The sequence below is a fragment of the Rosa chinensis genome, chromosome 3 (genome assembly GCF_002994745.2).
Source record: "Rosa chinensis cultivar Old Blush chromosome 3, RchiOBHm-V2, whole genome shotgun sequence".
Taxonomy (NCBI): domain Eukaryota; kingdom Viridiplantae; phylum Streptophyta; class Magnoliopsida; order Rosales; family Rosaceae; genus Rosa; species Rosa chinensis.
This window is the reverse complement of record NC_037090.1, coordinates 30,452,011-30,522,693: the sequence shown is the minus strand read 5'-3', so window position 1 is coordinate 30,522,693 and position 70,683 is coordinate 30,452,011. Positions and strand designations below refer to the sequence as shown.

At 39.1% G+C, this 70,683-nt stretch overlaps 2 protein-coding genes, 3 long non-coding RNA genes and 2 pseudogenes across 6 annotated transcripts; 4 read left to right on the top strand and 3 right to left on the bottom strand.

Annotated features, from left to right (window-relative positions):
* The first annotated feature begins 16,965 nt into the window (after window positions 1-16,965).
* LOC112192011 lies at window positions 16,966-18,165 on the top strand (annotated as a pseudogene).
* Window positions 18,166-20,116: 1,951 nt separating this feature from the next.
* On the top strand, window positions 20,117-21,616 carry LOC112193349. The gene is made up of 2 exons (XR_002933882.2): window positions 20,117-20,333; window positions 20,718-21,616. It is a non-coding gene; the product is annotated as an uncharacterized LOC112193349 (long non-coding RNA).
* Window positions 21,617-23,437: 1,821 nt separating this feature from the next.
* Window positions 23,438-25,353, top strand: LOC112195168 (glucan endo-1,3-beta-glucosidase, basic isoform). The gene is made up of 2 exons (XM_024335533.2): window positions 23,438-23,593; window positions 24,214-25,353. The coding sequence occupies exons 1-2, from the start codon at window positions 23,518-23,520 to the stop codon at window positions 25,158-25,160; spliced, it is 1,023 nt and encodes a 340-aa protein (XP_024191301.1). The 5' UTR covers window positions 23,438-23,517; the 3' UTR covers window positions 25,161-25,353.
* Window positions 25,354-31,371: 6,018 nt separating this feature from the next.
* On the bottom strand, window positions 31,372-35,301 carry LOC112193634 (fumarylacetoacetase). Its single transcript, XM_024333843.2, has 14 exons — window positions 34,664-35,301; window positions 34,508-34,586; window positions 34,368-34,426; window positions 34,143-34,270; window positions 33,939-34,055; window positions 33,541-33,604; window positions 33,353-33,452; window positions 33,210-33,269; window positions 33,007-33,079; window positions 32,835-32,901; window positions 32,655-32,719; window positions 32,348-32,444; window positions 32,136-32,255; window positions 31,372-31,706 (listed from the first exon to the last, which is right to left on the bottom strand). Exons 1-14 carry the CDS (start codon window positions 34,988-34,990, stop codon window positions 31,647-31,649), a joined length of 1,416 nt encoding a protein of 471 aa, XP_024189611.1. The 5' UTR covers window positions 34,991-35,301; the 3' UTR covers window positions 31,372-31,646.
* A 2,995-nt stretch (window positions 35,302-38,296) lies between these two features.
* LOC112195312 lies at window positions 38,297-39,820 on the bottom strand. The gene is made up of 3 exons (XR_005808953.1): window positions 39,472-39,820; window positions 39,207-39,370; window positions 38,297-39,123 (listed from the first exon to the last, which is right to left on the bottom strand). It is a non-coding gene; the product is annotated as an uncharacterized LOC112195312 (long non-coding RNA).
* A 6,916-nt stretch (window positions 39,821-46,736) lies between these two features.
* LOC112193553 lies at window positions 46,737-54,835 on the bottom strand (annotated as a pseudogene).
* A 12,267-nt stretch (window positions 54,836-67,102) lies between these two features.
* Window positions 67,103-68,830, top strand: LOC112195453. Of its 2 annotated transcripts, none has more exons than XR_002934525.2 (3): window positions 67,103-67,134; window positions 68,397-68,616; window positions 68,702-68,830. It is a non-coding gene; the product is annotated as an uncharacterized LOC112195453 (long non-coding RNA). The 2 variants fall into 2 exon arrangements; XR_005808937.1 differs by lacking the exon at window positions 67,103-67,134 and adding an exon at window positions 67,999-68,091 and having other exon boundaries at window positions 68,425-68,616.
* Window positions 68,831-70,683: the final 1,853 nt, after the last annotated feature.

Genomic DNA, 70,683 nt, shown 5'->3' with positions numbered 1-70,683 from the left:
ATATACAATGACAAAGTGCCATAAATCTCTCGTCAATATAATAGCTATATGTAACACTATACTTATAGAAAATTGTCATTCATATAAGGGGAGATATTCATAATCTCATGTCTCTATAAATAGACATTGTGTCGTAGTGATTTATCTTCACTTTTGATAAATACCCTTTTGTAACTTGTAGGGTTAGAGGTCCAAGTATTTCATCACGTTTCAAATATTGAATTTCATTGGAATTGCCTCTTTCCAATTTGGCCAATAATATACTTTGTCGACATTTATGGTGAAACGTGGTATAGCGTCCATACAGCCCTTAAAGATTTTTGGTAGCTACTAAATGTAAATTATCATCGATGATCAACAATCATAGATCCCACACATTCTTATATGCATGCATTAGCTATAATAAGCTTATTGATATTGGGTACCCATGCCACTTCTGGGGCATACATTGTCGCTTCTAGGACAATCATCTCTCATAGATGAATTATGTAGCGAATGTGGATCTTTTTACTTATAATCTCATATAGAGCATCATAGGGCTTGTATAATCTTCCCTGTTTTGGGAATTTAAAACTTTAGACCTGGTGGATACAATCCACACAAATTCACGTCGTTATTCAAATGACAGTAGTCTTTCCTTCCCCTAACGGCGGGAAGACTGTCTTATTATGACCATGCTCAAAAGATGCATTCAAAAATCTATCACTTTCTTTGGAGTGAAGGTGTTCATTGGCTGGTGGCGAACCCAAACCAAGTTTTAGGTCAAAAATGTTTTGTCCATTAGCATCAACCATATTGATTTATTATTGTATCACTAAGATATCATTTCCGAATGGCGTACTTACACTCTCTGTATGTGTAGCCATATTAGGAGCTGTGATATTGTTTAATGACATTCTCTTCAGGAGAACCATGTCAATTGGATACATTTGCATCCTACAAATCAAATGGAGTCTACATTATTTGTATTAATATGGTTGGTCTCAAGGACTTTAACCCAAGCAGATGCCTTTGCATTTAGCATATAATTTTGTCACTTTCTTTTATCAATTCACTAGTTTTGATATTTCTCAAAGTCAAAATGAGACGGTGGATAAATATCTCACACCAATTCATATCGTTCTTCAGGAACAATATTTCTCCCCCTCATTGCAGGAGGATTGTCTCATTAAAGTGACAACTCGCAAATATGTAAATAAACAATTTGCTTGTGAGTAAGATTAGCAATCATCAAACTTGTAAGTGATTCCATGCAACATGGTAGACAAAAGATGAAGTAACCGGTCATGCCAAAATAGTGTATTTGGTTCAAGGAACTTCAGGTTCATGACATCATATGCCTTAATTTACTGCAGAAAATTCGATACAGTATATATCCGATGGCATAAAGTCTTCTCCAACCATATAATAAGCAAATAATGCAACAATATTTCAAATTCGGTAACATGATAGTAGCTCATTTGGAGCCATAGATCAAGATCTACAACTCTTGATATGGTTGTTACCTTAGCTTCAGTAAACATTAATTGTGAAATACTGATAATTGGAATGGACCAACTTCATTTTGAACTACTGGCCAAAATGATATACTCGAAAATTTCGAGTTAAAGGCTACAATCCATAATAAAGGAGTAACTTTATTACGTGGAGAACTCAAATTCACTGTCACATATATATTTGTGTAGTCATAAAGAGGAGGGACTTCAAGCCCTCATATAATTGGAGATCCAAGAAACTTCAGGTTTCAATTTTTTTTTCAATTTATAACAACCTCTTAAGGAACATCAGGTTCCTAGATAATCGGATTAAGAAACATTTAGTTTCAATGGGGACTTAAAGGTTACAATAAATCTGAGGAATAACACAATAGTGCTTTCAACTTTGCTTATTGTAAGCAAAAGACATCAGGCATGTGAGATGAATCTCAATGTTCTTACTAGTCAATGCAATTTAATTTGACCAGTGCCTTTTCGAAAGTGGCTTGATAATCATCCACCATATAGTGTACCATAGGCGACACACACCCAATTTACAATTTCCTCGCATATGTGGATGTTAGGACAATATTTACATTGACTCCTGATTTTTCTCTTGCCATGATCCACTTCTGGTGGCATTTCATGGTATAGCCATGTCAATCGGCTTTCTTACTATACAATGAGATCTATGAGACGGGGAGATTATACATCTCTAGTAATATTGGAGGCACAGAATGCAAAGGGACAATAATATGTGCTCTTCTGGAGCCATCAATCAGATATGTAAGATCTGAGATGATTGTTATATTAGCCTCATAAGCATAACCATGCATAAAATTGCATTGCCTGAAAGTCACTCAAAACATAAGTTTGAAGATGACAGAAATCAAATTTGTAAGAATTGAACAGTGGATCTCATAGGATATACACGAAGCTTCTGGTCCGTGTTATACAGGTAAAACATGACGTTTAATTATTGTGTTGCTGTTTGATGTAGATTAACATCAAATGCATTTTGAACTTCTAGCCAAAATAATATACTCGACATGTCGAGTTCAAACTTCATGACCTTAACTTATGAGTGAAGGACTTTAGATGGTCATCTAGTTAGTTTGATCATTGAGGAACTTCAAGTCCTCATGTAATTAAGGATCAAGGAACTACAGGCTCTGATCTCTTTTAATTACAAAATCCACGATCACAAATTTGGGGTATACTCATACTCATTCGTCATAAACCAACAGTAAAATATCTGCTTACTTTTAAATTGGTGTCAATATAATTCCCTCAAAACTTCAGGTTTGAGGTTGACCGAGATTAAAACTCTTCGATAAATTGTCCATATATCCACTCGAAACTTAAGGCTCGAGTCTCCACAATTAGAACTTCAGGTTCTAAGGTGGAATGCTTTAAGCAGACATAAAGAAGAATGTATCAATCGACATATGAAAATTTACTCGAAACTTCTAGTTCGAGTTGACATAAAGTCAAATAAACTATGAATGAATTGTATGTGTAATCGAAGCTTCAGGTTCGAATATTTTTTTTTTTTTTATGAACTGCAAGTTCTAAAATTTCGTAATTTGAACTTCGGGTTCAAATAAATTTGATGCTCGAAACTTCAGGCTCGAGGTGACTAAAGTGAAGCTTCAAGTTCACTTTTAACTAATTTATATTTTATACTCAAAGCTTCGGGTTTGAGTTTTACTGTTAGAACTTCAGGTTCTACTATGAAATTTTGAACTTCTGGTTCAAAAATATTACACTCAAAATTCATATGTTCGAGGTATAGGACTACTGGTCCGTATGAGTAACAAAAAAAAAATAATTTAAAAGATAAGTACTGTAATGAAAGTACATAACAAAATAGAAAAATTGCAGGGAAGAAAAATAAATAGATAAACTATGCAATAAAATTAATTGTGGAAACTTCTGGTTCCATTAATGAAGAAAATACACAGAACTTCTGGTCTGCTTCACTTCACAAAATGATAATTTTTTTTTTCTCCTCTAATCACACAAGAACATAATTTTATCTTGTGGAGAACGTAACTTCTAGCTTTACATTCAAAATTGAACTTCAAATTCACATTGTCGTGGGGAGGAGGGAACCCCAATACCCAAACATTTTGAGGAACTTCCGGCCCTCTTATAATTATTGGGGATAAAAAAAATATGTGAGTTCATATACCCAATTATATAACTCTAAGGATCTTCTGGCCCTCGTAATTGTATAAATTTATGAGACTTCATATCGCAATTTTTCCACTTTGAGGAACTTCAGGCCCTCGTGTAATCATATAAAGAAAATATTTTGATCGCATTGAATTTACAATGGTCATTGAAATCCGTCTATGAGCAATAAAATCATATCATACGTCCTTACCTTTTGAGCAGACTTATGCACATAATCGTAGGATTGTATAACCTGGATATCAAAAAATTATTGATCCGCCTTTGGGAGTTACTGATCCTGCCATAAATTGAATCAACATAGATAGTGGTCATCACTCTCATCACGTCAAGATTGCTTCTCATATTAATCAATTCATAAATACATGTGCAGATGACAACATAAGGCATATACTAATACTTGTAATCATGAAATATATGACGAATCAGGATTGATGCCTAACAACAATTGAGGGAAACACACAAAAAATCTTATGAGTGTATACTGAAAAAAAAAACCCCAGAAAATGCTATTAAATAGACAAGTAAAAACTAATGCCTCTATTGCACCTTATGGGATAATACGTTGGGTTTTGGTTGCAAAACCAAAAATAAAGGAGAGAGGCATGATTATTGACAAAAAAAAATTGAGATTGTTGGAAAGGAAAACGGGTATGATTCTATTTGCATGATCAACCAAAACTTTCAGCAATTATACTCATATATGAGAAAAAGAACATATGTATATCAGTATATAAAGCAGGAATTGATGGCGCCGTAATGATTATATATAAGATTAAAGCATAGATCATAGATTATGAAATAAACTCATGAAAAAAAGCAGGAATCGATGGCACTTTAAGAAATAAACTGATATGCATAAATGACATAGATCATGAATAAACTCATAGATCATAAGTTATAGTTAATAGCAACAACGTTGCACCATAAACTCGTAGATCATCATAGAGTTTTCAAAAAATAATAGCAGAGCGTGCTGATAACGTGTTATAAAGTAGGGAGAACATAGAGAGAGAATAGTAGGGAGGAAGTAGAAGTGTTCTCATTCAGTCTCATTAGCCTCCTTTATATAGAGGTAGGGTTTGTATCAAAGTACATAACTAATGAGTATTTACGTGGACAGCCATATAAATAATAATATTTACAACAGTTTTTAAATTAATACAATCTCTTCGTTTTTTTTTTTTAATCAAAGTTTTTATTTGTCTAATTTTAGGAAAATTAGTTCTCATTCTGGCTACGGAAAGTTTTATTGGAGAGCAATAGACATCTATTGGGAAGCAATAGAGGTTTATTACCCCTCTATTAGAGGTGGCAAACGGGCCACTAAGCACGAGCACGGCACGGGCCCGGCACGCTTAAAAGCGGCCCGGCACGACCCGAGCACGTTAGAATAACGGGTCGGGCTGGGCCTAAAAATATTGGCCCATTGGCCCGACCCGGCCCGACCCGGTAATGGGCCCTGCACGGCCCGAGCACGACATATTGTGGGCCGGCCCGTTACAAACACAAAATTTCATTTTTTTAAAAAAAATATTAAAAAACTACAGTGATGAGATTTGAATATGAGACATTTTTATTTAAAATCTCATGACAATTCCACCAATGCTTTCTTTTATATTGTCAAAATAATGAAACAAAACATTATATCCTTGTTTTGACATAAGTATTTTTTCTAAATATTAAATATATGTTTATTAATAAAGACTAATCTCATAATAATACAACTATAGATTGAAGGAAATAATAATAGATACTAAATCTTCATTATATTAATAAAGATTAATCTCACAATAATATATTAAAAACAATATATTTTGAGTTTTTTTTTCTTTCTTTCTTATAGTGGAATATAAAAAATTATTAGAAATCTAATCTTAAAAAGCTAAGATTAAGAAAAACGTTATAGAACTTAATTTATTTTAATTTTCTAAATAGTTAAATAAAATTAATTTTTATTTGTTCAAATTAAGATTTTAAAATCGTGCTTTATAATGGGTAGGCACGAGCACGGCCCGTTATTGACCCGGCACGAGCACGGCCCGCCACAATATGGGCTCGGGCCATGGGTCGAGCCGGGCCGGGCTTAATGTTTAAGTAAATGGGCCGGCACGAGCCCGGCACGATAATAAATGGGCCGGCCCAAGCCAGGCAAGAAGCACGACTAGGCCCGCTTAAAATGGGTCGGGCCGGGCCGGGCCGGCCCCTTTGCCACCTCTACCCTCTATTGAAGGGCAATAGACGGCTATTGGGGGGTAATAGATGTTTTGAATTGATGTAATCTCCTTGTTTTTTTTTTTTTCTGTAATCAAAGTTTTATTTGTCTAAATTTGGGGAGATTAGTTTCCATTCTGGCGACTGAAAGTCCTATTAGGGGGTAATGGACGTCCTATTGGGGGCAATAGATGTCTATTGGGGGCAAAAAAAAACCTTTCCTGTGAGATTTTCAGCAAATTCTGGTGGGCGGCAGCCGGTGACCAGAATCATGAGAAAGTTGGCCGGATTCCGGCGGTCGGTGACCGGGCTCCGGCGAAGTCTCCTATGGTTTCTCTCTCTTCCATTCTCTCTCTCTCTCTCTCTCTCTCTCTCTCTCTCTCTAAGTAACAAAGGGGTGAGGGTAAAATGGTATTAAAAAAATTAAAAAACAAAAAAAAAAATCTTAATGGGGTATTAGGGAAGATCTCCTTAGAGTGTTTTAGGTAAGAGGGAATTAAAAAAACTTAATGGGTTAAGTAGGAAAAAAATCTCTTAAAATGGGGTAAATGGACAAAAACCCTTTGTTATTCGGTGTCTGGGCTTTGAATTGATATAGACTTTGTTTGATATGCACACAGCCATGATCTCCCGTCCATAGCCTATAAGAATCTTGCTAGCTCAGAACTGAAATGATAAGCTGGTCCCGCTGGGCTCCAATCCCTTTGTTTGATCAGAATGGTAATATCGAAAAACGTAATTAGTTCACTTACCTATGGAGGGGAATGCAAGTCGATAACAGAAAATTCTAGTACGAACCAAGGTGCACGTGGATCATAGTGTAATTCGGAGTGTGAACAGTATGCAAAATTAACTTTTGGTGCAGGTGGACCCATCCAAGACTCTTCGGTCAATAATGCTATGGAACTTTATGAATTGATTCCACAAAAGAATACAAAACATAGTACAACCAGCCTATAAGGTTGCAGTAGTACTACTAGATTTTTTATTTTATTTTATTTATTTTATTTTTTTTTGCAAAAAGGCAAGCAATGCAGATTCATGTCTGTCATTATGATTTTTGTGGAGGAATGGTGATCTTCTTGTAAGTTTTCGGTTTGTAGAATTGTAGTAGTGTTGGAAAATTTAATATTAAATTATTAATTTTTCATAATTTATGGATAAATAATTTAGTGAAAATGTGTGAAATTAAATAAGGGAAGTTCTATTCATATCTCTTAAGATGGTATTTGGACATCCAACAATTTTTAGAAATTTTTAAATCCAACTCTGCCCTTCTAAAAAATGAACAAAATGAAAGATTAAAAAAATTAAATAAAATCTGCACGTTCTCTCCCCCTCCCTTTCCCCTCCCTCATTCTCTTAGGCCCTGTTTGGTTGACCGGAATGTTACAGTGGGAAAAAGAATTGTACTAATTTTCCTTTCAAGGATGGAATGGAATTGATTTAGCATTTCCATTTGTGGTGTTTGGAAGGATTCAAGACTTGAGATTAAAAAATGATTTGAGAGAATTGATTTGTTAATGATTTTCCAATAATGTCCAATCAAATTAAATATGGAAGATTAAAAATGAATGGAGATAAGAGTTATTAATTGACCAGATTTTATGAAGGGCTAAACAAGTAAATTTTCAATTCCATTGAGTGAAGGAATTGAAATACCACAACTTAGATGGTATTTCTATTCCGCCTCTTTTATGGAATTAAACTCCGGTCAACTCATTTATTTTACTTTCCTTTTCAGACTGATGACTTAACCAAACACGATAATTTAATGGAATGGGAAACTATTTCACATTCCAGATTTGATTTCCTGGCTAATAAACGGGGCCTTACAGCCATACATGAGGATTATTGGGCAACTTTGATTATGATAGAATGTTAAAGATTGCAAAATGGAATAAAGGACAAAAAATATAGAGAAGAACAATCGAGAAAATATTGATCGAAAACCAATTTCTATTTCCTATTCTTTTTGTTTCTTTCTAGTTTGACTTAGGGGGGTGTATTCATTTAAGAATCTACAAGATTTTTTTGTATTTTGAAAGTCTATGGGTATTCAATTGAGATTTTAAATAATCCTTTAAAATCTTGATGTATTCAATTAAGATTTAGAATTATCCATTTAAATCTGCAGATATTCAAAAGTATAAGGATTTTGAAGGATTTCATTAAATGCTGGATTTTGAAGGATTTTATAGTGCTTTTTATACATATCAAAACTCAAAAACAATCCAACCACTTCCCAAGAGATTTTGATGGATTCTTTTTCACTCAAAAAATGAAGAAGCTATTCACCAAAAAAAAAAAGTAGCTCTCAATAGATGGCACTCATCCATTTTGTCTTAGACCTATCTTCTCACTATCCTCCTCTACCTCTGCCTCTGTTTTCATCTAATAATTTTATTTTTATTTTTAATCCTTCTAGCTAATGAAGCTCACTTTCAATGGTATTGTTAAGATGATACATACACACATGTTTCTTTTGTAAATTAAATATGAAATAAATTATGTCATTAGTTTATTACTTTATTTTTTGTGTAACATTTTGGCTGATTAGTTTTCTCTTATTATTCATATATCATTACACACAACATAAAGAATGGTACATTACCATACACACACACACACACACACACTTTTTTGTCATTGATATAGAATTATAGTTGGATCCATACATCCATCGCTTTTAAAGAAGAAGAAAAAAATTAATTTACCAAAAATATCATAAGGACTTGTAAAATCAAAACAAATACCAGTAAATCAATCAATTAGAATCGATTAAAGTCCATATAGAATTTAAACAATCCATGGATTAAGTAAATCCATGGATTATAAAAACTCAAACAAAATCTTTTATACTCTGAATTGAATACACCCCCCTTAATTGCTTCACTTCATGGAGTTGATCGTTAATTGTTATCTTGGTCTATTTTTATGATTTTTTTTTTTTTGCTAGAGTAGACTATGTTGCTAGCCTGATTTGAGTTTAGGAAAATTGATTTTGACAATAGTCCTCCTGTGGTATTATACATTGCAAAATTTATTAAGAAATAGAAGGAGGTTCATAAGAGTATCCAAAATTACAAGGTGAATGGTGTTAAGTCATGGCTATGGACTGAGTTTTAAGTGATGAAAAAAAAAATATTACTAGTAGATTTGCATTGGAAAAAATTGTGAGGATACAAAAAAGAGCAAGATTGGAAGTTTTGTGTAAATTTTTGAATGAGATGTCCAAATACCAATCTAGGAGGTATGAATAGAAACTCTCATTGAATAAACGTAAATGATTATACAATGAAAAGTAATGACTATTCACAAAAGACATTTTTGGTGAAAAGTCATCTCTCCCCCAAAAATCAGCTTACATCTATAAAACAGTTGCTACACCATATTCAAAAGATCACTACTTGAATTCATCTTTCCTCCTCTCCTTTTACATATGAGTGTTTCCTAGTGTCATGAAAATCAATTGAGTCTCTTCAAGAGAGAGTTTATACACAATCTAAGTTCGTCATTCTTGAGGTTTAGAGTGCTACTAGCACAAGAAGAAGTGTTGTTGTATCCTGGGAGACGTTTGCCGTTGAAATATTTAAGCACCAATGGGGAAGCAATTTCGTCTTAAGGACATAGAACCAAGTTCTAGACTCGACCATATTATTTAAGGTTTTTCAAACTTTGATTTGTTTTGGATTGTTTAGATTTAGGGTTATTATCACAAATGGTACCTGACCTTATGCTATATCTTATCGATGGTACCTGAACTTCAATTTTGATCACAACCAGTACCTGAACTTTTCAATTTCATTTTAAGTGGTACCTATCACTAACTTTCGTTAATGTTCCGTTAAAAACTAACATGTGCAAAACACATGACCTATATTCAAGAGTAGTTTGACTAAAATACCCATTAAAATAAATTTTTTTACTGGATATTTTGAACAATTAATATGTTAATAAAAATAGATGTTCAATTAAAAATAAAATTAAAAATGTATCTCTACCCTCTTATGAAAATAAAATTTAAAAACAAGATCACAACAAAAATTAATTTGTTTTATAGATACAGACAAAACATTTCAAATAAAACTATAAAACATATTTTTTTTGGACAAACTATAAAACATTTAAAACCAAAAGCCTATCAAAACTTTCGTAATTCTTTTTTTTTCCTGCCATTCATATATATTTTTAATTGAAGTTGAAATTTTTTCCTTTTGATAGTCTCATTTTTTTTTTGGTTACAATAGTCTCATTTTTTATAGCCATATTACCACAATATAAGTGATATTACAAAAAAGAAGAAGGTAATTTTACAAATTTATCCTTGAAAAATGAGTCACAAGTTTGGCACATGTCAGTTTTTAACGGAACATTAACGGAAGTTAGTGATAGGTACCATTTGAAATAAAATCGAAAAGTTCAGGTACTGGTTGTGATCAAAATTGAAGTTCAGGTACTATCGATACGATAGAGGATAAAGTTCATGTACTATTTGTGATAATTACCCTTAGATTTATGCATTCTATTTGGTATATTATTTGCATAAATGATTTCTTAATTTTCCTATTAATATGGCAATTAGACCATATATGTTACCAAGAAGTAGCACTGTAGCACATTATACAATTCAGGAATATTCGAATTATTGGATAGTACTAAGCTATTTTCACAAACTTTTCCACAATTATTGGATAGGCCGATAAACAGATTCACTATAGCTAGACGAAAGCAGATGAAATGACATGTGGTTTTAGATTTTAGGGCTAACTTTAGGGATTCCTAGTTAGACTTATTTCCTAGTCTTTACTACACTACTTGATCTCGCTTGGTCCTTCCTTATCGAGACATACTATTTCTTCAGTTCCTGAGGAAAATGAAGACCTCTTAGGCCAGCTTGATACAGCTAGCTAGGATTTGGCATTTTATTTGGACTTGATCAATCGATATTACATACTCAATAATGCATATAGGACTGCTATTACATACTGCTTGGTGTTGGAGAGGAAAGATCCCACATTAGAAAAGTGACAAATAAAATATAACTTATAAGTGGATGGATCACACCCAATTATACCGCGGCCTTTTGTGATTAAAACCCAACACCTATCGGGTGGTTAAATTGGGACAGTATCGGTACAACGGTGGACCACGGGTCACGCTTGTCGCTGTTTAACATGGTATCAAAGCGGGTCCCTCTCCAATTGCGTCTCCAACTGTCATGAGCTCAAATTTGGGTTCCTTATATTGCCATTGGAATATTCTGATAGGATTGTTACTAAGTGTTCGTTATGGGCCTTGGATTGTTATATTGGTCAAGTCTCTGATATGAGACTTGTGTCACTTGTGTCCCAATTTCCAATGTCAATTTCAAATGTGGGAATTGTATTTTGTGTCCCAATTTCCAATGTGGGAATTAGATTGTTAATTAATTTCACGTGCAGACCTAGAGTTAGGTTGCACGTCGCTATTTAACACTTGGAAGGTAGCTCCACTTGTTCATGGTGAACCCACTCAAAACATATCCAGTTCGTAAACCAATTTCCAATATCAATTTCAAATGTGAGAATTGTATCTTGTGTCCCAATTTCCAATATAGAAATTGGATTGTTAATTAATTTCACCTGAAGACTAGAGTTAGGTTGCAAGTCACTGTTTAACACTTGGAAGGTAGCTCCACTTGTTCATGGTGAACCCACTCAAAACATATCTAGTTCGTAAACCAATTTTCAATGTGGGAATTAGATTGTTAATTAATTTCACGTGCAGACCTAGAGTTAGGTTGCACGTCTCTGTTTTGTAAGGTAGCTCCACTTGTTCATGGTGAACCCACTCAAAACATATCCAGTGAATAGTGAAACAACTTCGTAAACCAATTTCCAATGTCAATTTCAAATGTGGGAATTGTATCTTGTATCCCAATTTCCAATGTGAGAATTGAATTGTTAATTAATTTCACGTGCAGACCTAGGGTTAGGTTGCACATGAGAGGGCGTGTTGGAGAGGAAAGATCTCATATTAGAAAAGTAACAAATAAAATATAACTTATAAGTGGATGGATCACACTCAATTGTATCAAGACCTTTTGTGATTAAAACCCAACACTTGTCGTTGTTTAACACTTGGAAGGTAGCTCCACTTGTTCATGGTGAACCCACTCAAAACATATCCAGTGAATAGTGAAACCACTTCGTAAACGAAGACCTCTTAGGCCAGCTTGATATAGCTAGCTAGGGTTTGGTATTTTATTTGGACTTGATCAATCAATATTACAGACTCAATAATGCAAATAGGACTGCTATTACATGCTGCTTGGAAGGTAGCTCCACTTGTTCATGGTGTTTGGACTTGATCAATCGATACTACAAACTGAATAAAGCATATAAGACTGCTATTACATGCTACTTGGAAGGTAGCTCCACTTGTTCATGGTGAACCCACTCAAAACATATCCAGTGAATAGTGAAACCACTTAGTAAACAAAGACCTCTTAGGCCAGCTTGATTTAGCTAGCTAGGACTTGATCAATCGATATATATTACAGACTCAATGCTATTACATACTGCTTGGAAGGTAGCCCCACTTGTTCATGGTGAACCCGCTCAAAACATATCCAGTGAATAGTGAAACCACTTCGTAAACCACTACAAGAGAAATGGTCTTTTCCGACAACGTCTTTCCGACGGATGCTACTTTTGCTCGGAAATATCATTTTTTCGGCCAAAAAAAAATGGTCAGTCGGAAATACATTTTTTTATGGCCATTATTTTCTACTGCCATCAATCTCTCGAAAAAAGTATAGATTTTAGTTAGAAATAATTATTATTTGGCGGGAAGACTTCCCGCTAATTGCTTTTCTAACCACACTAAATATCGTCGGAAAATAATAGATCATTTTCCGACGAGACCTTTTTGTCATATGAAAATATATGTAATATTTCCGACCAAAACGCTCACCTTAAAAAATAGTGAGATCAGTTAATGATATAGTATGCACTCAGTATTTCTAATGAATTCCTTAATAAATTATGAAACTCACAGTGAACGTCTTGATGTTAACATAATATATATAAGCAAATAAAAAATCATTTGTACATTTTCCGACCGAATTTAGTCGTCAGAAAAAATTGTTCCTGTTGTAGTGAACGCCTTATTACCACAGAGAGCGAGGTAATTTGTCTTGCTCTTGATATTTGGATTTGTATTTTTCATGTTAATCAATCATCAAATATATGCAAATTTAAATTTAAATTTTGAATTGCAAAATGTCACCAAGGTTTCAGATTTGTATCGTATCAATCCACAATTGTGTGCTTCAATTAGAAAGAAAAAACGGATATGCATGCGCATGTGCAGTCTGAAACTGTAAAAGTTCATGTTGATCTAAAAGGCTCATAGAAGCATGTAAAGCCCTTCTCGATAGCCCATGCTACCATCTTAGTAGAAACGAAGACAAGTCGTGAAGAAGAATTTCGTGGAACTTCAGTAAATCCACAAAGATGAGTGGTGCAAATTCATTCAAATGCATTATCTTCTCTCACTACTCGAGTCTCTCATCTGTACGTACTACGCAGGCTCCATTATTCAACAAAATTTAACTGTGACGATAAGATATATGACTAAATAAGTTAAGGAATTAGAGGCTTAGCTAGGCATGCAAACGTCATTTAGGTTTGCAGTATTTGCGTCATAACCTAGGAATTAGTCCATCTATGGCGCTTCAGATTCATAGAACCTACTGCCGCGCTACAGATGTATCGACACCGATATACTTTTTCCATATGATCATGCATTCATGCCTGGCAGCTTCTTCCGATCCCCGGCCATACTAGCTTTGAATTACGTACAATTTGTTTCTAATTAAAAATATGTCTGATTTTGGTACGGCTACGTGTCTGAAGCCTAATGATTCTAGTTATTTGGATACAGTGCTCTAGAATTAGCATAAACAAGGGAATTAAATGTGAACTGTGATGTTTATAGCTTGGAGTGGTAGCATTGGAAGTGATCATGGGAAAGCATCCCGGAGATCACATCTCCTATATATTTTTTGTCATATATCCATCATTAACTTCAACAGAGAAACACTTTCAACTGAAGGATCGATGTATTAGACATACGGCTCTTCGTTCCTAGCAATTCACTTCCTGAGAAAGTTATCCCAGGTGCAAACCTTGCATTTGCATGCTTGTGAACATATCCACGATCTCGACCAACCATTCATCAAATTTCCCGGAGTTGTTACTTTAAATATTACACAATTTTGTCGGTCAATGTCAGATTAAGAAGGGACAAGCTATGATACTGTGATGTTTATCAGACATTTATTTTACATTTATTTGAACAAAAATTACAATTTATATAAATTAAAATTACAACATTGGGAATAAAGTTATCATATTCATTTAAACTATTTACATATAATTAAACCAAAATTACAACATTGACAACAAATTTGTTCAAAAACTTGTAACAATATTGTAGCTTGTGTAATTACCATTAATAGAACCAAAATTACAAAAAATAGGACTCGCGTTACCACTTTGAGAATAAATTTGTTGTCACATTTGTAAACGTGTGTATGATATACGGGTATGTATTATAGAATTTTCCGATCAAGAAATCTGTGTTAGCTTCTTTCAATGTAAATATGTCTGCGTTAATTCTTTGATGTTGTAAAGTGTCTCTGGAATATATTCATTTTGGGCTGAAAACATTATCAATTCAAAATCCAGATATAAATATTAATCTCCACTAATTCTAATTCAAGTGCAAGACTAGTTACTCCCAGAAGCTTACTGTAAATTAGAACTCTTGCTTCTCTCGAATTTCCCCGATTACTCTACTGTAGTTTAGGTTCTCTTCTTTCAGCTTCTGTAGCTGCACAATCGTTATTGTCGGCCAGATCGAGCTGTGCACTAATTGATTATAGAACTACAGCATCTACCTCCCACTTAATATCTTTACTTGAGATCACGTGGAATCATGAAGACTAGTTCATTTGCCTGTTCTTTTTCTTCTCGTTTTATTCCAAGTCTTCCTTGCCTCGAAACAATGTGAGGCTTATAACATGAGAATTCAATTGTCTCATAAGTTAGGCGAAGGTAGTAGCCAGTAGGTGGTGCTCATTCTTGCACATAGGCATAATAATATCATCCACAGAGTCTTACCAGATAATAGGGCATTCCATTCAGAAGACGTACAAGGGTGCCATACAAGAATATCGATCTGTCCTTATCAAATAATAATATCTATTTGTCCTAAAGGTCATGAATAATTAATTAATTGATCTTGAAAATGAATTTCCGAGAATGAAGCAATTTGATCCAGCAATCAAAAGGTTCACACCATTTGTTACATACGTATTGTGATGACACATCATAAATATCCAATCAAACGATTGACTTATTTGGTGGACTCCGCCATCAACGACTTGACTTGGTTACTCACTCGATCACTTACTAGGAGACAACCGCAAATCATGCTTAATGGTTTTAGACCATGCACCAATCTCACATCGTTATTGGTGACTTGATTTTTACATTGTTTTAATATACATCTACTAACCTCAACAATAGTGACTACCAATATTTCAAATTAAAAAAAAATTAAAATTAATATACATCCACCAATGTCATATCCATCTTTCCTTATCAAATAATCCTAAATATACTAAGCTCCTATCACTATTCATCACTGTTCACAAATATAAAGTGACGGTTTTACCCCTAGCTTTTGACTCAAATTACAATTCTGCCATAACCTTTTCAGTTTTTTTTTTTCCTTTTTTTTTTTAAAGGAGAATAATTTTTGTTTTGTATTTGTAAATTTCTACAAATCATGAAAAAAGTTTATTTGTTGTTGTATCCCATTTGTTGCTAATCTATTATTAATAACAAAACAAATTATATTTTAAGTAGCGCCTATATTTTTTAGATTGCGAGGATTCATCTATTACATATGAAACTTGAAAAAAATAAATAAATAAATAAACCCGCAACATCGCGCGGGTCAATTTGCTAGTAATATCTATTTGTCCTAGAGTTCATGAGTAATTAATTAACTGATATTGAAGAGGAAGAAGGAAACAACTTGATCCAGCAATCAAAAGGTCCACACCATTTGTTACATACGTATTCTGATGATACATCATAAATATCCAATCAAATGGTCGACTTATTTGGTGGACTCCTCCAACGACTTGACTTGGTTACTCACTCGATCGATCACTGCTTACTAGGAGACAACCACAAATCATGCTTAATGGTTTTAGACAACCATGCGCCAATCATTCGTAAGAGAATGAAATTGACTGTGTCACAAAATTTAATAGATTTGGGACCCAAAAAGGAAAAGAAAAGAAAGTACTGAATTAGTAGATTAATTCAATGGAAATGTAGGACTTAAATAGTAAGTGGGACTTCTATATGCCTTCTTCTTCTTCTTTCAACATTTTCAAGGGGTAGTAAAACAAGTTAGAATTAAAAGATGGATGACAGTGATGACAATAACCGTGTAATGGACCAGGCATGAACGTATGGAAAAATCCTATTAACTGTAAAATGATTCATAACCTCTCTTACAGATGCATGAACTAAAGAACATAAAAAATTTCACCGGGATTTTTTTAACAATTCTCCTTCAAACTTCTAACTTTGTACATAGATTTCATTGCCCAATGTATGTTAATAGCTGGGAAGCTGGAGCCTGCGAAAGAGACAGGTTTATTAGAACAAGTCTTCGCCAACTTGTCCAGACGGGAAGAAACTTAGAGCTAACTAATTGCCTGGACTTAGAGCTAGCTCGTCATTTAAGTTTTCATCATTTGCGTCATAAACTGGGAACTAGTCCATCTATGACGCATCAGTTTCACAAAACCTACTGCCGACAGATATATGAATATATCGAAGTCGATATATATGCTTTTTCCATACGTTCATGCCTGGTCGCTTCTTCGATCCGGTCACCGGCCATACTAGCCTAATTTGTTCCGAACTTAAAGAGTATAATAACATGCAAAATTACAAAAAGCAATAACGACCTCAGATGGCCTAACTTGTTGACCAAAAAATTAAGAAGAATAGTCTATAAATCTAGCTCTATAAATATAACCACAACCTCACTCATCAAATTGCAACCACAATTGGCTGTATTTAGGGCAACATATCGAGATATTCAATCATGATGAAAATCCAAGTGCTTCTCTACCTCACTTTCGCCTTCCTTTTCTTTCCAGGTGAACAGGCAATTCTTATTTCCTTCGTGTGCTCTTCTTTCTTGCTAGACTGATTAGTGATTACCACACTTTCAGTACTATTCGTAGTGGTAATTATTTATTTTGTATTTGTTTTTTTACTTAATGCATGCAGGCGCACATCCGGCAACAATTTCTTTCACAAACAAGTGCACCTTCAAGGTCTGGCCAGCAACCCTAACTTCTGATAACAAACCTCAGTTACCATTGACGGGGTTCGAGTTAGCACCCCAAGCTAGCAATTCCATAGACACTCCGGTTCCATGGAATGGCCGCTTCTGGGGCCGTACCAACTGCTTCACGGACAATTCAGGAATGTTCACTTGTGACAAACCAGGGGATTGCGCATCCGGTCAGGTCTCATGCAACGGAAAAGGAGGAATTCCGCCAGCCACTTTGGTGGAAATTAATATCCCAGCAGGTGGGGGTCAAGATTTCTACGATGTTAGTCTTGTTGACGGCTTCAACTTGCCCATCTCCGTAACCCTCAAGGCGGTCACGCTCCCGGGGACTGTCGGAGCTCTAGCTGCAGCGCCAACGTGAACGCTATGTGTCCGAGTGAGCTACAAGTAACGGGGGCTGGCGGGAGCGTGGTTGGCTGCATGAGCGCGTGCTTGAAGTTCAATGAGCCCAAGTATTGCTGCACTCCACCTAATGAAAAGCCAGAGACATGTCCTCCTACAGACTACTCTATGAAGTTTAGTCAACAATGCCCTGAGGCTTACAGCTACGCTTATGATGACAAGAAAGGCACATTCACTTGCTCCGGGGGACCTAACTACGCTATTACTTTCTGCCCATAAGAGTCATACACCATATATCTAATATTATGCTAGAAAGGAAATATCACGACAGAGATATCATTTCCTTAGATGTTAAAATAAAGGAATAATCGATCTTTTTGAATCTGGAATTTGACACCCAGCTATTGTCATTATATCATTTATATGATATGACGAAATATTTCGGTTTCAATGTATGGCGTTCATGGTTCCGATAATAGAGAAATACCGGTCATTTTTCTGACCACATCTCAATTCTCACCGCATACAATTTATAATGACTTAATGATAGATGTACGCATAAAACTAACAATGACTTAAGCTTACTCTCCAGTTTGAATCGTATTGTTGTAATTACTTTCGAGTATTCAGAGCTCGCTACTGTATGCACCTTTGTTTTTGCTGGACAGCTACACATCCATGCATTGTGTCACCTAATATAAATCAAGTCAACGTACGTCACCTAATATAAATTAAGTCAACCTACGTATTTTGAAGATGTAGATTGACTTTGAGCGATTGAGCGTGCTATTACATTTTGAAGATGCAAAGCTAACATAAGCTAGCATTGCCTTGAGTTATTTCACAGGTCTATTGCATCTGCGAATTAGTATAGGATGGGATGCTCATACTTCTACACCAAATAATGTTTCATCAGCATTAATACCGTGCCCATTTGTATCTAGATATTATCAAACAGTTTGAATTACATAAAAATATGTTTCTAATTTAGGCATCAGATCTCTAAATGTCTCTGATTTTGGTACGGCTAGGCTTTTGAAGCCTAATGATTCTAATTGGATTACGTACATTTGCAGGCACATTTGGATACAGTGCTTCAGATTTGGCATAGATAATATGGAATCAAATGAGAAATTGATGTTTATAGCTTTGAGTGGTGTTGAGAGAAAATCTGCATACTGTGAGCGTAAATGTCACCCAACATAATTTCACTCGTATTCATTTAGTGAACAGAGTTTTAATTAGTTCAGGTTCGACCCATTCAAGACAGAATGTGTCTTTTAATTATATTCCCTTGTTACAGGGAAACACCCTTTGATTCCATTTATGAAGAAACCAATTGTGGAGATGTGTGTGTTTGTTTATTTTTGTGGCTGCACCCGGATTTGAATAGGTTGCCTACGTACCCTTGGAGAGGGATCAAGCCACTCGTAGTTCAAGATTTCCAATGGGTGAATGACCCATTGGAGGGTATTGCTTTTGGAATGTGAATAGTGTTTGGACGAATTTGGTGTAAGTGAACCAGGGATTCGATTTGTTTTGGATTTGTTTGGAAAGGTTGTGACGTTTCCTGGTGTTTGGCGGAATTTGACTGATGAGGTCAGGGATTCGGATTGGATGAACCAGGGAGTCAGGGATTTTGTTTGGACTTGCGGTTGCATCTAGTGGGTCGCTAGATTGCCTACATACCCTGTAAAGGGATCAAACCGTTGTAGTTCTTGAGTTTGTATTTCTGGTGTTGGCAGAATTTGACTGGAGTCAATGGTTCAATTTAGGACTGGCTAAATTTTGACTGGTGGAGTCAGGGATTCTGTTTGGACTTGTGGTTGTATCTAGTGGGTGTTGCTAGATTGCCTACGTACCCATTGTGGGATCAAACCGACCGTAGTTCCTTGAATTTGTATTTCTTGGTTTTGTACCAACTTTTGTGTTAGACGGATGTATAAATATTTTTTGAACCCGACAAATGTATTTCTTTGGGACACGTAATTAACAGAGTGTCCGCTAATTTGATTTGGGCACCCGATGTGTTGAATCTTGTATTCGGCAGTGTAAATGGGCTTTTGTGTTGTCTCCTTTACTTGTTGATAACAAATTCGACTGGGCCCGAACTTCTGAGGTAAACTGTCTTGAAGTGGGCTTTGTAGTGCTTCGGAATTCGTAGGCAAACCCATAAACTGACTTGGACACCCATCTTTTCGTTCTAGGCCTTTTAGCTTTGTTTCGCGTCAGGCCTGAATGATTTGGGCAACCATCTTTCTTTCCAGGCCTTTAGCTCTATTATACGTTAGGCCCAAATAAAATGATCTGGACCCCCATCTTTTCTTTCCAGGCCTTTAGCTTTATTATGCGTTAGGCCCAATTGAAACGGTCCACTCCATCCATGAGACTAAACTGATCTCTATCAATCTTTACATTCGCTGGAATCCTTGTTGGTGTAGTTGCCTCGAGCTAATAGAAATCATGTTGGAGGTGAAGCTAGCTCTTGCAGCTCATTTCGGAGAGGGAGACTTGAACTGGGTAAAGCTTTTCAATGGGCTTCAATCAATCGAAATACCGACTAAGATCCCCAAATTTATTTCCTTGTTGTTGCAGTCTCAATTCCCCATCACAGCAGTAGATTGATTAGCCGGTGTGCAGGGTTGGAAAGCTGGTGCAATTCCTCTTCTGGTACGACCCTTCTGTGAATGCTACAATCCATCAAATATGATTTCCTTCCTTTATTGACCATGTACACCACCTTCAAATATTCAATTATACTTGCCGACATACAGCAAGTTCAAGATGAAATTTTGTCTAAACAATTAAGCTTTGTCTTCTTGTTAATTATGAATGGTACTAGTTCTAGAAACAAAGCTTATTTGTTTCCATTCTGTTGTCTCTTACTAATCAAACCACTGCTTCAACAAAGAAATATTTTAATCATTCTTTGTTTTGATTCTGAGCATCTGAGCCATGTTCTTCCATCCATAACAATTCGACAAATGCTTTTTATTGATTTTAAAGCTTCTGTCCACACTCAATTGTATTGCTTTAATTTAAACCCTTCTGCAGGCTTTGGTTACTTCACTACCGCCAAACTCGACCGCTAATTTTGGGTGACGCTTCTTGGTTGGCATTGCCTGTCAGCTTTGGGTTTTGTATGGCTTGTTTTAGAGGTGGTGATTCAGCAGAGGCTTTGACAGCCGTGCCTCATGTAGATTGTGGCTTTGAAACTCGGCCGTTCATGAACGACCATTTGTTCCAATGCTTAGAAATTGCAGCATATAAGATTGCATTAAGACTCAGGCCATTCATGAAGGACCGTATTTGCCTTAATGCCTCAGACAAAGAAACTTGCAGGAGGTTGTTCGTGAACAACCTATTCCAATTCATCAGGGAGAGCTTTGAGCATTGAAATGAGGTCGTTCGTGAACAACCGTTTTGCTTCAATGCCTTAAAGTATTTGCGAGCAGCAACGATGTCATTTCGACGAAGAACTCTAATAACAGTGGTCGTTCATGAACGGCCTATTAGAGCTTTGGAGGTCACAAGACATAGAGGATTAATTGGAGAGGCTTCACAGGGAAGGCAGATGTATATCTGCAGATTGCTTTTCTTTTCTGTGCGTCTCCTCCTCTCTGTATTTCTTTTCTTCTTTTGCTCTATAGCGTCTTCCTCTCTCCTCTGCTGCGTATCTTTGTATTTCTCTCTCCTCTGTAGTCTTTTTTGCTCAGTGTTTTCTGCCCTCCGTAGTGTTTTTTTTTTTTCCTCTCTTCTCTTCACACCACTACCTTTATATAGTAGTGTACTTGCTGATCGGATAGCTACCAGCCTCCCCATACTTGTAATTTAAAATTTGAATGAGATGTGTTTATCTCCAACTATATTGCATGTCAGTGTATCTATCTTTGACGTTTAATTGGTCAAACTTTGACTAGCAATATATCTTCTTTGCTTGCCGTTTGAATTTATTCAAAGCCAACCAAAATCTTGAATGCAATTATCCACATTTGCTTGCCATTCAAACTTTTGAGCTTATCAACAGATATGTATGAATGTATTTCCCTTTTCTTTTCTTTTTTTTTTGGTCTCGCAACAGCTTATACAAGCGTATAATTGCGCACCAATATGGGCCCTTGATATAATTGCGCACCAATATGGGCCCTTGATTTTTCTGATTTAAAAGACCAATTTTTGGACTTGTGATTTTTTTCGGTTTCAACAAGTGGCCGGTAGAATTGGAAATGATCATAGGAAAGCATCCTGAAGACCTCATCTCCTATTTTTTGTCATGTCCATCAACTTCAACAGAGCAACGCATTCAACTGAAGGATCCCGATGTGTTGGACCAACGCCTAGCCTCTTGCCTCCTACCAATTAAGTTCCTGAGGAAGTGATCTATTGCAACCCTTGCATTTGCTTGCTTGCAAGCGACTTTCAACCAACCGTTCATCAGAAGCTTATTGTAAATTAATTAGAACTCTTGCTTATCATAATTGCAATGGATTCTTCTCTGATGTAGTTGTGCTATCTAGCAGCAATATATATTGTCGGCCACAGCTGTGCATGTGAGGCTTATAACAGGAGAATTCAATTGTCTCATAAGTTAGGCCGGGGATAGTAGCCAATACGTGGTGCTCATTAGCTTGCACGTAGGCATAGTACGTGATCTCATCCTTAAAATCTTACTAGCTAACAGGGCAGTACCCTCTCAGAAGACAACTCTGCCCTACAATAATATCTATCTATCCTAGAGTTCATATATAATTAATTGATATGGGATATCAATTCCGGTCAAGGAAGCAATTCACTCTTGGCTGTGTTTGTTTCATAGATTTTGGGCATTGGGAAATGAATTCTTTTTCTGTGTTTGGGAGTGACAATGGAAGGGAAAATACTTCCCAGTAAAAAGGAAAAATAGGTGGAAAATGATTCCTCCCAACTCACCCAGGATCCACTTTTCCAATGAAAAGGAAAATGATTTCATCTCTTTTCCACAAACCAAACAGAGCCTGGTCCACAGTCTCCGCACCATTAGTTACGTACATATTGCGATAATGGATATGGATGCGCGCAATCACTTATTAGGTGACACCGCAACTCATGCTTAATGTTTTCTGACAACCATGCATCAAGCATTCCTAACTCATAAGAAACGAAAGTGTTACGAAAGTCGGACTCAAAAAGGAAAAGACAAGAAAGTAAATTATCAGATTAATTCAACATAACGACTATTTTAAATAGTACGTCAGACTTCTATATGCCGCCTTCTTCTTCTTCTTCTTCTTCTTCTTCTTTGAACATTTTCGAAGGAGTGGTATTACAAGTTGGAATTAATTAATTGAAGACAGTGATGGCAATAACCGTGTTATTCAGGTACGCTAAACTGTAGAAGGATTAATAATCTCACCATTACCTCTCTTACAGGACAATAGTTGATGCATGGATTAATGAACATTCAACATTTCACTCGGATTTTTGAACAATTTTCCTCTGAACTTTTTACTTTTTACCCAGATTTCATTGCCCAATTTTTATTAATAGCATCATGCATGTTTCTATGTTTTAGTTGGAGCTTCCGATGGAGACAAGTTAATTAGGAACAAGTCTTCTTCAACTTGTCCAAAGGGGAAGAAACTAGACTTGTTCAACCGATTCTATCGTTGATAAGTTAGGCTGCAACTTGTGAAATACGTACTCACACTTTGTATTTATTAATTTGTGGAAATCTGGGTCAAGTTAATTAATGCTAGCACTTGATTAATTGTGGAAGTGCATTCAAAAATGTTTTGAGTTCTCTACTTATAAAATGGCACCTCAAAATGTTGTTGAAACATGCAATTTGCTAAGTTCATCCTTTTGAATACACAAGATGGCCAAGTCCCATGTGGTTGCAGTTTCCAAGTTACTACTTTTTGGGATCCTAATGGCGACCTTTACCACAACAGGTCTCTCTCTCTCTCTCTCTCTCTCTCTCTCTCTCTCATGTATCATTATTTAACGTGCATGTTAATTTTAGTCATTGTTTCCTTACCTCTATATATATATATATATATATATATATATATATATATATATACACACACACACAGTCCTTCTCAGGTAAGGATATCCTTACCTTAGCCTTAGGACCGAATTTTCAGTTTTTGACCACTTTTCGATCATATATTCACGTCTTAACCGTTCAATTTTTAGGTCCTAATGTATAGATCAATTATGTAAATTTTTAACCAAATTGATGATCATTAAAGTATCGAACTCGATTAAACCAATGAACGAACCGAATCTTTCGAACCGGAACCGTTGTTCATTATTGTAAATTACAGTTTTGAATGCCTTAACGATCATCAATTTGGCTGAAATTTTGCAGAGATAATCTATACATTAAGACCTAATAACTAAACGTTAAGATGTGAATATGTGATTGAAAAGTAGTCAAAACTTGAAATCCATTACTAAGCTAAGGTAAGGACATCCTTAGCCAAAAAGAACTGATATACATATATATATATATATATATTTATATAAAGCTTGTTTTCGAGTGCTAATGTACATGTATCTGATGCAGGTGCCCAAATTGGTGTTTGTTATGGAACTCTAGCAAACAATCTACCAGAACCACGACAAGTAATATCACTTTACAACCAACATAACATCAAAAGGATGCGGCTATATGGTCCTAACCATGACGCTCTCGAAGCTCTTAGAGGCTCCAACATCGAGCTCATGCTTGGGGTCGAACACGAACGCCTTCAGGACATATCTTCCAACCAAGCCAGTGCTGATGATTGGGTCCAAAACAATGTGGTAACCTATGGAGATGTCAATTTCAAATACATTGCAGTTGGGAATGAAATAGAATCAGGTCCATTTGCACAATTTGTTGGCCCTGCCATGGAAAGAATTCAAAATGCAATTTCTAAGGCCGGTCTTGCAAACAAAATTAAAGTCTCGACAGCGGTTCATCCTATAGTCCTCCAAGAATCCTTCCCTCCATCAAAAGGATCATTCAAGCAGGATTATCGAGCCTTTCTTGATCCTGTCATTGGTTTCCTTGTGGGAAACCAATCTCCGTTGCTTGTTAATATGTACCCATACTTTAGTTACATTGACAACCGAGAGATTAACCTTCAATATGCTCTTTTCACATCTCCATCAGTTCAGGTTCAAGATGGACAACTTGGCTACCAAAACTTGTTTGATGCACTTCTGGATGCACATTACTCCGCTTTAGAGAAGGCCGGAGGCGGTTCTTTGAAAATTGTTGTATCGGAGACGGGTTGGCCTTCCGCTGGTGGTGATGGCGAAGTGACAACAATAGAGAATGCGAGAATCTACAACTCACATGTGATTAATCATGTCAAGGGTGGTACTCCGAAGAAACCTGAAGGTCCTATAGAAACTTACATATTTGCCATGTTCAATGAGAATGAGAAAACTGGAGCAGAGACTGAGAAGAATTTCGGGCTCTTTTTACCAACCGGAGATCCTGCTTATCCTATCAATTTCAACTAAGATTTTTCTAGGATTATAGGGGCATTTCTTTTATGCACGGACGAGTAAAGGTAAATAAAAGCTAGGTTGTAACCGTAAACCTAGCAAGAGCCAAAATACGTGTATGATAATCAAGAAATGAATGCCAATAAGCGTGTAGTCATAATTAATAAAAGACTTGCTGAAGTTAATTTCAGGAGCGGCTATTGCTACGTACTCTATCATTTTTTTTGTTCACCTTACATATATACTTTTTTCACCCCACACATTAATTTTTTTAATTTTTGTTTTTACTTCTTTTATACATTACCCCATGCCTATAGACTCCCTAAACCGTAGTGTCAGATTTCTGGCTCAACGTCCTGCAGCTGCACAGCTCTTGTCCAATTTGCAGTGTTCTCTAATCCGGACTTCGTGTCTCCTGGCTTAATGATCTTTGACCTCCTTCTGCCGAGGCAGGTTGTCATTGCTAGAAAGTCGGATGTTGGAAATCCGGATCTGTTGGTTCAACTATATAACGGATGGGTTGATTTTGAAAACATCACCGTACTTCCAAATTATCTCTCTGTTGATCTTGGGAGGATTGTTACAGATGTAGCGGCTGGGATCAAAATCAATGCTATGAACATTATTCACAATCACTGTGACAAAATAGGTGCTAATTTCGGTGATGTGAGACAACTTGTTGCACTTGATTATAGATATGGGGATGCTTAATTGGGGGGCCGGACTTGGCGAGATATGTGCATTACTATGCGTTGTCTCTCAAGGAGGGCAGATTAGATGCCGAATCACAAATGCTGCGACAGGTTCTCAAGTTGGATAAGAACAGGCAAAAGCAATTCGTGAGTTTTGTGTTGACCAATATTGCCACACTTCGTGGTAAAGAGATTGCAGTGGTGGGCGTGACCTATAAACCTAACATCTCTGGTCTGACCGACTCACCTGCCTTAAGAGTCTGTAAAGCACTTCAAAAGGAAGGCGCTCTCCTTCGGATTATCGATCCTTTAAGGAATGAAGATCAAATTATGGGGCTGTTTTTCTAACCCCGTAGGGGTTCAAGTTGCTTATGACATGGGAGATGCATGTGATGGAGCCCATGCAGTCTTATTTTGTGTGCCAACAGCCGCTATGCAATTCAATTTCCCTGCAATTATGGCTAGTATGGCACAACCACCGCAATTGTTTTTTGCCCACAGCCTGTTCAATAATATTGACTACGAAGCACTCAGCAGATTGGATTTATAGTCTATGTTTTTGGAAATTAGCATGCAAGGAAATGCAAATGTACTTGCAGCTTTTAATGAAATATCCTTTAATCATGTGCCTCCTCTGCCCTCGGCAGCCTAACTCAGCATTAGCGATTCGATATTCATCAATCATCACACTACCCTCAAATCATAAAAAATTATTACACATCCTCCTATCCTCCTGCATCAACTATATTGAGCTTCATTCATGTGGTGTGTTCTTCCGAATTTCCAATGAGATATAATTGTTCTACTATTCATAAAAATTAATGTGTTGCAGTACATTGAAAGTAAATTTTCCTAAAATTTCCAACATTATACAAAATCAATTGTATCTTGAGAGAATATATCGTCAACTAAATTTCGAGCACCATGAAACTATACACAGAAGCTTGTTATCACCATAAAAGCTTACCACAAACCTCATTCACTCATTCACTGTGGTAAGGTATCTTCAACTTCACCTACGTTGACTTTCAGTGTAACGCCATTTGGCCGATAAGCTGCCGAGCCTCAGCCACGTTCCCAATACTAGATTAGTAGCAGTTGCAATACTAATGTTTGCTCATCCCATCCAACAATGCCTCACCCTCCATGGACTTCCAACATCGTACTCAGCGGCGTGGTGCCTTCTCCCACCTCGGCATTATTTGTTGGCGGTCCGATTGAATCTTCCCTAGGTTCGTGTCGTAGACGCGCCTCGGTGTTGCGGTGACGGAATGGTATGGCGGCCTTGTTCCACTACTGTGTTGGTGCCAATCTTCCCATCCTGTCTCGACGTCTCGAATCACTTGTGGGTGTGTGTACTATCACCCTAATGTGGCTGAGCTGACGTGGTATTGGGCTGGGCTTCTTCTGGGCTTCTCCTTTTTTTTTCTTTTTTTTTCCCTGTTCTTCTTCTACGGTTTTTCTGCAGGCCGGTTTAGCAACTTCTAGACCGGTTTTTAGAGTTCTGCTTCCGCTTCTTGAATCTTGGGATCGAGACACTGCTGGTAAATCTGGTAGCAATCGGAGGTCCGGAAGGTGGTGAACCGGTGCAGGGATACCCTTTTTTCTTCTTGAAGGGCCGGTTCGGTGGTTTTCCGGCCGGTTCCAGTGGTTCCTTCGCCAGTTCTAGAATCCTGGGATCGAGGGCTTCAATATATGCTGCGATGGTGGGTAGGGTTTGAAGGCTATGAATTTAGGGTTTCAAGGTTAGGGCTTCGTGCTGATAATGTGTTTTAGGAAAACTGTAATTAAGAGAGAATTGCTGTATGTTCTCATTGATAATGAGGGCCTCTTTATATAGAGAATTACAAGAAATATAATCAGAGTTGTACAAGGAAAGATAATCGTACAATTAATTAGATATTTATGAATATCTTTAATTCAAAACCCTATTACAACTAGGTCAAGTAACCTAAAGTTTGGGCCAGACACATATTCTGGATTTACTTGAACAAGGTTTTTATTTTTTTTTGTTCTTTTAGATGTGCAAAAAAAAAATGAAGAGTAATAATTCTTTTCTTAATGTTTATTTATTTTATCTATTTTCTGTATCTCATGAATAATTATTTAATAGTTTTTAATTTTAATTTCAATCGCTAGCACTTTTTTTTTGCAAATATAATGGATATATTGGGATTTGGGTCATAATAGGATTTCTTTTGTTCTCCCTCACCAATATACGTTCAACATATATGATGATAGGAATTTTTATGTCACGTGATCTTGATTATAGTTTTAATTCGTATTATATATATATATATATATATATATATATTCTTTTATGAGTATATAGTGAAATTGGAAAATGAAAATGGATAAGGAAAATAATAAAGAATGAAATATAATATTTTTTTTGGTATAATTATTTTCCTTGACAGCTATTTTAATATGTCATTTAACAATTCATAATAGAATGAGATTAACTGAGCAGATTTGGAGGTCCCAATTGAAAGATAATGGTGAAATTAAGCTTGGGTTTCATTTGTGAAGCGTGATATTATACATGAGAGCTTTTTGGGTTTTTGGCTAGTCTTTATGTATTAATATTGTCACATTATCAATGATATTATCATTTACTCTTCTAAAAAAAATATAAATAAAAAAAGAAAAGAGATAGAGAGAGAGAGAGAAAGGAAAAACAGTATTTTAGTGTTTTTCACTAGGTAAATTATACGAGATGCTAACTGATGAGCAAATCAAAGAGTAGAATTCCCAATTACTAACTAGCTGCTAATGACTAGTTGTAACTAATTTCCCAGACTTTATGTCCAGATGCTTGACATGTTCTGGCGTTGTGAATCCAACGTTCTATGTTTCTTTTTTTTTTTTGGATTGATGAGGTTGTCCTAGGGCGAATCCCCTGGCATGTTCCTCTTCAACGAAACTTTCTTTGATAGATACTCTTGTTCGCTCAAAAATCGTCTCGGCCACGTGTCACTCAGCCGAGGTCTTCTTGGCTTACACGTGTCCTTCTGGCCTGGTGATGTGTGCGCGGGCGTGCCAACTAGCAGCCGAGAGGCCAAGCAAGGTTTTGATCTAGGTTACCAAGTTTGCGCTGATCTGACTTCTAATCAATCGACTGTGGGCCGAGGAAGGATCGAAGACGGCCGCGGGGTTCTCTGCCTTGGATGCAAGGACTTTACTCGATTTGGCTTTGCTAGCCGGAGTGTTCGTGCTGTGTAACTCAGTGAGTTAATGTGAAAGTGCGAGTTATCAATAATAAATCTATAGGATGCAGATGCTCACAAGTCACAGTAAAGACAAAATCAAAGTATAAGGTGTTATTCTGATGCCTTGATTCAATACGAGTACGGACGAAGAAACACATGAACCCTAAAAACTCGTTTATATGATTTTCTTATTTTCTTAATATGATTTGTGAAAAAGTAAGTGCAGGAGGGTAGATGCAAAGAAATCACATGCAGGAAAAATAATGAACAAGGAATTAAAGAGCAACAAAATAAATCTGCAAGAATGTAAAGTGCAGGAAAGACAAGAAAAATATCAGTGAGTAAAATAATTGATAAGAGATACGTAGATTGATAGAGTGTAGAGATGCGATAGAGAATTTGAGAATATTGAAATTGTATTGAGCTGTTGTGTTTTTGGTTGTGGACCTTTAACAAAGATGTCTACGGCCCCTATTATCGTACAGAAATAAAGATAATAAAACAAATACAATCTCAGCTTTAATTGTTGATACTGGATTGATTACAAAGTGTTCTAAGAATAAAATTTCTTTGACGTACATAATTGGCGATCAACCATCATGACTCTTCAATGCTTACTTTTGTAATGGCCACACTTGGTGCTGTACTGTCTCTAAACGTAGAATTTGGCATTTAGTAGCTTTTATCTGCTCATAATGTCCTTCCATCAGCGTCCTGACCAATTGAAACAGGCATTGGATAGGACTTTCTCAGCCACTATTAAACCATACCTCGACTCAAGGTGAGCCGGACCTCTGCCAAGGTGAAAGTCAGACCCTGGCTGAAGCGAAGTGAGCCGAACCTCGGCTAAATGCTTATTATATCATGGCCCATCATGACCCAGTCCTGCATCCTGTGGGCCCTAGCTTAATTTCTGTTACTTGCGCCTTGCCAAATTTAGGTTCAAACAGGGCCCCCCCAGTCCCTTGAGCTTCGGCTTTAATGCCGAGGGGGTAAGGGATTGTAGGTTTACCGTTGTACTTCGGTAAGGACCTACTTTTTCAAACCCATCTGCTCCAAACCATTCCATGCCATGCAGGTTCGGTATGCTTCCATTCTTGGTAAGCAACTCAACTGGGCTGCCACCTGATCTCGGCCTTACTTGGTCGTAAGTTTGAGTTCCTTTATTGTTCCTCGGCCTTACTTGGCCGTAAATGTTTTCTTTGAACCGCGGCTTAAAAAAAAAAAAAAGCTATGGAGCTCGGGTTCATGAAAGTCTAGCTGAGGTAAAAACTTTCTAGAACTTCAGGTTCATGAAAGCTTGCTGAACTCTGCTTTCCTTCTATAACTCGGCATCAAATCAAGTCATGGCAATCCTTTTTAAAGTAACTAGGCCTTGAGGTACTAGCACAGTAAACTTTGGTATAGGTCAGTGTCACGAGCCGCACTGAGGGGGCAAAAGCGGAAGCACACTGTTACAAATGGAGTTATTGTTCATAAGCTACAATAACTCCATTTTGTTTTAGTGCTTGCAACAATGCCCGTGCTTTGCTGCAGGATGTGAATCGTAACCATGATGTTTTTTATTGTTGATCATCTAAAACAAAAGATGATCTTATCATAGTAGAGTGTTCAAAAATAGTTGGTCTATTGTAAAATTCAATTCAAAAATGATAAAGACAGAATCAATACACGCAATAAAGACCAAACAATGTGGTATCCCTTTTCGATTCCAATTACAACAAGATTGACGGCTACTGCACTTCTATAGCAAATGACAAGATTTTTTTGAAGAAGTAGAATTGTCAAGCTCATAAAGCATTCGACTTCTAGGTTTGTTAGAAGTCTAGTCAACAATGCAATTAAAATAGGACAAAATACTTATTGTTTTACTCCCTATACTTTTAGGGACTCGACGTTTAATCTCTCGCTTTTCAATTTCACCTGAAAACTCCCTAAACTCTCTAATTTCACAGATCTGGTCCTTGCCGTCAACTCATCGTCAAAAACTCTATTATTTTGCTGATGTGGCATCCCTTTCACTGCAAAATGTCTATTTTACCCCCCCCCCCCCCACTGACTTTTTTCTCTCTCTCTCTCTCAAATAAAGATTTTTTCCTCATTTTCTTTTGCACAGCGCCTTCCAACTCCTCATTACTCGAACCGCAGCCTGGGTAATATTGGCCTGGGTGGCGTCACCACTCATAATCACCGTCTTTCCGTGACTGTTAATTTAGGTGACCCACATACAAAGCAGGAAATCAAAAGCCTATATTTCTTTTTTGGATAATTGGGGGAAAAGGCTATATTTGTGCCCAGAACAAATTTCAGTATGGTCATGGAAATCATTTTTAGATCTTTAAATTCCATCATGAAATGTATTGTCAGTAAACAGCATAAGCATTCACCAAGAGTTTGAGTAGAACTACCTATAAATGACAAGGGAATTATGGAGTGCAGTGAAAGTAAACAGTACAATTTTAGACAACAATGAGAAAGGAATTATGTTATGCAGTGAAGTAAATAGTACAATTTTAGACAACAATAGGAAGGAATTACAGCGTGCAATGAATGGGAGAGCTCCAATGAAGTTTATATTTGATCTTGCCATTTCTAAGTGCTCAAGGAGGTGGAACAATCTTTCCAGAGCATTTCCCGAACCCTACTTTGTAGCCATTTCCCTGCAAGGATAACAATAATTAGATGCCAATAGTTGGATCTTTGCAACTAGACCTACTACTCTACTAGTATCAGAATGTTCCTTAATCTAGTAGGATAGTCGGTAATTATGTGAAATATAAATTGCTTCAGGAGAACAAAAGCAAATACTACAACATCATAGCTCGATGAATCATGATAAAAAGATCAGAAACGTGCTGAAAATGAAGTGCCTTTTGAAAAAAAAAATTATGAAGAGCAAAAACAATCATTATAGCAGGATAAGAAGTTTAAAGAGCAAAACAGGTTTTAAAAATGTTTTCGAACATATTAATAACTTCACTAATGTTTGTTTTACTTTCATTTTTTCTAAAAGATCATCCTTCGTTTTATTAATAGTGAAGACGATTAGAAATATCAAGGTTAATAAAAGGGCATGTAAGGTCAAGAACCTTGCTAAAACCAGTAATGATGACTTCGTCTCCATCTTCAAGAAATTCACGAGTAACGCCGTTTAATGACAATGGCTTATCCCATGTCAGCTCTAGCAAGCTTCCGTAAGATTCTGGCTCCTATTGGCAGATACAAGATATATATTAACTTCACTCAAGCAATACAGGGATCTGTTAAATTCATAATATCAGAAAATGAACTGAAATCATACAGGTCCACTGATGGTCCCAGTTCCAAAGAGATCTCCAGGCCTTAAGTTGCACCCATTGATGGTAAGGTGTGCTAGCTGCTGAGGCAATGTCCAAATTCTGTAGATGTGTTGCAGATAATTAACATATATTTACAAAAGGAACACAGTTCCAGGTGTTATGATGGCCGAAAGATCAGTAGTGCGTACAAAATAGTGAAAATACCCTACACTCGTACACGAGTAAGAAAACTACTACAGAGGAGTTGTATGACTTGTATCATGTAAAACTAAACACTGTTGAAGATGTAAATAGAGAGGAAATCCTTACAAGTGGTTGAAATTACTCTTTGTGACCACAGATGAGCGCCTCTCTCCATCTGGTTTAATTCGAACCTTGCAGTTAAAAGGAAGTTTGATCATCGTCTAAACAATGCAACGGAATAGGAAAAGGAAAGTAGAAACTGTGAACGTGCTTCACAAGACTGAAAGAAACAAGCGGGGAGGGTACCTCTAATGTTATGTCATAGCTTTTGGAGATATTTTCAGCGACATGGGCAATAGATGGGGGTGCTGCACTTCAGAGCACACATCATATAAGAACCATGAAACACAGCTTCAACAATTACAACACAAAACCAAAATTAGGGTGATATGCACCAAAACAAATAGATATGAGAAACACCTTTTTGGGAGGATCACAGGAAAATGGTTCTAGAGCTTCGAGTGTCACTATCCAAGTGGATATCGTAGTTCCTAAATATTCACAATTTTACACATAAAAGTAAAGTCATGCAATCATTTGATTGAGCACAGTGCTCCAATCAAGTAGTGTATCTTTATCCATGGAATTTAAGAATGGAGCGTGATAGTTTTCAGTGCTTACCAAAACTTTTTCCTAGGAAAGGCACACTGGGAATAAATTCCTTTGCCTGGATATCTCTAGCTGTGAAAACCAACTTCTTATCAAATACAACCAACTGTAGAACATGAAGGACAAGAACTGAAAGAAACATGAAGCAAGCATACCAATCCAGCCATTCATCAAGACAAGTCCAAAAATGTGATCTGCTGCCTCATTCACATCCACCGGATTCCCTAATTCATTTCCAGGACCAACTACAGCAGCCTACAAGCAACATGATAATGAACGATGAGAAGAACCAAATTTATGAGTTCGACAGCATCAAAGAGTAATGTAATAGCATAAGGCTAACCATTTTAAGCTCAAAATCTAGTTTCGTTGCGGGACCAAAATATAGCAGACCACCTGGAGGTTGTCTGATAAAACACATGAAAGAGTAAAATATAAGACTAAAATACTCGTAAGTGATGACAGAACGAAATTTCTACATGGATGGGAAGTCCAGCCTAATCACGGTTCAAATACACACTCTTTCAGGAAAAGAGTGAGCACCAAACTCAAAAGTTAGTTAAAAAATGCGACAGGTGATTGGAGGCACAACCGATCGTTAAGTGTTACAATTAACTTTCCCATCACCCTCCTTATAAACCAAATATCGTGCACCAGAAATATAGCCTCAAAATACTAATATACTACCAATTCTTCAGAAATGAACCATTACCACCAAGTGAGCAATGTCCAACACCCCACCTTGGACGTAAAAATGTCTCAAGAGACACCTCTCTGATTGACCTGGGTCGAGTAATGTCAGTTCCAGAGATAACAATCGACGAAGCTCGTCCATGATATGCAATTGGTAGGTCCAACCTAACACGAAATAAAACCTGTTCAATTTGTAAACGATCAAAGATAGAGGAATAAATTTCTGTGCTGTGACACCCTAAACCCACGTACCATTTCAGTGGAATTGCCTGACCTGCCTTATAACTAATCTTGGCCCCGCAGTCGTGTACGTGATCCATTGATGAAAAGAAGTCTGTAAAGTCCCCAATCGCCACAGGAAGCAGCATTTCCACCTCGCTCTACATATTCATAAGGACACACACAGAAAAGTGGCATTCAAAACGCGGAAGTTGCAATAAACATAAGGTAATTTTCGGGATTATAGATTTCTCATACCAACGGAATAAGTGATTCCTGCTTTAAACTTTGATTGTCACGCAATGTTGGCTCAGTAGCTGCATCATTAATCAACCAAACTAAACTTAATCATCAATTTAGTGAGGTCAAACTTAAGCGAGGATAAGATTGCAGCATACATGAAAGTAGCTTCTGAAGTGTAGCACGTGCTTCCTTCCAAGCAGGTCGTCCCAAGGCCAAGAACTTGTTCAAATTAGGCTAAGAACCAAAAACAGAGCAATCAATTTTACAGGATTAATCAGCATATAATAATCATGATTACTGAACCAACGGACCTGATAAAAGCAGTCGGAGTTTCTGAGGATCGGACCGTTGAAAAGACCGGCGGCGGCGATTGCTGACAAGTCCAACACATAATCGCCGATGGCCACGCCCGGTCGAGCCGTTGAAGCCGGTTTTGGCTGTATGGGGAAGTGAGAGCTCGGGTCGACTTCGATGAAGGAAGTGAGAGCTACGCCGGACACGGAGTTTTTCCGATGTCGACGACTTCCATGACCGAAGTTAGAGCTCGGGAGGTTCGGTAAGGGGATGTGATCAATCGGGTTGTTTTCTCGGAAGGAACGAAAAAGGCCGTACAAGGTGTTGCTCGGAGGGCGCTTCATTTTTTAGGAGGGGAGAAGAAGACGGACTGAGGCGTTGAATCTACAGAGTGAGGGGCTTATATATAGGGTTTAGGCGGGAGACAGTAGTCACTTAATATGGAGGTGGAGCCGTGTGGAGGCGTCTTATTTTGGGATTGGAGATTTGCCCGCTTTCGATGTGGGAGAATATGCGTCCCCCGAAAGTGGCAAATGAGCTTTGCACGTTTCGGGAAATGGGAGCAGGAGCCTGTCAAGGTGTTCCAACGCCCTGCGCGTGTGCGGGCTTGGTCCTCAATCTGGACGTATTTGGTCGTACTATTGGTGTTTGGAACTCGTAAGTCGTAACTGAGAGCGAGGGAGAGACCGATCGAGGCGAGATCCGCTTTTAGGCTTTAGCCAACCCTATCACGTGCCTCCCATGTGGAGTACCCCATATCCACCCGTTACCATTACTCATATCCACCCGTTACTATTACTCTGCATAACCACCCGTTACTATTACTCTGCATGACCGACGGGCGCTGATTTTCGGCTTGGTGCAGGTGGACCTTGGTCCACAGATACTTGTACTTTCCCAGCATCTGGGAATCCGAGGAATCATAGACAGCACCCACGCGCGAAACTTGGGGGCAACCTTAGTCTCCCTACACTCGCGAAGTCCATCTATAAAGGCCTGCTTTTGAGGTTCATATTCGTTCCCTTTGCCTCACCTAGCAAGACTAGGGGGGGGCAACACTATACCAAGGCCGAGTAAGCGGCTTGCAACAAGCTTATCTCGCGAAGGAATAAAGTTGGTGGAATTCAAGTCACTTTCGCCATAGAGTACATTTAGAGTTCGATTATTTTGAACTTTTCTTGAAATAACAAATTGGAGCCTATTTTTGAGGCTTCGCGAATATTTAAAGAGTGATCTGAAAATAGAATAATGCTATTATATTCATAAAGTGGCTTTGCGGCCAAAGCATTACATTCAATACATTAGTGAAATTACAAAGCCAAAAGTGGCTAAAATGCAGACAGTGGAATCTTCTGAATCTATCTTCAAGAGGAAGCAGTGAAGGAACTCACTGAGGGTTTGAGCTACGCCACTATCTCCAAGAGGCATCGGCTTGAGTCTCTGCACCACCATCTTCAACCTTGGCAGCCACCATTTTCTGGGCGTGAAGTGTGGGAACAGCCATACTGTAGCCACTCCCATTCCTTTCGCGAGTCCATCCTTCGTCATCCCTCCAAGATTCGGTCATTGAATAGAGAGCATGAGAATGAGGTGACTGCCAAAGCCCCCTTCCATCTGGAGGGCACAACTCGGGTCGAGTCCAGAAGGAAGGGACCCGAAGAAGAGCGGTTGGCCTTGGGTGGCCTCCCACCCATCTTCGTTTTGCTTCGTGTGGGGGTTTCCAACAAAGATGATCCCTCAAGTGCAGAGATCCCACACAGGAGCACCCCATGCACTTCAGCGAATATCAAAGCCTGGTTTGTTCCATCCAGGAAGATTAATAGCGCGTGGGCGTAGTAGTGATGTTACTTTCTTTTACTTACTTTAGCTTCTCTATATTAACTTTGTTCATTCCACTTTAGTCATCCACCATGCAGAAATAAATTGTTAGTATATTTCAAGCAATTGTATTTGAATATTTTTACAAAGCTTCCAATGGTAAAATTAGAATACCTTATCCCTTTGAAGTTAAGTTGGAAAAATGCTCTTTTGCTTTGCCATCAGTCCAATATCTGGGGCATATTATCTCGGCCCAGGGGGTCGAAATGGATCCAGAAAAATTGCAAGGGGTCTCATAGTGGCCTAGGCCCACTACTCTCAAGGCCTTAAGGGGTTTTCTGGGGCTTACAGGTTATTATCGCAGGTTCATAAAACATTATGGTATTATTGCAAAGCCACTGACAGATTTGCTGAAGAAGGATAATTTTACATGGTCTAATCACGCTAAGGATGCATTTCTTCAACTGAAATCAGCTGTGACATCAGCTCCTGTATTAGCCTTGCCAAACTTTGAGGAGGAGTTTTCGATAGAAACATATGCAAGTGGCGTGGGCATAGGGGCAGTGCTTTCTCAACAGCGCCATCTAGTGGCATTCTTAAGCAAGGCCTTATCACCAAGGAACCAATCTCTATCGGTTTACGACAAAGAGATGTATGCCATTCTCTTTGCTGTCGCAAAATGGCGTCATTACATTCTCGGCCGCACCTTTACTATTGTTATGGATCATCAGACGCTCAAGCACCTGCTAGACCAGAAAACATCCACACCATCTCAACATATGTTAGTGCAATGTTTATTTGATTGGCATTTCCTAAGCGCAACAACCAAGAGTCATGTTTTCATGTAATAACTTTCTACTCTTGGATCCTTAGAAGAATGGAATGATTCAAGCTTCATGCACAACTCTCATCAATCAGGTATGTCTTGCATACATGTGCATGATTGTAAAGTGGTTAGGACTGAACTTGCCTTTGAATCCTATTATACTTTTCAATCTTATTGTACTGATCTGCGTTTTTTCAGATGGTTTTATTAAAAGCATTCAAACTTTCTTAAATTGGTTTATGGGCTTTCTAAATGATGATTCTATTTTAATCCATGCTTTTTAAAAGACGTCTTGAAGCCCATGTACATTAGAAACCCTAGCTAGCTCGTCCTCTCCTATATATATGTTTCTCTTAGGGTTGTTCAGGGGGTGGAATATATCAAAATATTTGGTCGTTGCTTTCTTGAGATTTTTCTGCCTTTATCTTCAAAAAGCATTGAGCTAAAGTTTCATGTGAGAATCCTTCATAAGTTGTTCCTTGTTTAGTTTTGAAGGATTATCAAATCCCAAATTTTTTCTGTCAAAACAGTTTTCTGGTTTTATGCTTCATGTGTGTTGGTAGTTCATGCATGATTTGTGCCTTGAGGTTAACCGAGGTGAGAGTTGTGTCATCTCAAAATTGACAAAGGAGAACAAGGTCGCTGATTTGGAAGTAGTAAAGACAAGGAGACACCGCTGCCCACTAGATTGGTTCTAGTAGATGAGTTGTGTAAGATCTTTATGTACTTTCATATTCATATAGTGGATTGTTCACCGGCATAGTGCCCGCAGTTGTTTACCTCTTTGGAGGGTTTTACTGCGTCAACAGATCTTGTGTTATGTGTGATGAGTTTACTTTGAATGGTTTGGTTAATTGAGTAAAGCATAACATCGTCAGACTTATTAAGATTGATATGCAGTTTCGATTAGGATTCAAGTTATACTGCACTCCTATATTAGGATGCGAACAGGCCTGCACTCCTAAGACTAATTCCTAAAGTTATTGACATATTGATTAGTTGCATTAGTTGGGAAACATAAATATCCATTTTGTAATTTCAATATAAGTGGCTATCCAAACTCATGGGGTATGGCTACAAAATTCAATACTGAGCTGGCAGCCTTAATACTGTACCTGATGCTTTATCTCGCCGCGAGGAGCTCCATGCCATACAAGCCATATCCAGCCCCGTCTTTGATAGCATCAAAGCTATTGACCTTGCTTGTGAACAAGACCCTGTAGCTCAATCAATTGTCCAGGCACTTCAATCAAGGAACCAATCCAAGAAGGGCTTCTCTCTGTCCGATGGAAGGCTTCACTATAAAAATCGCATCTACATACCAGAAACATCGGATTGAAGATTCAAGATTCTTTCAGAATTTCATTCATCCTTGGAGGCAGGGCATTCCGACTACCTTCAAACTTTGAATCGCTTGGGCCGTAGCTTTGGTTGGCCGGGTATGCGCAAGGATGTGAAGTGCTTTGTGGCAACTTGTGACACCTGCCAGCGCCAAAACTATGAAACCTTGAAGCCTCCTGGCATTCTCAAACCATTACCGGTGCCAGACAATACGTGGGTTGACATATCGATGGATTTCATCGACGGCCTTCCTGTCTCAAATGGTAAGAATGCCATAATGGTGGTAATCGACCGTCTCTCGAAGCACGGCCACTTTGTCACTGTCACTCATCCCTACACAGCTGCCACAATAGCATAGGCTTTCCTCAGAGAAATCTTCCGGCTTCATGGCCTTCCTCGCTCTATTGTCAGCGACCGTGACCCAATCTTCACCAGCCATTTCTGGGAGGCTCTTTTCAAATCCCAAGGAACTAAGTTGTGCAGGAGCTCGACCTATCATCCACAATTAGATGGTCAAACCGAGGTGGTGAATCGCTCATTAGAACACTATCTCAGATGCTTTGTGGCTGACAAACCTAATTCCTGGGCCAATTTGCTCCATTGGGCAGAATGGTGGTATAATACCACTTACAATTCCACAACCCAGATGACTCCTTTTCAAGCTATTTATGGCACTCCACCACCGAGCATCCATCGCTATCTTCCTGGCTCCACAGCAGTCCATGCCGTAAACCTTGAGCTGCAAAGCAGAGATAAACTATTGGAACTATTGAAGACTCATATGCATACTGCCCAGAATAGGATGAAACAACAGACAGACAAAAATAGATCAGAGAGAACCTTTGAAATTGGGGATTGGGTATACGTCAAACTTCATCCATATCGGCAAAAGTCACTCTGCAACCGTCCTTCACAGAAGCTTGCTCCTCGATATTATGGACCCTTCCAGATCACAGCGAAGTTCAGTCTGGTGGCTTACATACATCTCCTGCCGCCACAATGCAAGCTCCATCCTACTTTCCATGTTTCACTCCTGAAAAAGAGGATTGCAGATCACACCACAGTCTCGACCACTCTTCCTCCCTTCACTGATGAATCTCCTGGACTCCACTAAAAGTCCTTGATATTGCTATTGAGAAAAAGAAGAACAGATCAGTTACGAAATGGCTCGTCCAATGGACGGGACTTCCAGCTGAAGACGCAACTTGGGAGGAGGCTCACTCCCTGATGAATCGTTTTCCCCATTTCCAGGCCTGAGGACAGGTCCTTAGTTGAGAGGGTGGGAATTGATAAGGACACCCATCAGCTATTTTCAGAACTACACCAGTAGACCATAATTGTGCACCACAATTATCCTTCTGTAACGGTTGTTTTTTTTGCCAGCTAGCAATTAGGATAAGGATTGTAAGATTTGAACACCTGTCGTTGATCCTCGTGATGGAATCTTTCCTTTCAGCACCTTTAAATTTGTAGGCTTCCCCATTTTGCTGGGTATGAATGAAAAGTATGTTTTGAATTTTCTGTTTTTATCCTTTTCTCTGTTCTGGCACCTACTATTGAGCCTCGTCGAATTGACATATATTGGACTAGACTGATCAAATCGATAAGAATAAGGGTGTTGTTGAAGAAATTAAAACATAAATGACTGACATATTTTTGGTGTAAAGTTCAAAGTAATAAACTGAATTTAGTCCATAAATTTAATTTGAATTCAATGATTTTCAAATAAGAAAATGATTATTGGGTAAACAGTAAACTAGGTCCTTTTGAAGAAAATAAAATAAAAGCATATAGTATGCTAAACTGAAATTGAAGCTCCAAAAGTTCACTAATTATAATAATACACAAAAATATTAGACAAGACATTTTAGTTGTTGATAGTCGGACTTGATGTAGGAGGAGTGATACACTTTTTTAATTGATTTGATTAAGCATGGTTTTTAACGAGACCACATTAACATCTATCATTATAATTGATTAAGCTTTATTAACTAAGTTTATTCATTTGATAAAATAAATAAAAAAGGTAAATTCCTTGTATGGTACCTGAGGTATGGCCAATTGAACACTTTAGTACCTGATCTTCAAAAGAGGACAATTTGATACAAGAACTCAGGGTTTTTGGTACTTTTGTTAAATTTTCAGTTAAATGTAAGAATAAAATTTATATTTAGAATATATGTATAAAAAAAAAAAAACAAAAAAAACATGAGTTTTGTTGGTTGATCACCACTCTTCATCATTTTATAGGTATGAATTAATCTTTTGGGTTATGTTGAAGATGATATAATCAAATTTTATGTTTAAGAAATCTACTCATCACGATTTGGACACCCATGAGACAACTCTATCAAGCTATGTCTAATCCACTTGAAGTAGTCTCGTGAGTGTTCAAATTAGAACGACTTAATTTTTAAAACATAAAATTCAATCATGTCATCTGAAACATAAACCAAAAGCACTAATTCATGTTAATTTGCTCCCAAATGATCTTGAAAATGATGAAGACACAGGGATGATGGCCATCAACCGACAAAACTCATGTTTTTTATTTTATTTTTATAAATAGATCCTAAATGTCAATTTTATTCTTACATTTACAGAAAAATTAATAGAAGTACCAAAATGTTAAACGGAGTCTGGGTTCAGGTATCAAATTGTCCCATTTGAAAGACTGGGTACCAAATTGTCCAATTGATCATACCTCAAGTACCATAAAAAGAATTCACCAAAAAACAAAAAATAATGGACAAGAAATTCTATATATACTGCACAATCCATTTTGTCCCTATCCTACAGAAATATAAATTCATCTTTTGACTTCTTCATCATAAAATTTAGCACAAAATTGTATAATTATCTGATCATGCGAGTATAATATTGTTACTCATAAGATTGCTTGTTTTAGCTTTCATGGATGAGGCTTATTTATTTGATTAGAAAAAGGGCCTCGGCTATAATATTTTCGAGATGATTTATGTGTAACGGATAGTACCTGGGGGTTTTGGCACATCGTCCCCTCTTCTGTGATTTTTTTTTTCTTAAAAATAAGACCTCTATGTAAAAGAACTAAAACAACAATATGACACGCGCTTCTCTCCAAAACCCTAGAGCTCAATTAGGGTTCGTTCAATTTCAGTTCATCACCGCCGGGGAGGGTTGGTGGTGGCCGCCATGGCCGGGCCCCTGCTCCACCACCTGGTTACCTTCCCTCATTATGATGTCTTTTCCCGGGGAAGCCGTGGTCTTATCTTGGAAAATTTCTCGGACAGCGAATTTATTGCCAGGTAGTCGATCGTTTGCTGTACCCAAGACTTGTTCCGCCAACCAGGTACGAATCCAGGTTTGTTTTCCTCCTTCCCTATATCTTTTAATTCACATCATTTCTTGTTTAAAGTTACTAGATTAGAACCTAGCTTGGAAACTAGAACATTTTGATTGGTATTCCCTGCACACCCTAGGACTATTTTGAGTTGCTCTATGAACTCGCTCGATTGGCTTTATGGAAATCTCTTCGTATTCCGAGGGCACGCTTGTCTTGGTTCCCAAAACTGGAGCAGCTTTACGTGTTCTAGATCACCAACCTGGCCTTTAAATTGGGCTCATTCTGATCCTCCAAGAGTACCTACACCCTTTGTTTCCATTGTTCACATTCCTAACCTTTGCTATCTCATCATGGCTTTCAGTCTGAATGCTCGTGCTCAGGTGAGTTCCTCACGCCCTCGTAGCCCTGTTGTTTTTAATTCCTACCCAAGACCCCGTCAAAATGAACCACCCTTTGTTACTCATATTGGAGGAACCAAAATCATTGTTGATCAGAATGACACCACTGTGTTTGTCCCACAACATGCTCTTACCAGTAAGGAGCATCTGAACAACTATGTCCTGCTTACCAAGATCTTTGGCAAGCGAGTTTCTCCACGAAAGATTGTCAGGAAGTGTAACCAGCATTGGGCGAATCTTCAAGGTTCGGTTCGTATGTGCCAGCTTGTCAATGGCTGGTACTCTCTCGAGTTCACCTATCTCCAAGATGTTGACTTCGTGCTTGACAATAGGCCGTGGTTTGTGAAAGGTAGAATCTTTCATATCAGGAGATGGTCACCCAACTTTGATCCACGCACGGCAAAAATCGAGACACTGATCCTCTAGGTGAGGCTTCCAAACCTTCCCCTTCAGTTCTGGAATAAGAATGCAATTCAACCGATTACCAAAGTTTTGGGGTGTTTTATCAAGTTGGACGAGAGGACTGAGTTCAGTGAAAACTATATCTTTGCTCGGGTATGCATGGAGATTGACCTCCGCATCCCTCTGAAAATGACCCTGATAGTCCGAGAAGAAGAGGAAGGGGATCTTCTTTTTGATCTTGTAGCTGAACCAGCAAGGCTCTTTCTCTCCTATGAAGCCATTTTCGAGGTCTGTTTTGAATGTGGAAGTTATAGGCATATGATTAGGAACTGTCCTGTGCGGAAGAAAGAATAGCACTTTGTCCTAGTTGACAAGGAGAAGGGTGATGATGATGTGGTACTGGAAGATATAGAGGTGGACCCTGAGGTCAAAGAGCTGATAAGTGAGAATGTGATGGTCTACTTCCCTCAGCCGGCTAAGGCAGATCTTGAGGCTAAATTGCAGGACCTGTCCAAAGAGGAACAACTCCACTCCTCCCCGGGCTGGACCCAAGTGCAAGCAAAAACAAGGAGGGCAACTACTGCTAACGTAAGGGATTCGACCACAAACTACACAAGGAAAGAAGACACCACTCTAAACAAGAAAAATATAGTCAAGCCGGGAATCTCTTTTAAGGATGCTACAATGGGCCAGGGCACCATTTCTATGGGCAATCGGCCTGCTTCTTCGGGAAACAAATCTCCTATTGGTTCCTCCAGTGAGGAGGTGGTGAGCGATTCCGTTTCCAATGACTCTGTCCTTTCTTATTCATCTTTTCCTGAAATTGCTAAACTTTATGATTCTAACCGGATCAAGGAACACTGCCATCTTGAAGAGATCTATTCTCCTACAGATGCAGTAAATTATTTCTATACTAACTTTGCTCAAAACTTTATGCAGTTTGAGAACTTTAGTGATGCTAGGGCTTCTGACCTTATGAAGGATAGTACTGACAAGATGAATGAGTATGAGGTCAAGATGATCAATGGAAAGAGGGTGATTATGATAGCTGAAAGTGACTCCGCAATGAGCTCTGGCTCGAAGAAAAGGACTAGGGAAATGACTGAGGATTAGGCTATGGCTGAGGCACAAGATGAGGAGGTCAGCGCCTCTTCACCAAAGATGGCCAAACCATGAAACTCCTATGTTGGAACTGCAGGGGCAGCGCCTGGCCTGGTTTTGTGGCGCAGTGCCTCTTTTATTCTTCCTCTCTAGATCTTGATGTTTTTTGTCTCCTAGATACCAGGGCATCAAGTACCTTACTAAATAAATTGAGGAAGTTTCCTTATGATGATTTTATCTTAATTCCTAGCCTGCTCATGGTCAATGTGGTGGTTTGATCTTATTCTGGAAAACTAGAACTGTTACTGTTGAACTAATCAAACCCCATGAAAGATACATACATTGCTTAATCAAGGATAACGCTACTAACAGGTCCTGGATTACAACTTTTGTTTATGCCTTTCCCCAAAAGGAAAAACAAGCTGACTTGTGGTCGGAGCTTTTAACTTTACAACCGAATAGTGATGAAAGTTGGTTGTTACTACGCGACTTAAATAACATTGTGACCCTAGATGAGAAACTAGGGGTAGTCAGATAGTGACGAATTATATGCTGAATTTCGCAGATTTCTTGCATAATGCAGGATTGTTTTCTTTACAGGCACATGGGATACCTTTTACTTGGACAAACAACCAAAAGGATGACACTTTAATTTATGAACGACTGGATAGGGCCTGTATTAATGCCACTTTCTTAAACAATTTCCCACAGATACATTTAGAGAATCTCCCCATTATTGGGTCAGATCATGGACCTATTTATCTGACAATTACGAACAATAATGCAAAGAAGGGTAAGGCCTTCAAGTTCGAAGCAATGTGGTTATCCCACAAGGGTTTCAAACCACTAGTACATCAAATCTGGAATCAAAGGAAGGAACCTTGTCCTCTTTTAAATTTTCTAACTATCAGGAACCAGTTTTGCCACCAAGCAAAAAGTTGGAACAAAAATGTGTTTGGAGATATTTTTAGAAGGATAGAGAACCTGAATGATAAATGTCAAGATATTCAAAATCAATTAATCTACTGTCCTTCTTTGGTTTACTTGCAGGAACAACATTCCCAGGTTACAAGAGAGCTGATACAATGCTACAGTGATGAAGAAGTCTATTGGGCCCAGAAAGCGAAGGCAAACTGGTTGAATCTAGGAGATAGAAATTCTAGGTTTTTTCAAACAAGAGCCAATATAAGGAAAAAGTCAAACATAATCACCAGAATACAAGATTCCAGTGGAAACTGGATAGAAAACGAAGAGGGAATCAGTAGGATTTTAATCCATGACTTTAAAAAGCGTTTTCACCTTGATACACCTGCTACTAATGCCCAGTTATAGGAATTCACCAATATAATTGAACCTTGCATTACTAGTACTGACAATGACTCTCTCTTGCAGCCGGTTTCAGAAGATGAAATTTTTGAAGCTGTCAAGTCTATAGGCCCCCTCAAAGCCCCAAGACCGGATGGACTACATGCATGCTTCTACCAGAACTGCTGGAATGAGGTGAAAGATACTGTTGTTCCTATGTTTCAAGCTTTCTTTTCTGATTCAAGCTTTCTTTTTTTTATCTTTGCAAAGGCTACTAAAAAAGCTGCTAGGCATATTTTCACAATTCTCTCCTCTTTTTCTTTGGCCGCTGGCCAGAAAATCAATTTCAATAAATCTTCCCTCTATTTCTCACCCAATTCTCCAACTCGGCTTAAAAGGGATATTGTCAATATTCTTAACATTCAACAGAAAGCGACTATTGGAAAATATTTAGAGATTCATAATGTGATCTTCTGGAAGGATCCAATCAACTCGAAAGAACTTCTACTCAAGATTACAAATAAGCTTGCAGGTTGGAAGAAAGATACTCTCTCCAGAGCAGGTAGATTAACTTTAATTAAAGCAAACTTGCTAAGTATGCCAAATCATGTCATGTCTTGTTTTAAATGCCCTATTAAGTTTACAGATCATATAGACAAGCTCGCAAGGAACTTTTTCTGGGGTACATCCTCCAAAGCATCTCCAGTGGCTTGGAATAAGGTTTGTACCCCTATATCTGTGGGAGAATTGAGAGTTAGACCCACTGCCTACTTCAACAATGCTGCAATTGCCAAGTTGGCTTGGAAAATACTGACAAACCAGGACAACTGGTGGACACAGATTATGAGGAAAAAGTATTTGAGACAAACTACATTCTTTCAAGCAAAGAAAAAACAGTCTAACTCCTTCGCTTGGAGAGGAATACTGGATACAAGACAGCTTATTCTTAAGGGAATGCGATGGCTAGTGGGAAATGGTAAGTCTATTAAGTTTTGGACTTTTAATTGGGTGTTTGATTTTCCCTTAATTCACCTACTACCTAAGAATACAAGACTAGGGATAAACATTGACGAAACAGTGGCAGATTACATCCATGACCATAACTGGAACCGTGGCAAACTTTCCAGGATTCTGGACCCAAATGTGGTGAATCAAATACATGGAATTCCAATTCCTGTTTCTGACCAGGAAGATGAGTGCATTTGGGGCCCATCTGGCAATGGAAAATTTACGATTAAATCTACTACCTGGCTACAACTACCGGAAACCGAGAACCATAAAAGCTTGGACCTGTTAAAGAAGCTCTGGAAGCTTAATGCTCCACCCAAAGTTAAACTTTTTGGCTGGCTACTCTTCAGAGGAAGGCTTAAGACAAGGGACCGACTTTCCAGGTTTTGTTATGTTGACGACAACTCTTGTCCATTGTGTGATAATGATAATGAAACAGCGGACCATTTGTTTGGCTGCTGTGAGTTTACAAGAAGTATGGAGACTATCCAACCTGGATGGTCTGCCTTGGAATGAGGGTTATCTCCAGGTTTTCAGGAAAATGTTTATTGATCAACCTTGTAATCAAGACCTATTTGTTAAGCTTCTAATACTTTGCTGGCAAGTATGGAAAGCTAGAAACGATGCTATCTTCCATGGAGTCATTTCTTGCCCCAGGTCCATTGTTGCAACAGCGGCGGCATTTCATCACACTGACACTCAGGAAGTTCGGCCTTCTGATGGAGGTCCTACGCAAAGTTCTACCCACACCATAGTATGGCAGTCACCACCACCAGAAACTGTGAAAATCAATTTTGATGGGTCAGGACAGGGATCATCTTCGGCAGGACGCTTTGTAATCAGAAATGCTGATGGCATACCCCTATTTGCGGCGACTAAAGGTTTTGGCAAAACCACCGTACCAGTGGCTGAGGCTACGGCTCTAAGAAAAAGCCTTCATTGCGCACTACGATTGAATTTTCTGAATGTTCAGGTAGAAGGAGACTCCAAGGTAGTTATTGATGCTGTCCTGGGAAGAACACATCTCCCTTGGAGAATTGTTAAGATCGTTCAAGACATTAGGAATCTAGCCTCTAGATTTACCACAATTACTTTAGACATATATTTCGGGAGGCGAATTTTGTAGCCGACTCTATTGCTCACCTTGGGCATTCCTCTATTGACGGTCTCTTCTGGACGAACACTGTCCCCAAGAATACATCAATGCCCTCTTGTTTGATGTTGTAAACTTTGGTTGCCGCAGAGGCTTTCACTTATAATATAATCTTTTTGTATCAAAAAAAAAACAGAAGACTTCCAAGGGACTTCGCAATTATATAATTCACCATTTACCATCTGCACCGAGCTATCAATTCCGTTCAAAGGGACTGTACAAACTGGGGGCCCTCTAAGTCTAGCTCCTGTCTCATGACACAGTTCATAAGCCAATCACTGCTAAAAGTGCCTATGCCCTTCTTTACAGCCAACACTACTTCTTCCATGTCTTCTTCGCATGCCACAAATATTGTTCTTGAAGCTTCATTTACTTTTTCCAGTCCACCAATTATCTGCAATTGATCCAACCAAACTTTGAAACAAAATAAATAAATAAATAAAATCAAGACATCAATCAGAAATAAGACATTGACACAACAACACTTGAGCATGGAATTATGCAAGAAATGGCTATATAAAGTGCTTCATCACAAATGAGAGAGACTATTGTAAAGAGGCAGTACCATCCCAAAGGCAATATATTCCTCACAAAAAAGTTAAAGGAAGTTTGAGATTAACAAAATATTCCTGATTAAAACCATTACCATTGAGGCCCCATTTCATTCAACAGAAACTAAATCCTGGTACATGGGAGAACCATGATCGTACCAAGTGAATTATGTAGTAAAAATTTGTCTCTCCCAAAATGGGGCAAACAGACATTCAAATATTGATTCTCCCCTGTTTCTGATCTGTATGCCCATTACAGATAAAAAGAGAAAGGACAAAGAAGAGCAATACCAGATGTTATAGTCTCCGGAATCCACAACCATGATAACCAGTAAGGTTCAAGCACAGTGAACCTAAGTACAATGGGGATGCAAAAATATGCAACCCGTAGAGTTACAATATTACATCATGGTCAAGTTAGTGCACCTACACACCTGGGAGATTATATTGCATCTTGACATACTGTTTAACTTGGATTTTCATAATTTTGTTGCTTACTATTTCTAGAAATTGAACAAGGTAGAGATCAAAATTGAAGCACAGGACAGGAAGTAGTTGGCAGAAATTCCATGAAAGTCATTTTATGATTGGAATTTAGTAAAGTTTCTGAAACAAGTCCATTCAATCTGGTAGATTGCATTCTCTTGTTTTATTTTTTATTTTAGTTCGAGTAGATTTGATTATTCAGTTTGAGTAGATTTCATTTTCTGAAAAATCATTTTATAGGGATAACATACAAAATACAGAGTGATTACACCAGACCATTAATCTTCACACTGCAACCAAGGCATGCTTAACCAACATTCAGATTCAGCAAGGAACTTACATTTCCACCAGCAGACCTGACAATGGTAGATAACATCTTTGCAGGGGGTTGAACATGAGCTGCTATGTACACATTATAGCCTTTAAGCAAGCCTTGAGGACTTGCTTTTGCTCTGAGAACTGCAGCTCTCAGCTCAGCTCCATATTTAAGAACATATTCTTCATCATGTAATATGTAAGATGATTCGTCTGCAAATGAGAACATTGTATAAAAATATATGTAAGCACATTTCCTGGTATGCCATCAACAGAAGTAAACACAGATCGGAATTCAAGTAATGTGATTCATGATTGAAGCTGAAGTCCATGGAAAGAGCTATTAAACAGCATCTTTTGTTCTGTCTCTGCCAATTTGTGGTGGGAAATGGGGAAGGCATGAGTTTTTTGGAAGAGAGCTGGTGGACTGGGGAAACAAGTATTTACATATATTATAACAATATGATCTTCTCCCCTGCTAGGATGGACTAAGTAATGAGTAGAAATTCGAGTATAAGAGGAATCTGTGAGACCTGGAAGTTGGAAATTTTATGCCCTACGTCTCAGTTAGAGGAGATTGTACCGGTCTCATCTAGACTAGACAAGAGAAGGTGGATGGAGGAATCGGGGAAATTTTCTTGCATCTTTTTCAAGGCTGTTGATGGAGAATTCCTTCTCTTCCTCACTTCACTCCTTTTATGTAATATGGAAAAACCTATTAGTCTCTCGACTCTCCTGGTCAATGGTGTCTAATATGCAAACTTGGGTTTTATTATCTGTTCAAAGGACTTTGCCTGGTTGCTTATATCTTTAAAGAAGGTTAGGAAGTCTAACTTGACCACTGACTCCTCTTCTGATACTGTAGCTTTATAGTGTTGAAATATGTGCTGCGACGGCTGTCTTCTGGGTCATTTGGATGGAGAGGAACAAAAGAAGTTTTAAAGAAAGGGGAGAAGCCGGACTTCTTGCATGGATGGGGTCTGATTGTGGGCTTCAGTTATTTCAGAACTTAAGCTGTAGTTCAGTTTCATAGGGTTTGGTTTTGTTGCAGGTGCTGTTATGTTAGTTTTGTTAGCTTTGTTTTTTAGGTGCATTTTATATCTCAGTGGATTTCTTGTCCACTGCTGCTCTTCATTCCTTTTTAATGAATTTCAGATACCAAAGAATGGTCAATACGTTTTGTTTATGAATTCCCAAATAAAGAAATTAGACTCACCAACGTATGTTCCTTGACGAAAGCTTTCTTTCAACCAAAAGGGAGAAACGATCCAAGCTCTGAACAGCAAAAAAATAAGGAAATCACATTTAAATAGCAAAGAAACTCACCATCATGTTGCAGTAGCAATGACAGGGAGAAAAAAAAAAACACATTTAAACAGCACAACTGAGTTTGACTACTGACCCTGAACAAAGAGCAGTACAGAAATTCAGAGTTGTTCTCACTTTCCCGGTAACAACATGTGTACTTGTACTCCCATTACATGTAATAGCCCCACCAAGGTCCTCGATTACCTACACATTCACCAAGTATAAAAATAAACAAAAACATATAATTAAATTGTTGTTGAGCAGAAAATAACCATATATAGTCCCTAACTATTGGACCTGAACCCATGAAGTCCTTATAAAAAAAAAAAAAAAAGTAATAGTACAGCCTCCTTTGGAAATGACCATAAAACTCCTCTTTCCTGATATTAATTTGGATAATAGGAGACCCTAAAAGAATTTCGAACTGAACTACATTGAATTCGAGCCATCTGGGTCTGTCTATAACAATCAGTGTCTATCTATAACCTAAGCAAGAAGAATTCAAGTTATTGGTATAGATCATATTATAAGAACGCTGTATATAAAGGTTTAAACTGATACAGTATTATAGACAAAACTGTCACACGCATTTTTGTCATCTGACCCATGAATGTTATCATGAGAAACAAGCAGAACACTACAATTCAGTTTTGAAAGAAACATACATGTTCAGATGAGTCGTGAAGGCACACAAACAGACACATGTACAAGCATGCACAACAAATCGCACTATTTTTCTTTTGCAATTTTGTAACTCCAAATTAACTGCACTTGCTAACTTGCTCGTGTTCCAGGATTTGAGCTAGTTCATTTTTCGTCAGGCTTTTATCAGGGTTCATTGAAAATTGTAACACCACTACGTTCAAGCTCAGCCCGTGATCAGGTCATGCACAATTCAAGGCTAATTTTGTTAGCTTAAGTTTTTTCTGTTGACATGATTTAGTGCTATTTCCTAGAATATAATACCAGGAAAGTGGATGCATGAGTATTCTATACCCACGCCTATGTACTCTATTCATTTGTAATGCCATATGATGAGGGTCCTGTTCTTTTCTAAATTCAACAGGAACCACTGACTAAGGAAGAAAACATTACTTTATCATCTATTAAATGCCCTAATGTCAAAATAAAGAAAACATTTCCATTTAAAAGCCTCAGATAGTCAGATTAGTCACACCAAGCTTCCACTAGGTTGTGTTTAAGGAGACAAGCACGAATGAACAAACACGAACACACATATGATAAGGATCATGTTGCGGTGGTACCAAACAGCATAATATCTTTAGAAATTGTGATCTTTAATCTAGCAATGGAAACTGCTAAAATAAAGAATAATGACAATTGACATCAACCTGTGATCTCTGACAAATATAAATAATAAAATGTTGTATACCTTTGTAAGATTTGCTTTCTTTGCATCATCTGCAATATTCATCAACATGATTTTGAAGGATTCTCTCTGTGACTGAACTCCTTCTGGACTGAAGTTTCTAGTGTTATATTAACTGGTCCACATTCTTCAGCAATCTTTTCCTTGCAACTAATAGCGCACTCTCTAGGGGGATCTGCCAGTAAAGATTTATCTTTGGAAGAAACAAAGGAGCATCCTTGTAAACAAAACTCACTTCCATCAGTGGAGTTAGACTCAAACTGACAGCGATGACTTCCTTTTACTTTTTTTTACTTCAGTGATGATATTGAAGATTTCCAGACCTTTCTCTTTGCAACTTTGCCTTGTTTGGAAGAACAGTGGTTTATATCACCATTGTCTTCAATATTGGATAATTTTGCACCACTGACCAACTTGCTGGAGTCCTCTCTGGTGAGAGCATCAGATGACGAATTCCCTGTAGGCTTAGAAGAAGCGCCCAACTCCAAAGAGTCTAGAGTATTTGCTGAAGCCTGCTGCTTAAGATGTAAAACCATGAGGGTTGAACCACCTGGAAAGCATAATGCTCTACGAATATCAGCTTTAATAGGTGGCCTGCAGCGTCTACCCTTAGTATCTACCTCAGCTATTGATACGAAACCCTACATTTGAAATCAATTTCCACAAATGAACAAGACATTTTAACAATTATGTAAGAGTAAACAAAAAGAAAAGAAGAACAATAGGGTACTAAATTGCCCCAAAAATGTGTGAACCCTCCAACTGTCAGATGTTTCAGGTTAGGAAGTTTCCTTCTTTCTACAATTTTTGAATTTATGAGCTTTTGTGCGTGCGTGCGTGTGTGTGTGTGTGTGTGTTTGTTTGTCTGTGTGGGAGAGAAACAGTTACTTTGCATCTTCTTCTAAAAGAGCAAAAAAGTAAAATCAATGTCCACACCATTGGAGAGAAGATATACCAAATAACGCTCGACAAAATCAACAAGAAAATACAACTACAACATCCAACTCTGATCCTGAGAACAAAAAACGTGAACTACCTGTTTGAGCCAAAACCCTTCAGATTCCTTGTCTCCCCAACAGAATATTGTGCATATACCAACACTTTGAAGTCTCTTTTTCAATTCCAGGAACAAGGAGCTACCAAATCCCTGAAATTACTGCTGTACATGAGTTAACCAGTTAAAAAAAACTAAATGAGATTTCTAAATAAGAATTCATAGCATTCCAAGGAAGAGTAATTAAAACAATAGGGGCCTGGGGAGAACACAAGTCCTAAAGGTAATACGCAAAACTTATAACACCGAACTCAAAAAGTTCAGCATAGTGCAATTAAAATGGACAAGGAAATTTCTTGCTGATTTCGAAGTTCAGTTTGATCTCAGATTGCATGAACTGTTAAGGAAAATTTTCATTAAGTGGTGGTATTCAAAGCTAGAAGTGGTCATTGGGTGTAACTGTGTTGCCATTTTTACAAATGCAAGAACATTGTCAGAGATACAACAGCCCTACATGAAACAAGACTATAATCACAAGCAACCAAATAAGAGATGACAAACGCATAGAGGAAAGACCTTGTGTTGGTACATTGAACTGACAGCAGCAATAGGTATCTCAGCGTACTGTGTGTCAGTGGGAACTATTTGGTAAGTGATAGCAGCTATAACCTGCAAAAGAGAAAAGCAGAAGAAAGGGAAAAAAAAAAAAAACGTTAACCATACGTTAATTGTATTGAAACCACAAGATAAATCTAATATATAAGCAGAGTTCAAGTTGCAGATAATTGTGTGGGGATATAAAGTAAATACCAGAAAGAAAAAAAAGGATCACAGAAACCGTACCTCTTGGGAATGACGCAAAGAATGAGACTGCAAAAGCAAAGTGCAATATTTCCTGCAAAAGCAACCATAGATAATGAAAAGCAAACTGGATTACTACATGTATACAAAGGGCGCAGACGAAGAATCGGAGAGAATTACCTGGAGATAGGATTTGCTACAGCTATTGGCATCTTTAGGGATTAACAAGCACGAACGAAAGATCACCTCCTAAACACATTCAGAGATTAAATATCAAGTTTTCAATGCAAAACACGTTAGTGTAATTCACATCTTGTTAGAGAGATTTGTGTAACTGAAGATTTATGCAATCAAAACTGATCATCAGTTTTGAATCTTTGTATTTATAAAATTGAATAGTGTTTATAGCTGATTGTAACAGTAGCATAACAATCAATATAGCTGATTGTAACAGTAGCATAACAGTCAATTAGCTTAGCTATATAATTGTACATTGTAATCAGATTGAGAACACAGAAAACACATTTTCTACATGGTATCATAGTTTAGGTTGCTTACCTCCTTTCGATCCAATATCTCTTCCTTAGTCGTTCTTCCTACTCTGCGCCTCCCCTCCCTCCCTCATGGCCAACCCCACTGCTTCTTCCTCTTCTCCAAACACTTCCAGCTTTATCAAACTCACTGACACCAACTATCTAGTTTGGCTTCGGCAAATCAAACCTTACCTCCATGGCAATGATCTCTGGTGCTATGTTGACGGTTCTAAACCCGCTCCCCCATCTACCATCATGTCCACCCCCTCTGAGGGCCAACCTGCTGTTCCTATCCCCAACCCAACCTACACCAAATGGTTCAAAGAAGACCAAATCATCGTCAGCACTCTCACCACCACCCTCACTGAAAATATTGCTCAGTTGTTAGAGAGATTTGTGTAACTGAAGATTTATGCAATCAAAACTGATCATCAGTTTTGAATCTTTGTATTTATAAAATTGAATAGTGTTTATAGCTGATTGTAACAGTAGCATAACAATCAATATAGCTGATTGTAACAGTAGCATAACAGTCAATTAGCTTAGCTATATAATTGTACATTGTAATCAGATTGAGAACACAGAAAACACATTTTCTACACATCTACCTTGAGATTTGAAATGCTATTCCTTTCCACTTCTTTTCTCACTGCAAGCAATAACAACAGCCCAATCAACAATGGACATAATTGACCGTAAAAAAGTTGGATTGGAATTCAAATATGGAAATGAAAGAATTGTGAAATGTGGGAAAGGTTGGTACATGAGATAGTGATTTTGGAGGTTGTGGAGAGGGAGATTTGGAGGGAGTCCGGCTCTGATCGGCAACTGAAGTCGGTAGCTTCCACTGTCACCTCGCAATTGCCTGTGAATTACAAACACGATTACGATTAGGGTTTTTAATTTCAATCCTAAAGCCTGCGTGGGTGTGAAGAAATTTACCTATTGGGATCGGAGAGGATGATGCGGTCTTCCTTGGCGCCATCCCAAACGAGGCTTCAGAAGCACTGCTTAAATAAGCGGAAGCAGAGCAGGAATAATTTCCCGCTTTTTCGTTCCCCTGCGCCCGCCTTGTGCTTTTGAAAACTTTTGGTTTTGGGGGAAAAAAAAATCCAAACAGAGGCCCATTCTAACTTTTTGTATCAAGTTTGTGATTACATCACATTCATACCCAAGATATCGAGCCCGACCCAACTTTCGTACATGCCGTCCGTGATGGAGTTAAGTATGATGCCACGCGCCAAATTTGGATGGGTATTTTGGGTCAGTTAAGGATAACTCAAGCTTCAAAGCAAGTCCGTGGTGGAGTTAAGTATGATGCCACGCGCCAAATTTGGATGGGTATTTGGGTCAGTTAAGGATAACTCAAGCTTATGTTGCTTGCTTTGAAGCTTGAGTTATCCTTAATCACTCTCTCAATCACTTTGCAGCCTCACTTGCTATGGCAGGTGGAGGTGATTTGGTGGATATCACTTGAATGTATGGAGGAGTGGTCAAGCATGCTTCTTAGGCTTTCCTCCTAGCTAAGATTTTTCCACCAAACTAGTGGAGATCAACAAGATGAGACGACATTTTTGTCAATCGTCTGGGTTCTTGATCCTCGATTTAAGCTTCAGGAGATGACAAAGGCTAAGTTTGTTTTCTCTTTTGATGATCGTGGCGATAGCAAATAGATTCTTAAAGGAGGACCATGGATTTTCAATCGAGCTCCTGTAGTGCTGCAAGAGTATTGTTGCACAACCAGATGGGGTTGCATTGGACTCTCTTTTCTTCTGGGTTCAAAATCACAAATATCCCTCTGGTGTTTAAGGTTAAAGAAAACATCATCAATATTGCCAACATAGATGGTAAATATATGGAAATGGATGACAAGACTTTCAACTATATTAGTAAAGTTAGGATTAGGGTTTCCCATGAAATCTCAAAGCCCTTTTTCAGAAAAAAAAATAAAAATAAAAAAAAAAAAAAATTGAAGAAGTGTACCTTGCCCAGTGACAAAGCCATTGACCTAGAAGTGCATCAGCCGGTGGGAACTGTGGGATGTCTAGCCGGCGGAAGTGAGGAAAATAGACTTGTATCCAACAGTCTAATATCCAGAAGGGACCGGAAATGCTGACCTCGAAAGGGTGCATGGTGGCCTGGTAGAGAGTGCGATACAGCGCGCCTAATACAGGCTGTCTAAGACCAACACGGCGACCGTTATAGAAAGCCGTGGCCAAAGAAGCCCAGGGACCAATGGGCTTGCCAGAGGAAGTACAAAAAATGAATTTGCAAAGCCAATATTCTAAAAAGGCGATACCACTGGTCGCATCGTGCTCCTTAGGGGTAGGAGGTGCTGTGAGTACCGCGGCTGGTTTGAATCATGTGCAAAGGGAAATCGATGGCGTCAAATTGGCCTTGTACGTAGGGTTCTTCGTCGATAGGTAGCCCCGTGATGGTGAGAATGTCTAGCAATGTGATGCTCATTTGGCTGAACCGGAAAAGTGTTGCTGGTAGTATTCCAGAAACAAAGAATAGCGGCGAGCGATTGCCGCCCCTTGGAAGTCGGAAACATAGATCGATGGTGTGGGTAATATCCTCCGCGTCCCAGTGAGCCAAATCCCTTGCTCGAACTTCGTGATACCAGGTGCGTTCTGCCGCACTGACTGTAGGTCAAAACCCTATCTTCGCCTTGGATTGGAGTGCGCCCCAACTGCTGAAATCTCTGATAGTCCTTCAGATTACTGGAATGGGTCAGTGAATGGGTAGGTCATACAAGGTGATGGCGTCTTCCGGCATAGAATCTTGCGGGGTAGAACCCAGTCCTGCCTGGGAATTGGGAAAACTGAGTAGTAGAAGCCACTTGACGGTGGTGTGGGCATAGCAACGAGCACCAATGCCGGTTCCCTAGGCATGGGCAGCCTCCTCGTTGATTTCCTCCTCTTGATAGATGATGACTTTCTTGGGTGGAGCCATTTCTGGGTTTCTCTGAGGAATTAGTGTGAAGAAAGAAGTGTTTTCTGGTTTTAGGAGGCTAGAGGAGTGTCTGATGTGACAGATCTGAGTTGCGACAGGATTTAAATAAGAGATTTTGTGAGGGAAACGATGCGACGAAAAGACGTTTAGCCCACATTTATTGGCTCATTTCTGTCATAAGTTGCGTTGCTTAAGTCCTTTTCGATCAGTTACAATTCGCAGGCCTGATCTCGAGGCCTGGGGGGCAATGTTTGAGCCCAAAAGTATTTTTGGCAAGATCCCTTGAAGGGGTTTAGTGTGGCGGACCGATACCTGCTGCTCAATATTAAGTCTACTTGGGTTTGGGTTTTAGCTTCGCCCATTTCAAGATCCATGAGGAAAACGAGCCCTTATTGGAATCAAGTGGCGGAGACTAAATAAGAATCTTCAATTAATAATTCTTCTATGTCAAGGAACAGTCGAAACCCTAAAGTATAAATACCAGGTTTCAAGGACGCAACAAAAAACAACTCTTCAATCAATCTCAACAATTATCAAAGTCTCTCCGGAGCAAACCTATCCTCAACCTAGTTGAAAACCAGCGAAGCAAGGGTAATGCCCTCGCAACCCAGCGAAGCTAAAGTCACGCTTTAGCAAAACCCTTGCTTTCTCCTACTTCCCGGTGATTGCTCTGCTCAATCTACAATATTGAGTATCGACTCGGTGACGCAAGAGATCACAACACAAGCCCTTACCCTTAAGGCAAGAAGTCCTTTTTTCGAAAGGCAGAGAAAAGAACCTGGTGATGAGGTTGGTGCTCTCCTCGTCCACAGAGTTTGAGAAGAAGTCAGGTCAAGGGACTCCCCGACGACTACTTTCCACGGTGCTGGCACGCCTGCGCATTCAAAAAGAGGCTGTTTGCTGGCCGGACCAGTTTGGAGCCAAACAAGGCCTTATGGCTTAATCTCAAGCAACCCCATGCCTTTAGCTTATGAAAGCCTGGATGGAACATACCAGGCTTTGATATTCGCTGAAGTGCATGGGGTGCTCCTATGTGGGATCTCTGCACCTGAGGGATCATCTTTGTTGGAAACCCCCACAAGGAGCAAAACGAAGAAAGGTGGGAGGCCACCCAAGGCCAACCGCTCTTCTTCGGGTCCCTTCCTTCTGGGCTCGGCCCGAGTTGTGCCCTCCAGATGGAAGGGGGCTTTGGCGGTCACCTCCTTCTCATGCTCTCTCTTCAATGACAGAATCTTGGAGGGATGACGAAGGATGGACTCGCGGAAGGAATAGGAGTGGCTACAGTATGGCCGTTCCCACACTTCACGCCCAGAAAATGGTGGCTGCCAAGGTTGAAGATGGTGTAGAGACTCAAGTCGATGCCTCTTGGAGATAGTGGCGCGGCTCAAACCCTCAGTGAGTTCCTTCGCTGCTTGATCCTCTTGAAGATAGATTCAGAAGATTCCACTGTCTACATTTTAGCCATTTTTGGCTTTGTAATTTCGCGAAAGTATTGAATGTAATGCTTTTGGCCGCAAAGCCACTTTATGAATATAATAGCATTATTCTATTTCAAATCACTCTTTAGGGTTTAGGAAATATTCGCGAAGCCTCAAAAATAGGCTCCAATTTGTTATTTCAAGAAAAGTTCAAAATAATCGAACTTGTAAATATATTTCCTTACATAGGTTATTAAATATTATTGTCCCATCAACAATACATAGCAGTACATTCAGACTGGTTACAGAAAAGACATCCCCTATTGACAGTGTATTGGTTTGTTGTGTCGTGCCGTTGTCACACGTGTATTCTTTTTATTGGGGGTTCGTGGGCGCGAACTTAGCGTGGGTCCTAGTCGAGGGGATAGTCGAGCCTCTGGGTGAGGTAGCCCAAGGGCAAGCTTGGTCTGAGGTTGGGGCTTGCTGGGATCTAGATTCGGGAATTCTTCTCCAATGGAGTTCGAGGAGTTGACGTTAGAGACTGATTCCCGAGGGTTGCTGCTGTTGGTATAGATCTGCCGAGGCCGAGCGGGTTATTTCTACAAAATAATATGGTAGACTAGCCGATACTTATATCAGTTGATGAAAGAGGAAGGCGATCCTTAAAAGCTTATAAGGGCTGGAGTGAAAAGTTGGGAAGATCGACGCTCTAGGGCGGAATTGGAAGATTCCCGACTGGGGACCTGCGACCCATAGTGGAAGGCGAGTGGGCTAGTCATCCATGTGCTGGTTGGACCTTGTTCTATCCATACCAGCTCAATTGTGGGTTATGCTTTCCCGTCTCACGGCTTCTACAATAACTACTTTACGGTCTGAACGTGGCCATTGGACAGTTGACTCCTAATGCCCTTAGGATTCTTATTGTAAAATTCAATTCAAAAATGATAGACTGAAATCAATACACTCAATAAAGACCAAACAATGTGGTATCCTTTTTTGATTCCAAGCATCAGAAGTATGTATGAAGTAAGTCATGCATCAGAAACAGGAAAAAAAAAATTATCACCTAGCAAATTCACTCCATCAATAATGCCAGAGACCAATGCATTACTTATGACGGAAGAACACTTGCCTGCCATTTATTTTACATGATATTTGAAACTACATAAGAGAAAATTACATGATTTACTTGGTTTTTGACAACTTGAAGAAGCAGAACAAATCTTTTGAAATAGCTTGAGTTCAAATTCCAGGTTCAAGATGAGCATTCATTTTGTAGTATGAAAATGGAGCAGGGGTTTGAATTGTTTAACATATAAAAGCAATATAGCAGTGCGAGGGGAATTAGTATTTTGTAAATATTTAGTCATAATTAAATAAGAAGAAGAAGCAAATCCATTTCAATATATGAAGTTGCTAGACATAAATCTAAATAATGACATTCATGTTAGCACAATTACTGATTGCTTATTCCTTTTGCCAATATTTAACAACTAACATAAATAATTGAGAAGGACAGTATATACAATAGGTTAAGTTGCAAGGAAAATTAAAATACTTACCTTCAGTTTCTTCTCTAACCTTACTGCATCCCAATGTTTCAAACTACAATTAGCTCCCTCTGCTCGATTCCAAATGCAAATATGGAAATTCTAGATTAAAACACCGGAAATATTATATACATATATCCAATCAAATAGGATTAACAGGGACAATAAGAATAAAATAGAAGACACAATCAAATAAGAGGCAAAATATGAGATTACTATGGAAACGTTGGAAATAGTATATATACACAATTGAAACACTATATCTCAACATGTATTTTGTACATTGAAAAAGACCACAAACTAAAGGTGCAAAAGCTAAAAGGAAGTTCGAAAGTTTCGAATTGAGTGGGTTGGCATAGTAACCTATGGTCCTCCTAAACCCTAGCAACAGAAATGGCTGGATTGTGTACACGTTAGCCAGCAGAGGACTAAAAGAACATAATCTATGTCCCATGGTTTACCAAACATAAGTTGATACGGAGACATCCCAATGGGGGTCTTGTAAGCAGTCTGGTATGCCCATAAAGCATCATCCAAGCGTAAGCTCCAATCTTTCCGGGTAGGCCAACCGTCTTCTCAAGGATTTGCTTCGCTTGTCGATTAGAAACCTCCGCTTGGCCACTTGTTTGAGGATGGTAGGGAGTTGAGACTCTATGAGTGATCTTGGGTTTGGGTCATAGCTTCGCCTATTCCGGAGTCCAGGAGGAAAATGAGCCCTTATAAGATTCGAGTAGCAGAGACCGATTAGGAATCTTCAATTAATAATCCTTCTGTTTCAGCTGTCTTGGAAAGGGTCTGATCTAGCTAAATCACGGGATGTCTTGGTTTGCTACTATCGCTATCGGTCTCGTTTATCTGTAAAATAAACAAAGGTCAGAGGAAAGACCGGGTGTGCCGGCCTTCAACTCTCCGATGCCTAAGTCAGTAACGTTATAAGATAATGATAATGGAAAGCGATAGCAAACGGTTATCTCTTTGGGTTGTTGGAGATGACCTTAATGTAGCAAATTTGTGGGAGCTTGGTTCCGTTTCTTTCGGTGTGGGATGTTTGGGGTTCCCGATATCACCCCGAGAGATATCAGGACCCTCAGCTGGGAGCTTTCCTTACTTTTGTATTAGCGATATGAGTCTTGTGCTTTTGATACTTGTGCTTGAGGTATATGCATACCAACAAGTCCCCCAAGTCCCCGGTCAAGAGTCCTCTTGGGTGGGGAGTTTGTCTTTCGGTAAAAGTATCGGAAGTGCAAGGCGAGTTCCTGCCACGTGGCTTCCGTACGACCATTACCCCTAGTCCCCCAAGTCCCTACCTAAGCGGAGTATTGGCTGGGGTGAGGAGATCATTCTCGCTATTGTGATTGTGTCGCTATCGCGTATCTATGGTAGGGTTTCATGTGCCTTTTGGCACATATGTTATGCCATGGTGACACTTGTACAGTTGTCATTCGTTTTTCGTGTGCAGGAAGTCCGGTGTATTGGAGTCCGTAACAAGTAATAATGGCGTAGTGGTAGGGAGTCGAGGCGACGGCGCATGACTTCTGTTCAGAGATGTCGAACACGTGGTGGGATCTGGCGTCGTCGTCCTTGCACGTCCAACGGTCCCTGTACTCTCGAGGTCCCTATATATAGACAGAGGAGGAAGATGGGGGCTTTGACTAGAATATGAAGGAGAGGTGAGTAAAGTTAGAGCCTTTAGCTTTCGGAGAGCTTGAATCTTTTGTTTGGTGGTCGGAATTCCGGGTTGTTGGCGTTAATGCCTCTGTTTTCCAGTTGGAAGAGTGAACAGGTATGCTGTCTCTTAACTTTCTTGGGTTTCTTTTCTGATAACATTTATGTGGAATGTGGGTTTAGTAAGGGGTCGTTTGTCAGGGTTGAGGGTTGTCGGTAGATTTTAGGCCACCGTGGGTCCGGTTAGGCTTTAAGGAGGGTGAAATGTGAATTGTGGGTTTAGTCGGATTCCGTGTTGTGGTTCTGAAGAGGTCTATTGGATTTTGAATTTTCGTGGGGCGGGTCGGGGAAGGCGATGGGCAGGGATTGATTGACTTGTCTTGGGTGTCGTTCGACTATGGCGCGGGAGCATCGTGGTCGCGGTAGGCGAGAGGGTTCTTCTCGTCGTGGTGGAGGCGAGGGTTCCTCTAGCAGAGGTGGTGAGGGCGTTTCTTGCAGTGGTGTTGGCGCTACTCGTGGAGGTGAGGGTGCTTCTCGTGGAGGTGGCGAGGGTTCGTCTCGTGGGATCCTGAGTAGAGTTGAGCGTCCCACGAATGTTGTGGGGGCCGAGGTTCCCGAGGCGGGGAACGTAACCGCTCAATTTCAAGATTATCTCTTTGGAACTGTTTTAATTTGCAGTTAAAGCAAACTTGAATGCGCCGTTGATTACAAAAATTAAAAGAATTATTTAGGCCAAGGGACTAAATAACTAAATATTAATATTAATCAAATATTCATATTACAAATAATGGGCCTAGTACTAGAGGCCTAAAGACCCCGGCCCGCATAAGTCAAGCGGAGGTCATCTAGACGGAAGCCAGTATCAGCGGCGGCTTGTTCGGCCTGTTGGGTTGCTCCGCGAGCCTGGGCCAGGTTTTGAGATAGCGTCTCGGAAGCTGCCAAAGGTTGCTCCAGTTGGGCCTCCGCTTGGACAATTCCGACCCTTACAGCTGTTAGTTGGGCCTAAAGGTCTTGGATCTGTGACTGAAGGTGATTCTCTGCGAGCATCATCTCTCTAATATAAGAGGCCCGCTTACCCAAGAAATCTCGCAGGGCATCCATCTATTGAGCAAGGGCCTGATGATGCGTCTGGGCCTGTCTGGCCCGCGCCGTCGTAGCTGTTTTCTCATTGAGCCACCTAGGGAGATCCTCCAGTAGTTTGTCGATACCAACGAAAGTTTATTTGATAGATACTCTCAAAAATTGTCTCGGCCACGTGTCACTCGGCCGAGGTCTTCTTGGCTTACACGTGTCCTTCTGGCTTGGTGACATGTGCGTGGGCGTGCCAACTCGCAGCTGAGAAGCCAAGCAAGGTTTTGATCTAGGTTACCGAGTTTGCGCTGATCTGACTTCTAATCAGTCAACTGTGGGCCGAGGAAGGATCGAATACAGCCGCGGGGTTCTCTGCCTTGGATGCAAGGATTTTACTTGATTCGGCTTTGCTAGCCGGAGTGTTCGTGCTGTGTAACTCGGTGAGTGAATGTGAAAGTGCGAGTTATCAATAAAAAATCTATAGGATGCAGATACTCACAAGTCACATTAAAGACAAAATCAAAGTATAAGGTGTTATTCTGATGCCTTGATTCAATATGAGTACGGACGAAGAAACGCATGAACCCTAAAAACTCGTTTATATGATTTGTGAAAAAGTAAATGCAGGAGGGTAGATGCAAAGAAATCACGTGCAGGAAAAATAATGAACAAGGAATTAAAGAGCAACAAAATAAATCTGCAAGAATGTAAAGTGCAGGAAAGACAAGAAAAATACCAGTGAGTAAAATAATTGACAAGAGATACTGTAGATTGATAGCGTGTAGAGATGCGATAGAGAATTTGAGAATATTGAAATTGTATTGAGCTATTGTGTTTTTGGTCGTGGACCTTTAACAAAGATGTCTACGGCCCCTTTTGTCGTACAGAAATAAAGATAATAAAACAAATACAATCTCAGCTTTAATTGTTGAGACTGGATTGATTACAAATTGTTCTAAGAATCAAAGGAATTTGACGTACATAACTGGCCACACTTGTTGCTGTAATGTCTCTAAATGTAGAATTTGGCATTTAGTAGCTTTTATCTGCTCATAATGTCCTTCCATCAGCGTCCCTGACCAATTGAAACGGGCATTGGATAGGACTTTCTCAACCACTATTAAACCATACCTCGACTCAGGTGAGCCGGACCTCGGTTGAGGTGAAGTGAGCCGGGCCTCGGCCAAGGTGAAAGTTAGACCACGGCTGAAGCGAAGTGAGCCGGACCTCGGCTATATGCTTATTCTATCATGGGCCATCATGACCCAGTCCTGCATCCTGTGGGCCCTAGCTTAATTATTTGCTACATGCGCCTTGCCAAATTTAGGTTCAAACAGGGCCCCTCTAGTCCCTTGAGCTTCGGCTTTAATGCCGAGTGGGTAAGGGATTGTAGGTTTACCGTTGTACTTCGGTAAGGACCTACTTTTTCAAACTCATCTGCTCTAACCCATACCATGCCACGTCCGGTATGCTTCCATTCTTGGTAAGCAACTCAACTTGGCTGCCACCTGATCTTGGCCTTACTTGGCCGTAAGTTTAAGTTCCTTTATTGTTCCTCTGCGTTACTTGGCCGTAAATTTTTTCTTTGAACCTCGGCTTTAAAAAAATAGAAAGCTATGGAGCTTGGCTTCATGAAGTCTAGCCGAGGTAAAAACTTTCTGGAACTTCAGGTTCATGAAAGCTAGCCGAACTCTGCTTTCCTTCTATAACTCGGCATCAAATCAAGCCGTGGCTATCCTTTTTAAAGTAACTAGGCCTTGAGGTACTAGCATAGTAAACTTTGGTATAGCTCAGTGTCACGAGCCGCACTTGGGAGTAGTGCTATCGTCACTCTGTAAATGAGATGCCGAGAGGGGCGAGCCTTGGGACAAGGAGATGCCGAGAGCCTTGAGGTAAGGAGATGCCTAGAGGGGCGAGCTTGAAGCTCAAGTGAGGACTAGTGGCATTATCGTTATTAAGTGGAAGTTGGGGTTTGAGGTATTTCGGCTTGGAATTTGGGAAAACTCAAAACATGAGAAATGTCCGGGACGTCAAAACTAGTTCAACGCACTTGACGACATGTCATTTGGAGTTTTTGTGAATTAGTTATGGACAATTAGTTTCCTCGGCTATTTTGATGTTTCCTCCCACCTTGGTCATGTAAGCAAAATATGCTCTAAAGGGGGAGACATGGTGTCAAGCTCTCCACCACCCCCGGTGCTGGCCTTTATGGGGCACTAAGTGAGCTTCTCCCAGGCGCCCGTGGGGCCTAGGGGAACTCCCAAGACGAAGATGCGAAGCAGCCCTCTTCCTTGACCCAGCTCCGTTAGTCCGAGTGCAAGTCTCTGACACTCAGGTCCCATCCACCTCACCAGCCTGGACATGGGTCTCCGTCTCGGCAACTTAAGTACCCCTGACATCGCCCTCTCCAACTTCCTGACGAAACTCAGGAACCTCGGCAGCCAGAGTCGCATTACCAACGGCTTGGCTTGTCACCTCAACTTCCCCGCTGTCAACAGCAATGACTTCTCGCGACATCGGACCACCGATATCGTCACCAAAAACAGCATCCAGCTGCTCTAACACAGCATGTTGAACCAGGCGAGCCTTGGCACTGGTATCGCTCTGGCGCCGTTTAGCTTCCTCAAACAGCTCCTCAACGGAGATCTCCACTTCAACCCCTAGTTCCGATGGCTCATTCACAGCACCAAGCTCTACCCCTCCCGTCGAAACTCAGGGGGACTGCCTTGCGCCTTCCTGAATCTCGGGGGACTGGCGCTCTCCACAGCTAGTACTTGGGAACGTTGACCCGCCTTATCCACCCACTCTGGAGAAGGCGCTACCCCCTTGGCACCCTGCCCTTGGTGGCCTTGAGCCACGTGCCCCTCAGCACCCACCTCCTCATCAGCTCACTGGTTGAGGTACTCCAACACGCTATCGGGAAACTTCAAATGTACTTCATCGGGCAACTGCATGTACAACCGATGATCAGTCACATATACTTTCTTGTTGGGAAGCTCGACATTACATCGCCTCACCGTCTCTGACTCTAGCAACAACTCCTCGATGATGACATCGGTATCAACTTCAGCATATAGAGCGTCGCTCTTGCTAGCGACCTCGTTAGGCATATCCGCTACAAAATGAAGGCACAATGTCAGCGAGATCAAAAATGAATAAACGATAACATTGTACACAACAATGAAACAAAACCCCTCACCTAGACGCCTCCCCAGCTCAAACCTCTCATATATCGAAAGCCTACACAGGCGAATGAAACCCCTCTTCCCCTTGGGGAACGCGCCCAAAACCCTCGCAACACGCTTCTGCTCTAGCGTGGTCAGGATAGCCTCCTGCCTCACTACGATACAAAGACATGCTGTTAGCACACCAATGGCAAAAAATTTACCAAAAACGCAATCACGATATTCACAGATAGGCTGGAAAAGAGTGGGAGCCCAATGCACCATATCTGGATTCTGCCAGGGGCCCCCAACTAGGCAAGGCCTGCCCCTCCAGCAAGCGTAAATGTTTGACGGAGGGTCCTCGATAATGTCATGGCCGCGTGCCCTAAATTCACACACCCGCTATCTCCAGCCTTCGTCGAATATTGCATCTTGAACATGGAGTTAAACTCGCCAATGCTGGGACAAAGCTGCCTGTTGAGCTTCCACAACAGCAAAACTCCCATCAATTGCCTCAACACGTTAGGCGACAACTGCCCCACAGAAATGTTAAGACACGACAGCAAATATTGCAACTCCTCTGGTATCGGGAACGTCAACCCACACTTGAGCTGATACTCGTAAAAGCACGCCCACCCCACCTCGAGGTGACTAAAACGCTTGCCATCTCTCAAGGGGTGTAATAGTACATTGTTCGGAATACCCCAAGTCATCCTCATATCGGCGATCTGCTCTTCTATCATACTCGGACCCGGCTGGTCAATGGGCATATCGCCAAGGAGCAGCCGCCCACCTGGTAAATGAGGAATCTCCAACACCTCAACATTCACTACTAGAATTATGCTCATAGACATCACGACAATTACATCGGTGAGAAATACTCGCAATGTAAAACAATGTCATTAGCATCGATTCCTCAAAAACCGATTTCTATGCATATAACTAACATCGCTTTTTACTATTGACCGATGTCTATATTTTGAATCAAAAATTTTCAAAAACGCGGAAAGACTAAGTTAAAAATTTTCAGGAATGGGGGAACAAAATTTTCATTCCCCACACTTACTATTTTTCCACTACTTTCACACAATTGAAAACTGGCAACCCATTTTCTCTCTTGCTATTCCCCGAACCCTAGCCCTTTCCTCCTTCCTCTCCCACTCTCTTTCCACAGCCACCACCGCTTCCCTTTCCTCCGCTCAGTCCCGCTACTATCTCTCTCTCATTAACCGCCTCCGCCTCTTGCCGGCGCCATCACCTCCATGAGCAAGCTCTCTCTCTCTCTCTGGGATCTCGGAAGACTGAAAGAAGGCAAAGAACCCTTTTCTCAATCTCACTCTCGAATGGGGGAAATCAATTACTTCTGTGAACCAAGACAACATCCCAGGGGCGACCAGCTACCACTCCTTGTCCTAAGACGACTAGGGTTTGGGAAATCCTAATCAAGCAAAACTTCTGAAATGTTTCTGGCAGGAAAGATTTTCCTAGAGAGATCGATCATCTCTGAAGCGGAATTTCGCTGCCTTTAATTTGTTTGGAAACGATGGGTAAAGGAAAGTACAAGAACAAGCCCACTAGTCAGCGCCAGTTCTCCAGTCACGAAGATCTTCGTAAGCCCCCGTTTCTCTCCTCCTTTGTTTCATTCCAAAGAAAACAGCTTGATTCGTGTTTATTTCGTTCTCAAAACATGAATAATGATTTCAGTTCTCAGAACATGATAATGATTTCAGTTCTAGTAATGGTGTATTACTATTCGGATTTGGGTTGGAACTTGAGGAATGATTATTGATTATGAAAGACCAGAATTTAACAAGTCATTGCAAGGTCACCCTTTTCTTGTCTTAAGATTTTAGCTATGTTTGATGTCAATTGCAAGTTCAAGCAGCTGCCAACTCATATTTATTTTTAAGTATTGGCTGAATAATCTAGGAAAGAATTATAGTTTTATTTTTACTTTCTCAATATGATCCCATGTAATGGAAACTTAAACACTAGTTGACATTCCGGAATTTCATTGTTGGTTTTCATTGTTTTGAGGATATTTACTCGGCTCTAGATGAGATTTCAATAGATTATACCAATGAGTGTTGCTTCTTAATATGAACTCCCTGTAAGTTTTGATTGATTTGGGGATGTTCTATTGTTCTTGAGATGGATAGGAGTGAAGGTTAGGCATGACACTGCCTTTGTGTCTTACTAAATGGTCTAATTCTGTTTCTTTGCCAAAACAAATTAATGACTTCCTTTTCATATGTGTAAAAGATAGAGGGAAGGGAAATAAATATGAAACTAGATGCCCTTATATTTATATTACAATTTCCAGTTTATTTTCGAAAATCATGATATCAACTTATTTGAACTTGGGAATTGTTGTGACATGTTTTCGTACTCTTGCCGACATGCTCTATCTGCTTCATATTTTCATCAAGTTGAGGACAACTTATATATCACCAAAAACTAAATTTTTTGGGAGGGGTGAACTTGTTATGGATCCCAAAAAGATTGCTAGAAGGTATCTGAGATCAGATTTCTTCGTAGATCTTATAGCTACACTGCCTCTCCCTCAGGTATGCCATCATCATCATCATAAACATACTTTTTCTCAATTAGTATACTGGTCTAGAGTGATTCATCTACAATGTACTATTCATTGGCATTTTGATTTGTGAATTTGGCTTACTGAACATGATTAGATAAGTTTAGTCAAATTAAGTCATACAAGTGTATGCTAGCCCTTTCTGTTTAACAAGAAACTATAGGATATTTTTAGTGCCATTTGGACTTTACTGCACTATTGACTAGTATTTTTTCTGCATTTTTTTTTTCAGTTTCACAATTGTAGAAATGTCACTACTTTTATTCTGTTTGGCAGATTGTCATATGGTTCATAATACCTGCAGTTAAAAGCTCCAGTTCTGGCCATACCCATAATGCCCTTGTACTGATTGTTCTGCTCCAATATGTTCCTAGATTGTATCTCATTTTCCCACTAAGTTCTCAGATCATCAAAGCCACTGGTGTGGTCACAAAGACAGCTTGGGCCGGGGCTGCGTATAATCTCATACTCTACAGTCTACATGTTAGCTAGTCATGTATGTAGTTTCCTTTATTTAACATTAATTCAATTTTACCACCCTTCAAGAGTCAACAACATTGATTCTCTTCCTGTTCTTGTAGGTCTTAGGTGCTTCATGGTACCTATTATCAATCGAACGGTATGCAACTTGCTGGAAGTCTCAATGCAGAAAAGAAGTTGACCCCATCAAGTGTTTTCTCAGCTACTTGGATTATGGTTCTTTGAACAATGATGGACGCCTGCAGTGGATAAACAGTACTCTCATGTGTTTAGTAACTGCAACCCAGAGAACTCCATTGGTTTCAATTATGGCATAATTGAGAATGCACTGACCAACAATGTAGTCTCCTCCTCGTTTCTAGATAAGTACATGTATTGTCTTTGGTGGGGATTACAGAACTTAAGGTATGACCGTATCACCAAGACTATGCTTCACTGTAACGGGCATATGTATTTGCAATTTGATCAATATTAATGAATGTCTTGTTCTGTTTATGTTTTTCTCATACAATCTGTTTCAATCTATCTCAGCTCCTATGGTCAGACTTTGACTACAAGCACATATATCAGTGAAACTTCTTTTGCTATACTCATTGCTATTTTGGGTCTGGTTCTGTTTGCACACTTAATTGGAAATATGCAGGTATGTTACCTTGTTTATGATCAAAACATCATATTGTGTTTTTTGACAACGAAAAAAAAAATGTTGTAACTTCTTCCACTTCAGTAACAAGGTTTCTTAATTCTTTTCTTCATTCTGATATTTTAGACACATTCTATGTTGTTAACTCATACTCTGTTTCAATTTTATATTTCCAAATAGCTTGAGTTTGACAAACTGAACTGATGCATGATCTTTGATAGTTTGTCTTTCGGTTCTCACTTTTCTTCAAAACTATATATGAGTTTGGATGTACTTATCAAATTGGACTATCACTTGTATAAATTATTTCAGAAACTACAGTTTCCAGACCCAGTGACCTGTTTCTGTAAAACTGTAATTTTCTGTTAATAATTTGAAGTTATTTTCTTCTGAGAATTTGTAGTGGACTTGTTAAAGAGTATTTGAGACTTGGAATCTCCTAAAAAATATTTGTCTATAATTAGTTATGATTTTTCAAAGTTACAGGTCTGTTGCAGGAATTTCTGAAAACAGTATCACTGTCATGTTCTTTCTGTTTCTTTTAGTATCTTTTTATGTACAATCTTGCTTCAAGAAACCAGTACTTTAGAAGTAGGCATTCCCAACTTTCATATGAAACCAGCCTGCCTCCATTTGGAGTTGGTATGAAAGATTTATATCACGACAAATTTGGCTTTGTGCATGAGCATTTCTGCTGCACAGTTTTACTTTACAAATCAGATCTCAAATAACCATTTCTAGATGTTCAATGTGTGCTATAATCCAGTATTTCTATTGTATGATAAAGCAATTAGTTTGTTTTTATTTGGGGGGCCACAAGGTGATATCATTGTTGCAACATTGGACCTTAAAAATGATGGGGTTCCTTGAAAAGGAAACCACTTGGGAATTTTAAAAATGTATATAGCTGCTTGTTCTATCATATTTTGGAGTGATTTTACATTCTTCTTGTCTAATAACGTACATAAATATGATATTTATTGGTTCAGATCCGCCTTCTTTTGGCTATCAGTTAAGACATAGATCCGCCTCCTGGGGCACATTGTTTCATGTAGGCTGACAATAAGCACTTGGAATGTTGCTGGAAGAGTTCCGGATGAAAACCTTGATATTGATGATTGGATTTCTTCAGAAGAGCCATCGGATATCTTCATTTTCGGGTCAGTACTTTCTATCTTCCTTTTCATAATCAACCTAGGCACATACTTTCAGTACTTTCTATCCCAGAAAGGTATAGTTAAGTTAATCAACAGATTGTGTTATGGATGCTAGGATAGGATTGTCTTGTAAGGTCAATGTCTTTTTGTCTTTCCCTTTTCCTTTCCTTTCTTTCCTTCTGTTTTTCATGTTATAGCTAATTGTTCATTTCATTTTATTTGCAGGTGAAAACAGAAGAACAAATGGGATATAAGTATGGCGAGGCTTGCTTTCGTTTATGTT

Excerpts from the sequence above, each read along its gene's own strand:
- LOC112195168 (XM_024335533.2), top strand. The coding sequence starts at position 23,518 with ATGGCCAAGTCCCATGTGGTTGCAGTTTCCAAGTTACTACTTTTTGGG. Across the intron at positions 23,594-24,213 it reads GGCGACCTTTACCACAACAG|GTGCCCAAATTGGTGTTTGT; the intron begins GTCTCTCTCTCT and ends TATCTGATGCAG.
- LOC112193634 (XM_024333843.2), bottom strand. The coding sequence starts at position 34,990 with ATGAAGCGCCCTCCGAGCAACACCTTGTACGGCCTTTTTCGTTCCTTC. Across the intron at positions 32,902-33,006 it reads TGTGATCCTCCCAAAAAGGT|TGCAGCACCCCCATCTATTG; the intron begins GTTTCTCATATC and ends TGTGCTCTGAAG. Across the intron at positions 32,445-32,654 it reads AAGAGTAATTTCAACCACTT|AATTTGGACATTGCCTCAGC; the intron begins GTAAGGATTTCC and ends ACACATCTACAG.